Source organism: Lactuca virosa, chromosome 5 (genome assembly GCF_052849685.1).
Source record: "Lactuca virosa cultivar CGN04683 chromosome 5, Lactuca_virosa_CGN04683_v6, whole genome shotgun sequence".
In the NCBI taxonomy this organism is placed as follows: Eukaryota; Viridiplantae; Streptophyta; class Magnoliopsida; order Asterales; family Asteraceae; genus Lactuca; species Lactuca virosa.
Window position 1 is genome coordinate 204,432,810 of NC_136430.1, and position 64,691 is coordinate 204,497,500.

The window sequence follows — 64,691 nt, forward strand, 5'->3', positions numbered from 1 at the left end:
ATAGACAGTCTCCTCGAATTCGCCATTCAGAAACATGCACTTCACATCCATCTGATAGACTTCAAAATTTTTGTGAGCGGCATAGGTGAGAAAAATCCAAACGGATTCTAATCTAGCGATCGGTGCAAACGTCTCTTCGTAGTCTATTCCTTCCTCTTGGTAATAGCCTTTAACCATCAAACGTGCCTTGTTGTGAATCACGTTTCCTTCTTTATCCATCTTATTCCGAGACACCCATTTCATTCCAACTATAGATGCATCCTTCGGAGTGGGGACCAATCTCCATACTTTATTTCGCTCAAATTCATTGAGTTATTCATGCATTGCTTGAACCCAATATGAATGATCAAGAGCAATTTTGACATTTTTAGGCTCAATTTTAGAAATGAAAGAATTAAACATGCAAAATTCCAATTTTGAAAATAATGCATTTTGTTTTGGTTTTTGTTGAGCTCAAGTAACAACTCCTGAAGATGAGTCTCCGATCACTTGAGATCTTGGATGATCTTTGGTCCATTTAGACATTGGAGGATAGTTTTGACATAGGAAGGATTAATTTCAGCATAAACTTCTTCAAACTCTTATTGTACATCCAAGTCGTTATTTTCATTCTCCCCCTGGAAGTTTGCATGAGACCCGTCGTTCAGAATTAAACTCTCCCCCTGGAGTGGAGCATCGGTATTGAGGTTTGGAGTGGAACTCTCCCCCTAGACGGAGGCATCAGAAGGTTCTGGCTGATGTTCATTCGGAATTGGTTGCTCAGGAGGAATCTCTGCATTCTTGGCAGCTTCGTCGACAATCTTGATCAATTCATCCTCTTGATTGTCTTTTGCGTTTGATTCTGAGGAAATAGCTTTGTCAGGTTCATCAAACAAATTTAGAAATTCCTCATATAAATTCACAAGAGGAATAGACTTTGAATTTGTTGATGGAAAAATCTCCTCCGATTGACAGTCTTCTTTTTTGTATTTCTTCATACAATTGTCATCAAACGTGACGTACTAGGTTTCCTCAATCCTCTTTGACTTCTTGTTCAGAACCCTACAGGCCTTTGATGTCAAGGAATACCCTATAAAAATTCCTTCATCAGCTTTCACATCGAATTTGTTCCGATGTTCTTTGGAATTGAATATAAAGCACCTGGAACCAAACACATGAAAGAATTTAACGTTAGGTTTCCGATTGTTAAGAATTTCGTAAGCAGTAATCATATATATTTTGTTGATGTGGGAACGGTTCTGAGTAAAACAAGCGGTGGCAATGGCATCAGCCCAGAAGTATAAGGGAAGATTCGCAAATGATAACATTGTCCTTGCAAATTCACAAAGAGATCGATTTCGTCTTTCAACTACATCGTTCTGCTGTGGAGTGTAGGGCGAAGATAAGTTGTGAGAAATCCCTTTGCTAGTTAAGAATTCTTCAAATGCATGATTTTTGAATTCCAAAGCGTTGTCACTACGAATTTTCCGAACAAGCTTTCGTAATTGAAGCTCAACTTGCTTAATGAAATCTATCAGCTTCTGAGTGGCTTCAGATTTCTATCTAAGAAAGAACACCCAGGTAAATCTAGAAAAATCATCAACAATAACCAAAATATATTTGTTACCAACAATACTTTCAATGGTTGATGGACCACAAAGATCATTGTGCAATGGTTCTAGTGGCTCAATGATTTTGGTATTTATGATGGTTGAGTGACTCTTCCTGCTTTGTTTTCTGAGCTCACAGGCAGCATATAAGTGTTCCTTTTCGAATTTCAGAAGAGGTAGACCGCAAACAAGATCACCAATAACGAGCTTGTTAATATCCTTGAAATTCAGATGGGAAAACCTTTTGTGCCATAGCTAACTATCATCAGAAGATGCTTTTGTAAGCAAGCAAATAAATGGTTTCCCTTTAATTGGATTCAGATTTATAGGATACATCTCTCCCTTCCGTTTTGACTTTAGAAGCACTACTTTATATTTCTTTTCGATTATTTCCGAACCTTCTTCATCAAACGACACCTTTAGACCAGTACCTACCACCAATTGTGAAACACTTATCAGATTGTGTTGTAAGCCCTCTACATATGCTACCTTCTGAATTGGATTCGGATTCAGAGGATACATCTCTCCCTTCCGTTTTGACTTTAGAAGAACTGCTTTATATTTCTTTTCGATTATTTCCGAACCTTCTTCATCAAACGACACCTTTCGACCAGTACCTACAACCAATTGCGAAACACTTTTCAGATTGTGTTGTAAGCCCTCTACATATGCTACCTTATGAATTGAGAATTCTCCATTCGTTATCATTCCATTTCCTTTTATCTCTCCAGTAGCGTTGTTTCCAAACTTCACTTTTCCACCATCTTTTAAAGACCGAAACTCTCTTAGTTCTTCTTTCCTCCCAGTCATGTGACGAGAACAACCGCTATCAGTGTATCATTCGGAATCATACTGTTCGTCACACATAACCTACAAAATTTAGAGAGTTTTAGGAACCCAAACCAACTTGGCTCCTTGTGAGGATTTCTTTTGAACAAGAAAGATTTTTGTTTTGTCAACCCAATATGATTTTCTTTTCAAAATACAATTAATCCCCTTTTTCCATTTTGAAGACTTCAACCTTTTTGTCATAAAGATTAACTTCAGCCCAATTATCTTTTCGTTGAATGTATTCTCTGAACTTCGGAGCCATTCTTTTTTTCTTTTTCCTCCTTTTTCAGTTTTGCTTCGTACTCTTTGAGAGTAATTTCTGGTTCTGAAGCAATTTTGCCTTTACCCTTAAAATCTTGGGATTCAGAATTGGAGATGAATTTACATTTTAATTAGAAGATCGTGCTGAGTTAACAGACTTTTATTGGAATTCATATTTTTCCAAAAATGCTTTCTTTCTTTCAAATTCTTTCTATATCTAGCATTCAACTGTCTTTTCTTAGCAATTATCTCTTCAGCAGATTTGTGAATCTTAGCTTTTGGTTTTTCCTTTCGGACTGACTTTTCGTTTTGTTCCGAAGGGGTTTCACTAGAAACATCTTCTATTCCTCTTAGCCCTGCCTTTTCGTAACAACGGTCCTCACGATTCAATGGTTCTGAAACGTATTTTCCTTTTGTTTTCCAGGAGGTCATTTCTGAAAAACCTTTTGTTTCATCTGCGTTGTCTATTGGCTTGGACCAGAAGAATTCATCACATCCGCTCGCATTATCATTATTAACCAGGGACGTTAGTTCAGAAGTATCATTTTTGTTCAGTCATGTTTTTACAAAAACTTGATTCGGTTTGTACTTTCGGAAAAACTATTGTTTTTTTCTTTTAAAACATTTGAACCTTTATTTTCTACAATTCGAACAAATTCGATTGAGTTTTCTGAAATCATTTTTTTTTGGTTCATTACAATTTTGTACAAAAGCAGAACAATCAATTTCGTCCGCTAAAGAAATTTCACTCATTTCGCTTTCGTCGAATTCAGAAATATTCTCAAAATCAAGAGTATTTTCCGAATTCAACTTCTTGCATAATAAGTCATACTTCTATATAGAAGTTAATTTGATTTCTTCTCTATCCTTATCATTTAACATTTCTTTCAACATATTTTTGTGTTCTTTGGACTAAATATATTCCTCAATTTTTTCAAGTCCAACCCTGTATGAATTAGAAACGTCATCTGAAGAAACAATTGTTTCGCATTTATAGCAATCAGCATCGATTTCATCCTCTTTCAATTCAGGAAAGGGTAAAATCATTTTATGCAAACCTTTCCCTATTTCACAATCCAAATGCAATTGAGTAATATTAAAATATAAACGCTTAGCAATTAGGCAAAAAATATTCCTCTGTTTCAAAAGTGCAATACTATCTCTTTTAAGGTAAATAACATCATCTCTTGATTTAGTAAGCTCTAATTCCAATACCTCTATTCTTAATCTTCTCTCTTCACTTTTAAATGTTACCCTGTTAAGTTGATCATTTAGATTAGAATTACTGAGACGATTTCTTTTTAAACTATCACTAAAATTAGAAATAATATATCGTAAGTCATCTAATTCTGAATCATAACAGGACGTAGAAATGTTAATAGTTTTGAGAATAAAATGTACCTTATCAACCACCTTCTCACACTCTTTCACTTTCTCCGAGACTGTTTTCGCAACAAAGCAGCTCTCGGAAGCCTTTCCGCCATCAGTAGCATATCCCTTTGGTTTCGAAACACCATTCTGAACCATCAAGCACTTGCCTTCATATCCCTGTTTCTCTGAATTCACCACAAAGCACCCGCCATGAGTAGGTTTCCTAACCTCGTCATCCTACGAGTCTGTAGACTACACCTACACTCGTCCATCATCACTTTCTTCCTGCATAATCAACGCTGGTTTCGCATTTGATATGTTCTTCTTTCTGAGTTCCTCTATCTTCTTAACATAATAAGCCTCATCCTTTTCTTTTTCCTTCTTCTCATTCTGCTTCCTCATCAAGCATTCTTTCGCAAAGTGGTTTTTGCCATGACAATAATTACAGTCATAGCCCGAATCACTAGTAGCTTCTTTTCCTTTTTCTCTTCGCCATTCACAGAATTCTTGAAGCTTTCCTCTCTTGGTTTTTCCGAACTGAAATTACCCTGCATGTATTTGTTCTTGAATCGAGTGAAATTCTTCTTAAATAACTTCTTAGGAATGGATATCATAAGAGTCGTATCTTCTCTTGAGAGTTCACTATCCGAAAACTCAGATTCAGAATCTTCTTCTGCTGTCTTCTTTCCTTTCGCAACCAATGCCAAGGATCCGAAACTGGAAACAAACTTCACTTCCTTAGAAAAGTCATCTTCGTGAGATCTCGGAATACCCATAATTTTGGCCAACGAATAGCTTTAAAATTGTGCGTGTGCCTTAACAGTGGAAACAATAGCCTTCCACTCGGATCTAAGTCCATTCATGAACGTGGATTTTTGTTCTATAACTTCACGCTTAAGATTGTGTTTGAGCATTCGCCATAACAAATGATTGAAGCGATTGAACATCTGATCTAACTTCTCATCAGGTTTTTGTACAAATGCTACAAACTCTGATAAGAGCAATGTTTGCATAGAGTGCTCTAAATCAGCATCACCTGAATATAACTCTTTCAACCTATCCCAAATACCTTTTGTAGTATCGCATGCACTAACAAGACGAAAAGTGTTTGGAGGAAGAGCAAATCGTATGATTCTCATGGATTTTATATTACACATTAGCTTATTCTTCTCATCGTTTGGAATATTAGTATGTTCAATAATGAGAGCATTATAATCAGCCAAAGTTTTGATTACTTGTAACGACCCAAATTTTACAAAGAAATTTTTCATTTTTAATTAATCAACCATATTTCATAAAACATGAAAATCCCAATAATTGTTTTCAAAACCACCAACATTACAACATTATTATTTTCAAAACATCAGAGTGTCCCCTAAACCATATCAGAAAAAAGAGATAGAGTGCACGCCACATCATCATGCCTTGCTTTTTTCCTTGGGCTCCGATGTACCTGCAACAAATCCACAGACGGTAAGCTGAAAGCTTAGTGAGTCCCCCAGAGCATACCCCACACAAACCACATATCACATTAGATATAAAAGCTATCTCTACCACATATCACACATCAATTAGCTATGAAGCTATCTCTACCGTTAGCCACAAGGGCTATCTCTACCGTTAGCCACAAGGCTATCTCTACCATCAGCCATAAAGGTTGTCTCTACCATCAACCATAAAGGGCTATCTCTACCGCATATCATGCATACATACATATCACACCTCTACATAGCAAGTGAACCAACTAACGTAAAATGGGTTGGCCTTGGTGCCTTAGACCCATTGGTATGGTGAGAAAAGTCACCTCACAAAGCTGAACCGGCAACTGAATTCAGGTATGTCCTACGCTGCTCCTCCCAAACAGCCTATAACCAACAAGTAAATAATCTTAACTAAGCCCCTAAGGCTCCTCCGAGTCAAACCTGGTCAAAGTGTAGGTCTGTAGTCAAGGTCAACAGTCCCTATTGACCTTGACTCGTCGAGTGCAATCAACCACTCATCAGGTTCCCTGCTTAACTCATCGACTCGCCGAGTCATCCGAGAGACTCGTCGAGTTCCTTGATATTTACGGACGTAAACTCCCAACCGAACACTCTTGACCGTGAACCCTTGGTCGTGAACCTTTGGCTGTGAACCCTTGGCCGTGAACCTTTGGCCGTGAACGAGGAAACCCTCTCGACTCGCCGAGTCTCTTGCACGACTCGCCGAGTCCCCTTAGTCCTATATGTTTACGGCCTTTTCTAGTGGGACTCAAGGTCCCAAACTTCAGATATATCCTCTACTAGTGTAGATAACACGTAAAGTTGTAAACTTTACGTGCATGCAAGGCCTCACATGGCCATAACACCAAGACTAACCTTCAAACCAGGTTTTCATGCTTGGACAGGGAATAAGCTTAATAAAAGGTGCAACTTTATGATATTTGGGACCTAAGGAGGTCCAGATCTGGAATCATATCCTTGTGATGGGTCCAGATCTAAGTTTGCTTCTCCTCAAGGTTGGCCATAACCTCCACAAAGAAATCAAAGATTAAGGTAGCAGATTAATACCTCAGACAGATGCCCAACACGAAATAGATGCTTGATCTAATACTTCTCCCTTGATACTTCCTCTTTAAACTTGGAATCCTCCCCAAAATCTCAAAGATAAGCTCCCAATTGTTCTTACTTCACACACAAGAGGGTTTGCGCCCGTGAACGTTCTTCTATGGTGTTAAGGGAGACTACTAGGGTTTCTAATGATGTTTATATAGGGGGCAAACCCCGAAACTAGGGTTTTCTCTAAACAGCTCTGAGTCGCCGAGTCGGGCCTTCCGACTCGCCGAGTCAATTCCGACCCGCGTCCAAGATATCACGACCCTACTCGACGAGTTGATCTCCTAACTCGCCGTGTCCATGCATAAATCCTCCCCAAATTGGAAACTTCCCTCCAATACTCGAACCAGGTGTTACAAGTCTCCCCCACTTGAACTAGACTTCATCCTCGAAGTCTGCTGACCCAAACAAATTGGGGTAATGCTCTCGCATCTCCTCTTCTGGTTCCCAAGTCCACTCGGAACCCTTTCGATGCTGCCATTGCACTTTCACCAGTCTTACTTCCTTATTCAGAAGAACCTTCGTCTTCCTATCCAAAATGGCAACGGGCTTCTCAATGTAGTTCAAGCTCTCGTCCACCTAGATATCACCCATTGAGACAATCGCGACCTCGTCAGCAATACATTTCCGAAACTGAGAAACGTGGAAGGTGTTGTGAATTTGGTTAAGCTCTTCCGGCAAATCCAAGCGATATGCTACCTTGCCCACCCGAGCCGAAATCCTGAACGGCCCAATATACCGAGGTCCTAGTTTGCCCCTCTTCCAAAACTGGATGATCCCTTTCCAGGGTGATACTTTCAATAACACGAAGTCCCCCACCTGGAACTCCAAGTCTGATCGCCGTCGGTCAGCATAACTTTTCTGACGACTCTGCGCGACTCGCAGCCGGTTGCGTACCTGCTGAATCAGCCCGGTAGTCTTGAGCACTACCTCAATGCTTCCCATGACCCGATGTCCAATTTCATCCCAACAAACCGGGGTCCTGCACCTCTGACCGTATAACATCTCGAACGGAGCTCGATCGATACTGGCATGATAACTGTTATAGTACGAAAACTCTGCCAGTAGAAGATACGTATCCCAACTCCCTTGAAAATCCAACACGCATGCTCGTAGCATATCCTCCAGTATCTGGATCGTTCTCTCACTCTGACCGTCGGTCTAGGGGTGGTACGTCGTGCTAAAATGTAGCTGAGTGCCCAGCTCCTCGTGGAATTTCTTCCAGAACCTGGATGTGAACCGAACATCACGATCAGAAACTACCGACACAGGAACCCCATGTCAAGTCACCACCTCACGCACGTAAATATCTGCCAACTTCTCTGCGGATATACTTTCAGATATTGGAATAAAATGGGCACTCTTTGTTAGCTTATCCACAACCACCCATATGGCATCCACACCCCTCGCCGTCCTTGGCAACTTCGTAATGAAGTCCATCGCGATCTCCTCCCACTTCCACATGGGAACGGGTAGCGGTTGTACCTTACCATGAGGCCGCTGATGCTCGGCCTTGACCTTCCTGCAAGTCAAGCACCGCTCTACAAACCAAGCAATTTCCCGCTTCATGCAAGGCCACCAATAACTCAGCCTCAAGTCCCTATACATTTTCGTAGCTCCTGGATGTATAGAGAACTTGGACTTATGCGCTTCCTCTAATATCTTCTGTCTCACTCCCCCGGTCACCGGTACCCACATCTGGCCACATTGCATCAAAAGACCACGACTATCCTTAACAAACAAAGGATATTGTCCTCGGATTCTCTCAACCTTCCAATTCTCTTTCTTCACACCCTCAACCTGAGCCTCTTTGATCATCTCCAACAATGGAGAGATCACCGTCATTCTCAAACACCCATTCCCAATTGGGGAACCCGCCGTCTTACGACTCAAAGCGTCAGCCACTACGTTGGCCTTCCCTGGATGGTAAAGGATCTCACAGTCATATTCCTTCAGCACATCCAACCACCTCATTTGTCGCATGTTGAGGTTCTGCTGGTCCATCAAATACTTCAGACTCTTGTAGTCGGTGTAAATGGTACATCGCACTCCGTACAAATAATGCCTCCAAATCTTGAGGGCAAACACCACGGCTCCAAGCTCCAGGTCATGAGTAGGGTAATTTGCCTCATGTGGCTTCAACTGTCATGAGGCGTACGCTACTATGTGCCCTCTTTGCATCAGTACTGCGCCTAACCCTATAATCGATGCATCGCAGTACACCACCAGATCGTCTAATCCCTCAGGTAGTACAAGGATTGGAGCTTCACACAATCTCCGTCTCAATGTCTCGAAAGCCAACTGTTGATCGTACCCCACCGAAACGTCACATTCTTCTTGGTTAGTCGTGTCAATGGCACAACAATCTTGGAGAAATTCTGAATAAATCTCCGATAATAACCCGCTAAACCCAAGAAGCTACGAATCTCTGATGCATTCTTCGGTACTTCCCACCGCATCACAGCCTCAACCTTGGCTGGATTAACCGAAATACCCTCCTGGTTGATGATATGCCCCAAGAATTGTACCTCTTGCAGCCAGAAATCACACTTGGAGAACTTGGCATACAACTTCTCCGACCTTAGGGTCTCCAACACCTCCCTTAAGTGTTGCTCGTGCTGCTCCCTGGTCTTAGAATATACCAGGATATCATCAATAAAAACGATCACTGACCGATCCAGCATCGGTCTGCACACCCTGTTCATGAGATCCATGAATGATGCGGGGGCATTAGTGAGCCCAAACGGCATCACCACAAACTCATAGTGCCCATACCGTGTCCTGAAAGTCGTTTTCAGTATGTCCTCGTCTCTAATCCTCATCTGATGATACCCTGACCGAAGATCAATCTTGGAAAACCAAGACGCACCCTGCAGCTGATCGAACAAATCGTTGATCCTCGGCAACGGATAACGGTTCTTCACCGTTCGCTTGTTTAGTTCCCTATAATCGATACACATCCTATGAGATCCATCCTTCTTTTTCACGAAAAGGATCGGTGCTCCCCACGGGGAATTGCTCGGACGAATGAACCCTCGGTCTAGCAGCTCCTGAAGCTGTGTAGATAACTCCTGCATCTCGGGTGGTGCCAACCGATATGGTGCCTTTGCGGTCGGAGCGGCACCCGACACCAAGTCAATGCGAAACTCCACCTGCCTCTCTGGAGGCACTCCTGGTAACTCTTCGGGGAAAACATCCCGAAAGTCCTGAACAACCGGCACACTGCCTATATCTGTTGGGGTCTCAACCCTCGTATCTGAGATATAAGCAAAAAATCCTATACATCCTTGCTGCAGAAACCTCCTAGCCCTCGCAGCCGAACAGAGGGTCGGCCCTTACGATGCCCTATCACCATATATCGCCAGTTCTCCCCCACTTGGGGTCTGAACCCTCACCAACTGATGCTCACAGTCGATCATGGCCCCGTTGGCCCCCAACCAATCCATTCCGATAATCACTTTCAGCCGTCGCAACGGTATAGGGACTAGGTCAACATGAAACCTCTCACCGAGCACATTCAGGACACAATCCCGATACACCCTCGCAGCACTAATGGTGCGGTCATCCGCAATCTCTACCTCGAGCGGGGAAACCAAAGCTCCTAGCGTGTCTCGAAACTTCTTGCTAAGTGCAAGTGACACAAACGATCGGGTAGCACCCGAATCAAACAAGACATGAGCAGACATACCATTGACCAAAAAGGTCCCTATGCAAGCATAGATCACACATAAGTCATACAAAAGTAATATAGGCAGGGAATATTAGGTACGTACCAACTACAACATCTGGTGCTGCTCGAGCCTCTTCGGTGGTCAGCTGAAACGCGCGACTCTTAACTACCGGGGATTCCACCTTAGTAGGGCGACCATCGGTAATCCTCATTGTGGTGGGCGCAAGCGCGGCCACCGCTCCTCCTCCTCCCTGCAACTTCGGACAGTTGACCCGCTTATGGCCAGTCTGGTTGCAGTGAAAACAGATTAAGCCCTTCACAGGACAGTCCCTGCTCATATGGCCCTGCTGGCCACATGCATAGCATCCCGAGCCTACGATACGACAAGCTCCACTGTTTACCCGGATACACTTGGCACATCGGCCCCGACCCTATTGACCCTTGCTGGAAGTGTCTGACGTATTAGGCTTCTTATCCTGTCCTACTGCTGCCTGAGCCTGCTCGGGCTTCCGCTTCGTGCGGGATTCCAACTCCATTTCCCGTTTCCGGGCCTTCTCCACCATTTCATTTAGGGTCTTGCACCCCGTAAAGCTCACAAACTCCCGACCATCGTCCCTCAGCATGGAATGATATCGGGTCCGCCTCATCTCCTCATCGGTAGCGTATTGCGGAATCAACAAAGCTCGTTCCCGAAACTTGGCGGTGATCTCAGCCACCGTCTCGGTAGTCTGCTGTAAGTCATGAAACTCCCTTACTAGCCTTTGCACCTCAATAGGTGGTGCAAACTCTGCATCAAATCACCGAACGAACTTGGCCCACGTCATTTCCGCCACTCCGACTGATCCCACCTAGCGAGTAACCTCGCCCCACCAATCCCGTGCCCTATCCCTCGACATACATGAAGCAAAACCAACATTTGCCGCATCCGGGCAGGAACTCGTGCGTTGGGCGTTTTCAATATCTGCCACCCAGCGTCGGCTGACAATGGGGTCCCTGACCCCGAAGAACTCCGGCGCCCCACACGCCTTGAACTCCCGAAACGAGGGAGTTCGGGCCCCCAACTGGCCCGCAACAATCTCAGCCCTGAATGATCTGAGTTTCTCCTCCATGATCTCCATGATGCCCTCCTTGACCGTCCCAAAAATGGTTGGGGTAGCGTCAAGGATGCCCCTGGTAACCTCGGCTGCAATAAGCTCGCGCAGCCTCTCGTCTATGCCGTCTATAGTGTCACCCGATCCATTCCCGGATCCGGATCCCGATCCTGATCCTCCCGCTCCGAAACGTGTCACTACCATGCTGAACTGGAATGTCATAAATCATAACGATCAGGATTTCCATAAAACGGATCTCTCCACATCGTTCCTCCTTGAAGTCGTCATATCTAACATTGGTTCGGGTACAGGTCCTGTGCTTTAAGTAGTACGGGCCCAATACTACCTTCCACACCTACCTGTACCTTTCCCCAATACTCTACCTGATAACCCCCAATTCGTCTCAAAACCACACCATATTCCACAGACTATCGCATACATCAATCTCAGGCTGTCCTAAGATTTGCTCTACTTATATCAATCAGACCAATCATAACAGGTTGCCTTTATGCATGCAAATTATACACAGAAGAGGATCAAATAGACTTTCGAATAAAAGATTCTACCTAGGACCACAACCAGACAAGGAACAGGAAATAAGGCCAAATCGATCATTCTAAGGCTATAAGCTCCTAACCGTATATAATTTTAAAAGCATACACATGGCAAATTCCATACGATCATCCAAGTTCAAATATCAGAATAACATGGCAAGCACATTGGGGAACTACTTACTTGGCTCGGCTGATCACGCGCGTTGCACTCTCATCTTTTCCTTCTTTCAAAAGCTTTTTATGTCATTTTTGAAAACAAATTTACCATTTCCTTAGTTTGAGTCCTGACACACCCGAGAGTATGCATGAATCCCTCAAACCAAGGCTCTGATACCAACTTGTAACGACCCAAATTTTACAAAGAAAATTTTCATTTTTAATTAGTCAACCATATTTCAAAAAACATGAAAATCCCAATAATTATATTCAAAACCACCAGCATTACAACATTATTATTTTCAAAACATCAGAGTGACCCCCAAACCATATCAGAAAAGAGAGATAGAGTGCACGCCGCATCATCATGCCTTGCCTTTGCCCTTGGGCTCCGATGTACCTGCAACAAATCCACAGACGGTAAGTTGAAAGCTTAGTGAGTCCCCCAGAGCATACCCCACATAAACCACATATCACATTAGCTATAAAGGTTATCTCTACCACATATCACACGTCAATTAGCTATGAATCTATCTCTACCGTTAGCCACAAGGGCTATCTCTACTGTTAGCCACAAGGCTATCTCTACCATCAGCCATAAAGGTTGTCTCTACCATCAGCCATAAAGGGCTATCTCTACCACATATCATGCATACATACATATCACACCTCTACATAGCAAGTAAACCAACTAACATAAAACGGGCCGGCCTTGGTGCCTTAGACCCATTGGTATGGTGAGAAGACTCACCTCACAAAGCTGAACCGGCAACTGAATTCAGGTATGTCCTACGCTGCTCCTCCCAAACTGCCTATAACCAACAAGTAAATAATATTAACTCAGCCCCTAAGGCTCCTCCGAGTCAAACCTGGTCAAAGTCTAGGTCTATAGTCAAGGTCGACAGTCCATATTGACCTTGACTCGTCGAGTGCAATCAGCCACTCATCAGGTTCCCTGCTTAACTCATCGACTCGCCGAGTCATCCGAGAGACTCGTCGAGTTCCTTGATGTTTACGACCGTAAACTCCCAACCGAACACTCTTGACCGTGAACCCTTGGCCGTGAACCTTTGGCCGTGAACGAGGAAACCCTCTCGACTCGCCGAGTCTCTTGCACGACTCGCCGAGTCCCCTTAGTCCTATATGTTTACGGCCGTTTCCAGTGGGACTCAAGGTCCCAAACTTCAGATCTATCCTCTACTAGTGTAGATAACACGTAAAGTTGCAAACTTTACGTGCATGCAAGGCCTCACATGGCCATAACACCAAGACTAACCTTCAAACCAGGTTTTCATGCTTGGAGAGGTAATAAGCTTAATAAAAGGTGCAACTTTATGATATTTGGGACCTAAGGAGGTCCAGATCTGGAATCATATCCTTGTGATAGGTCCATATCTAATTTTGCTTCCATCTCCTCAAGGTTGGCCATAACCTCCACAAAGAAATCAAAGCTTAAGGTAGCAGATTAATACCTCAGACAGATGCCCAACACGAAATAGATGCTTGATCTAATACTTCTCCCTTGATACTTCCTCTTCAAACTTGGAATCCTCCCCAAAATCTAAAAGATAAGCTCCCAATTGTTCTTACTTCACACACAAGAGGGTTTGCGGCCGTGAACGTTCTTCTATGGTGTTAAGGGAGGCTACTAGGGTTTATAATGATGTTTATATAGGGGGCAAACCCCGAAACTAGGGTTTTCTCTAAACAGCTCTGACTCGTCGAGTCGGGCCTTCTGACTCGCCGAGTCAATTCCGACCCGCGTCCAAGATATCACGACCCTACTCGACGAGTTGATCTCCCAACTCGCCGAGGCCATGCATAAATCCTCCCCAAATTGGCAACTTCCCTCCAATACCCGAACCAGGTGTTACATTACTTGTCTGGTACCAGAATATGAGAACGTTTCCTGCGTTATTGTCTGCCATATCGTGGAACCATGTTCTTCGATTCCAATAACATAATCTTCGAAGTGAAGATCCCAGACCTCATAGTCCTCTGGGAAAAGAATTGGAATCCTTGTCGTGGATCCAATGCTGCTGGAGAGATTGAACGAAAGAGCGTGAGGATCTTCGTTAGGCATATTATCGAGAATTCATTGAAACATATATAGAACTAGATGTGTAAAACGTGAATCGAGTTTAAGGGAAAAACTAGAGATCTAGATCTGGAATCTACAATCGATTAAGACGATTAAGACAACAAGAACATATCTGAGATAAAAGTAAAACCCTAATAAAACCCTATACTCGACAGAAGAATAGCGAATTAATTACATCATCTCCTGCTCTGATACCAATTGTAAAAACAATAAATAAGATCGATAGATTCTATATTAATGGCGTGAATTAAAGACAAGAAACAATGATCAAAAGTATGTCGAATGATTATATTTAAACAGCTCTAGAAGAGTTCTCTAAGATGGAACTTCTCTGTGAGAGCGTACAAACGACGTTTAGGGTTCAAAGACGTAACCCTAAAATGTTACATGCATGCACTATATATAAACTAGACTAGATACTGGATCCAAACATGGACATGCCCATTTCGGAATGAACAAACTATATAAGTACACATTTGACACAATACATTATAGACCTAACATACTTCATCAAACTCTAGAAAACAAATCAACAAAAGCTCCACTTATACCCTGAATCATAGGTCACAGTCTAACATTCATTGAAATCCAGAGATTGATGAACAAATATCACAATCAATGTAGTTCCAATGCACCTTGTTGCCCTTTGATCTCCACGAACTGGTCATGAATCTTTTTGAAGCTCATCCAATACCTGATAACATATCAAATTCCAAAAATCAATAATTGAAGCTCATTTCAAATGTCAATGAATAAAACACACACACACACACACATATATATATATATATATATATATATATATATATATATATATATACTACTTATTATGCAAATTTTGGTCAAATGCTGAATTTTAAGAGGTACAACCCTTAAAGCATCATATACAACAAGTTTATGCAATCATATCCTATCCGGTCAAAATGATGAATCAGTCAACAACATTAAACCAATATTTCCTCAAGTTTAACCATTTGAAGTGGTCGAAATCAAATGAATCGGTTAGATCAAAGTTATATAGCATCTCAGACTTCTTGAATCAGTTGAATTGAGCAACTCCTTGGAGCATCCTCTCCTCCTTCCCCTATATGTTACGTCTCACCACCTTTATGTTTTCTCCATAAACTCTACACTCCACCGCCACCACCTATATCTCTGGATCCCTAAAATCAGGTTATACCCATCTTGCTCTTCCCCTCTCTCGATGCCTTCCACCTCACTGGCTACTTTCACCACCACTATTTACCACCGTCCCTCTCTCTCTCTATCTATCTCTCTCTCTCTCTATATATATATATATATATATATATATATATATATATATATATATATATATATATATATATATATATATATATATATGATCTGGTGAGTTTTAAAGCAAACCTCCTCCCAAATACTTTCACATTCATTAACCTATTTCAATCTCTCTTCTCCATCTCTTCATAAACCCTAGCCGCAACACTCACCTTTATCTCTTTCTACGCACCACCTAAACGATGTCACCACCATAATCATCCCTCTTAATCTTTATGTTGGTCATATGGACGATGGGTCTCAGCAGGTCACTATCTCCATCTCACCATCGCCTTCAACTATCGTCTTCAACTGTCACCACCATCCACTGGTTTCGCATTCTCCATCACCACCATGTCTCCTTCTATTTCCTCTTTTACAGATCTGTAAGTAACCCTCACCACTGCACACTGGTTATTTGCTTATTTTTACTGTAGAAACATGAAAGAAACGCGAGAAATACACACGGGCATTTCATGGGTGCTTCATCTACATATGTTTACAGGTTCGTCATCTCTAGCACTCAAACCTCATATCTTGCATTATTTTGAAGGGCAGGCAAAAAGTTCTATTTTTGGTTATGATTTTTCATCGAATTTGAACCAACAGAAGGAGGATCTTGTCGATATTAAGGAACGCAAACTCATATTTTTATGCATTTCAACCAAGAGGAGGATGGATTAATAGTGATGAATCTAGATCCTGATTAACATGTGGTCGCCAAATGGAAAAGAATGAAAAACCATATTAGGTATGTGTAAAATTTTGAAGTTCTTTCTCTTTTTTACCAGTTTCACTGATGTGTGTGTTTTTTAAGATTTAGAGTGCATTAAATTTTGTAAGATCATGCATTATAGTGTTTCCATGAGAACCAGAACGATTTGTTTTGAAATATTTGATAATAACCTGGTCTTTATGCCTACAATGATGTTGATTATCAAAACCTTATTATGGATGCAGGGGAATGTTGTATGATATGTATTTATTGAGATAAGTTTGGTCTTTTTTGGGGCATTCACTTAACTTTGAGTAAAGGTGATGATATATTTCTTCTATTTTGGACCTTGATGTAGAGTAAGCTAATAACAAAATGATTATCTGGTGTATTTATGATTTAATATCGTTTTGTATATGTTTTAAAACTAAGATTTTGTTTAACAATTTCCATGTTTGAGAATTAGTTCACCATTTCTATTTTATGATTTCTTCATGTTGTTGTGGCCTGTGGGTTATTTCTAGGTTCATGATTTCTATGATTGAGAATTCGCTAACCATTGTGAGAATTCTAATCTGTTTAAATACTACTTGCATCATCTCTATAAATCTATTAAAAAATTTATTTGTACTTTTATTTCATCACATCATTATTAGTTATTGGTTTTGTCTTTCTTTGAGTCCTTTGGTTTCTGTATATTACCTGACCATCATCATCCATTTCCATCTACACTAATCACAGTTATTTTGGTAACTTTGACAATTTTTATTTTCTATTTTTACTTCAGGGGCTCAGTGAATAACAAATGGAGAAGCAACTTTTGTATCTGCAAATTATATAAAGAAATAGAATAGAGAATGAAGCTGTAAATGTTCTTAGTCTACCCCTCAACAACTCCAATAGAAACAACATCAAAGACTACATGGGTCACGTAAGCATACCTAATTGCATTCAATGTAAATTCAGATATTTGATTTTAGACTTGATATCACTAGGCTTGATGCCAAGAACAAAGACCTATGTCAGTTAGATCCCCCTCTTTATGTTTTCTACGAACACATACACCCCATTAGGTTTAGACCGCGAGTTGTTTGATTTGATTTGGGGAGTTTTTAGAATAAACTTGAATCTTTTTAATCATATTTCCGAGTTTCTACAGGTTCTATATGTTTTAATCTGATTCAATATGAACGTAAGTCCCTTCATTTTTTTCTCTTACTATTTTTCTACTGAAATGACTATATCATACTTTTCTGGTATGATTTTTATGTTCTTATCAACTTATCTGTATGTGCACGTATTATGGTATTGATGATAATTGGATGGTATGTTTTGTAAATCACATATACCCGCTTCTATTGTAATAATTCTGTGAGAAACTGATTATTATTATTATTATTATTATTATTATTATTATTATTATTATTATTGTAGTTTTGTTCCGATTGGTGTTGGATTTCTTGGAATAGCTTATAAAACTAAGAAAATATATTGATTATTTGTTGTATTATTTTCTTTATAATTATCTAATTTGTTAAAAGACCATTTAGATTTGGTATTTAATGTTTGATTCTTATAGTTTGTGGAATTCTTGGTTCCACTCAGAATATACTCACTTACGTACACCCACCTATGAATATACTCATGTTTCTTAAAATAACATATTAAGCTTCTATTGTAACCAATTAGCTTTTATAGTAGATTGAACGAGAGAGTAAGAAAATAATTTTTTTCTTTGAAACAATTTAGATTTTAGAATATGTTTTTTTTAATAACATACTTTTGTTTTTTCGCATTTTGTTTGACTATTTCATCAGAATGTATTTAACATAATTTAATTATTGTAACATCCCCCTCTGACACGTATCACAATATTGTCCGCTTTGGGCTTCCGACACGAAAACTTCCCAGGGGGTCACCCATCCCTGGATTGCTCTCGCCCGAGCACGCTTAACTGCAGAATTCTTATGGGTTCTGCTGCCTTTACGGTTTTAAAACACGTTGTGACAAGGAAGGTATCCACACCCCTTATAAGGAGTGTTTAGTTCTCCTTCCAAGCCGATGTGGGATCAGGTGCAACCCACCTTCACCCCCCGACGTCCCTGTCGAATACATCGACCCGTGCCCTTGCTCTGATACCATTTGTAACATCCCTTCTGGCACGTATCACAATATTGTTCGCTGTCACACCTTCGAACCAGACGGCGGAAACGTCTGGGGGCTTGGATGACTTCATTTTTGTAGTATCATCACAGTGTATATAATTGAAACCAAACATCATCATCATGTAATATTACAACTGTCATTGTTTACATCAAGTATTGTATTTTAATATTACATGCCAAAATATCCAAATATAGTACTAACAAAACACAACAAAATATCCAGGTATTCTTGCTGACCAACCTGCTCAACGATTCCCTGAGAATACAAGTTAATTTAAAAAGGTCAACATATATAATGTTGGTGAGTTCATAAGCATGGTTTGAGTAAAATGTTTTGTATTGCTTTGTAAACACTAGAAAATCCAATATTTTCTGAAAACGGTTTGAAATGTTTGTGTCAGATCTTGTATTAATGCATGTGTGTTAATGTTTGTGAGTGGATGAAGTGAATAATTCCAGGCAACCCGATGTTGCCTGTTTATAAAAAGACGTTGTGATTTCATTACCCTAAAATTGAATACAAATGATGTGTGTGTTCCCGTATTATCGACATATGTTGTATTCCGTAAATTTTATAATGGTGTTAATTCCTCTAAGTGAGTCGTTATATGTAACATCATGTTTCAGATTGTGTGCGATTCAACACCCGTGAGCCGTAATCTGAATATGAGAAGGTTTCGAGATTTTGAAGGAGAAATGTTTAGGCATTCTTGGATATGGATAGGGTGTATAGTGTGAGAAAGGGGTTCGGATTGTGCTTTAGGTCCCAAGGGTATCGGCAAGTGTTGGTTTGGACTTTTCATGAATTTTGGATCTGAGTTCGAGTGGGCTCTAGGAGAAATAAAGTTGATACAAGTGTAGAACTTCTCGTTACCTTTTCGTGGATATAAAGTTCGTCGAAAACGGACATCGGGTGAGGAAGATATGACGTTTGGAAGTTTTTGGCATAAATGGTCCCTTAAGGAGAAAAGTTGGCATTGAAGGCCATGCATGTGAAATGGAAGCGCGTGGGTACGCCCAGCGTAAGGCTGGGTTACGCCCAACGTATAAGGGAAATGGTCGCGGGTGCTTCTTGGCATACGCCCAGCGTACAGGAGGTACGCCCAGCGTATGTCCAGGGCCCAGAAACCCTAAATTTAGGGTGTGCCACTATATAAAGAACATATTGGTTCTAACCCTAGCCTCCTTATCTGCTCCCTTACCCTCAGAAAACCCTAGAACGCCCCATCCCTTCATTCTTGAGTGATTTTCTCCATATGAAGCTCATTTGGTGGTGTAAGCTTGGAAGAAGAAGTTGGCAAGGAAGAACTTGGGAGTTTGGAGCTCATAAATCTGGAATGTCATCATCATTTGGAGCTCTTCTGAGGTTTGGCACAGAGTTAGAGGCCGGTGCGTAGCGGCAGCATTACTAGAGGTTGTTCATCATACGAGGTGAGTCTTCTCACTATACCTTACCTAGAGTGGTAATTATATGTGACCGGGAGGTCGTATGTGCTTAGGTGTGATATGTGATATATGTTTTATGTCATATACTATGCTATGAGTTGCCTGGTTCGGACCGGAAGGTCGACAGGGCTTGGACCGGAAGGTCAATGGAGTTGGGCCGGAAGGCAACGGAGTTGGACCGGAAGGCAACAGAGTTGGGCCGGAAGGTCAACAGAGTAGGATCGAAAGGTCAAGACCGGAAGGTCATCAGGGTAGGGCCGGAAGGTCTACCCGAGTTGTGGAGCCGGAAGGTCCACTGAGACACATTGGACGGAAGGCATCATAGATCTATAGCCTCGAGTGGCTAATTTATATGTATGTGATATTTTGGGGAAATCACTAAGCTTCGTGCTTACCGTGTTATATGTTATGTGTTTCAGGTTCTTATCAGGATCGCGGGAAGGCGGCGGTTCGATTGTACACACACAAGAGAAAAGAGTCATGAACGAGGATCCTAGATTTGAATAATTACTTTTGAAAACTATTTTGAAATATGTTATGACATCAACACTTGAGATTTTGAAATTATTATATGTGATTATGAGTTTTAAAATTAAAAATGTTGTTTGAAAATTTACGTTGTTACATTATAACCATACTTAATAATAACAAATTCGCCTGTCATGACGTTCCATGGGACACCGACGGGTTTATGGTAAGGGTTGTCACCCTAGACTGGCCTAGTCTAACTGTAGCGAACAGCTCAGGTGTGGGGTGTCACCCCCGTATAGATCTGTACACAAACTCTCACTCTCCCTCCAGGAGACACTGATTATAACTACAGGCTACGGTTGTACACGCAATAGGTGCCAAACGAAATGTCTCACAAGATCCTTAACCAAATTTACACGAATATGAAGTTGCACAGAGTATATTGTTTTCGTGTAAGTATTTAGTTTTCAAAGCCCAACGTGTACGTTTGTGAATGTGTGAAGTTCAAGCATGTCGATGGACCACGAAGGCCCAATAAACATGTAAGGTGTATTCTAGGCCCAATTAAACATGAAAAAAAAAGACAACTAAGGCCCATTAAACATGTACTTTATATTCCAGGCCCAATAAGCATGCAAAGTGTATTCCAGGCCCAATAAGCATGAGAGTGACGTAATTTATTAGTATAGCCGAGAATGAGGGGGGAGGAAAAGAAAAGGGATAGGTTTGGGCCTTGTTTGCTTATTTTCGAAATTATGAGGCCCAAGTTGAAGGTTTTCGGCCCATTGGGCCCATATGAGGGTTTACGGCCCAAAAGTGACAAGGAAAGGGAGTTTACAGCCCATAAAGGTTCAAGAAAGCATTCACGGCCCATTAAGGCCCATGACAACAAAGTGAGACATTTTAGGCCCAATAAGGCCCATGAGAAGTCTTATGGCCCAAAATGCTATTGTTTAATGAATGTGGGTCTATTTAAGGCCCAAATAGGGTTCCTTGACCCAAAATAACCAAATTGAAAGTTTACTGGCCCATTAGGCCCAATAAGAGGATCCTGGTCCATTCTAAGTTTGAACCGGGATATTAGGGTTTCAAACCCATAGTTGAGTATATGAGATGCATCGAATTAGGTTTTGAACTTCAATCATGAGTTTTGATTCAAATGGTTGATTTTGAATGAGCATAGTACATGACATCAACTTAGATTACAAGTTATACAAGAGTTGATTACATGAATACATAATTTCCTTGGCAAAAATGCTAGTTGTGACATCATCCCCCCGTTAGAGGGAATTTTGTCCTGAAATTCTTTTGAAAGATATAATTATGAACGAGAGAATAGGTGAGGGTACTTCTGTTTCATCTGGTCTTTGTGTTCCCATGTGAATTTCGGTCCACGCTTAGCGTTCCATCGAACCTTCACAATCGGAATGCGACTATGTTTTGTGCGCTTCACTTCCCTATCCATTATCTCAACTAGTTCTTCGATGAACAGGAGATTCTCGTTTACTTCAATCTCTTCCAGAGGAATGACAAGGGTTTCATCTGATAAGCACTTTTTCAGGTTCGAGGCGTGGAACACGGGGTGTACGTTGCTGAGCTCCACAGCTAGCTGCAGCTTATAAGCCACCGGACCAATCCGGGCAAGAATCTCGAATGGCCCGATGTATCGCGGATTTAGTTTTCCCCGCTTCCCAAAACGGATCATCCCTTTCCAGGGAGAGACCTTCAATAGCACCCGATCTCCTACTTGAAATTCCAGGGGTTTCCGTCATTTATCAGCATAGCTCTTTTGTCGGTCACGCGATGCTTGAAGTCGTGTCTTGATTTGGATTATTTTCTTTGTCGTTTCCCGAATGATCTCAGGTCCTGTAAGAGTGTCAGTTGGTATTTGTCCTTTCGCCAGCTGGGTGTCACCCACCTCAGCCCAGCAGAGAGGCGATCTGCATTTGCGACCATACAAAGCCTCGAAAGGAGCAACCTTTATGCTCGTGTGGTAGCTGTTATTGTACGAGAACTCAATTAAAGGCAAGTGGGTATCCCATGATTTGCCAAAATCGATCACACAGGCTCGGAGCATATCTTCGAGTGCTTGGATCGTTCTCTCACTTTGGCCATCGGTTTGCGGGTCGTAAGCAGTGCTCATGTCTAGTTGTGTTCCCATTGACTTCTGGAGCGACTGCCAAAATCATGAAGTAAATCTACTATCCCGATCCGAGATAATAGATATTGGTACTCCATGAAGTCTCACGATCTCTTTTATATAGATTCGTGTTAATCTTTCCATCTTGTACGATTCCTTGATTGGCAGGAAATGGGCGGATTTGGTTAACCTATTGACAATCACCCAGATAGCATCCAATCCGTCCGTTGTCTTAGGTATTTTGGTTATGAAGTCCATGGTAATTCTTTCCCATTTCCACTCGGGTATCACTGGCTGTTGTAATAGCCCCGAGTGCTTCTGATACTCCACTTTCACTTTGGCACAAGGGAGACACTTGCCCACGTAAGTGGCGATCTCTGCCTTCATATTTGGCCACCAATAATGTTATTTAATGTCCAGGTACATTTTATCCAAACCTGGATGGACGGAATATTGCGTTTTATGAGCCTCGTTCATGACTATCTCTCTAAATCCTCCAAATTTTGGAACCCGGATTCTATTCATGAAGTAATAAGCTTCGTCATCTTTGGCTTCAAGGTTTTTATCCACCCCACACAGTGTTTCATTTGCGGCGTTCTCCGGCTTCAATGCCTCTGATTGGGCTCCCTTGATCTGTGAGGTTAGGTGGGAGTGGATGGTTATTGATAATGTCTTCACCCGGCGACGTGAGTATTCTTTCTTGCTCGGGGCATCGGCTACCACGTTAGCCTTGCCTGGGTGGTACTTGATCTCGCATTCATAATCGTTTAGCAGATCAACCCACCTTCGCTGCCTCATGCTCAGTTCTTTTTGATTTAGAATGTTCTGGAGGCTTTTGTGATCCGTGTAGATGGTGCACTTTGTACCATATAGGTAGTGCCTCCAAATTTTTAGGGCGAAGACCACGGCTCCCAGCTCAAGATCATGGGTGGTGTAATTCACTTCATGTGTCTTCAGTTGCCTGGACGCGTAAGCTATCACCTTCTCACGCTGCATGAGGACACAGCCTAACCCTTGGTTTGAAGCATCGCAATATACTACGAAGTCTTCGGTTCCCTCTGGTAAGGATAGCACTGGAGCACTGCATAGGGATCGCTTCAAGGTTTGGAAGGCAGCTTCTTGCTTTTCCGTCTAGTTGAAGGGTACGCCTTTTTGTGTCAGAGTGGTGAGGGGCTTGGCTATCTTGGAGAAGTTCTGAATAAACCTTCAGTAGTAGCCTGCAAGACCCAAGAATTGTCGGATTTCTGTTGGCGTCTTCAGGGTTGCCCAGCCTTCAATGGCCTTGATCTTGGAAGGATCCACATGAATTTCTTCCTCACTGACTACATGACCCAAGAAGTTTACACTTTGAATCCAGAACTCGCATTTGGAGAGTTTTGCATATAGCCTTTCAGCTCTTAGAGTTTCCAAAATTTGACGGAGATGTTGACCGTGCTCCTCCTTACTTCGGGAGTATATGAGAATATCATCGATGAAGACGATCACGAAATTATCGAGGAATGGACGGCAGACTCGATTCATGAGGTCCATAAATGTTGCGGGGGCATTTGTTAGACCGAAGGGCATCATAAGGAATTCGTAATGGTCGTATCGAGTTCGAAAAGAAATTTTTGGAATGTCCACTTCTCCGACTCGGAGCTGATGATAACTGGACCTTAGATCTATTTTGGAGAAGTAACTAGCTCCTTGAAGCTGGTCAAATAGATCGTCAATCCGAGGGAGTGGATATCGGTTTTTGACGGTGAGTTTGTTCAACTCCCGATAGTCGATGCACATTCTGAAGGATCCGTCTTTCTTCTTGACAAACAAGACCGGGGCTCCCCAGGGTAAGAAGCTTGGCCTGATGAATCCTTTGTTCAGAAGTTCGCTTAATTGATTGGATAACTCCTGCATTTCGGCGGGATCTAACCTGTAGGGTGATTTGGCAATTGATGTGGCTCCCAGTATTAGGTCGATTCGAAATTCAACCTGTCTTTCTGGGGGTATTCCCGGAAGGTCTTCGGGAAATACATCTGGGAAGTCGCATGCCACTGGGATGTCTTTAATGTTTACTTCTTCTTTGGCTTTATCCACAACGTGAGCGAGGAAGGCATAGTTTTTCTTGTGCAGGCACTTCTGTGCCTTGATGCACGAGATAAGACGAAGATTGGCGCCAGGTTTATCATCATAGATTATTAGGGTTTCGTGATTGGGGAGGTGAAGGCGAACGGCCTTCTCGTGGCACATAATATCAACACGGTGGGGGCTTAACCAATCCATGCCGATTATCCCATCAAAACTCCTAATATTTACTGGCATCAAATCTATGTGAAATGAATGGTTGTTTAGTGTTAATGTGCACCCTACGTAAAAATCTGTGGTTGTTTCGGTTTTCCCATTAGCCATATCCACCGTGAAGGCTTCGTTTAGCTTCTGGGGTTGTTATTTTAGTAAGTGTTTGAATTTGTTACTAACGAAGCTCAGCTCGGCTCTACTATCGAGTAAAATGCATGCGTAAGTGTTGTTAAGTGGGAACGTACCAGTAACAACCGTCGGGTCTTGAACTGCTTCACCTTGACCCAACGTCAGGACCCTCCCTGATCCTCCTGCTCCTTGGTTGTTGGCTTTGGGACAATTGCGTCTGAAATGTCCAGTTCCTCCACACCCATAACAAGTGTGACTAGCCCCAACATTATTGTTGTTGTTATTGTTATTGCGGTTGTTGCTGTTGTTGGTGGTGTTGTTGTTGTTGTTCTTGTTGTTTGGTTGTTGGTTCTGTTGAGGTTGAGATCTGCAGTATCGAGCGGTATGGCCCTTACGATTGCAATTTGTGCACTGTAATTCTCTGCACTCTCCATGGTGGTGAAAGCCGCATTTGTTACACTTAGGTAAGGTTCCTGAGTATTGCCTGGTTGTGGTTTGCGTAGTTGAGGCTGGAACATGTGGTGTTGAGGCAACCTGAGCAGTAGCAGCGTGGACTTCTATAGTTTGTTGCTTTTTCGATGACTCGTGGTTTTGTCGCCCTTTTCGTTTGTTGTCCTTGTTGTTCTTGTTATCCTTTCCCTCCTTCTTGACTTCAGTCTCCCCTGCTTTGGCACCCTTCTTGTTGCCATGGTCGTAGAGCTTCTTGGCTAATCTTTTAGCACTGTCATATGTCTCCGGGTTAGCTGTTATTACATTTCCTTGAATTAGAGAGGTCAATCCCCAAATGAATCTTTCAATCTTCTTTCCTTCAGACGTGATCACGCCTGGACACAGGAGTGACAACTTACTAAACCTCGAGATGTAAGCATCGATGTCGGATTTTTGAACTGTGAGGTTCCACAGTTCCTGCTCCATCTTCTGGATCTCTCCTCTTGGACAGTACTCCGCCATTAGCATTTCTTTAAGCTCCTCCCATGGCATAGCATTTGCCAATGGGAGTGTCATGGCCTCCACGTGACCATTCCACCAAGAAAGCGCTTGATCGACGAATGTGCAAGCTGAAAACTTCACCTTGCACTCTTCCGGGCATCCGCAGATCTCGAATACTGATTCAGCTTTTTCTATCCACCTCTTTAGAGTTATCACGCCTCCTGTCCCATTGAAGGTTCGAGGCTTGGCATTCGGGAAATCCTTGTAGGTACAGGTCCTTGTGGGTCCTTGGTTCATCCCCTGGTTTGAACTTCCAGCTCCTTGCCTGTTACCTCCACCATTATTTCCGTTGTGAATCGGTGCCAGTGATGCGGTGACCGCAGCTGACACTGCTGCTTGGAACGCAGCCGAGTTTACCTCCGGTGGTGTTGGTGTCGTGTTGTTTCCGCGATTCGGTCTTTGAGGCATCTTCGGTCATGAAACGGAAAGATGTTGAGTATTTAGTGCATTCTAGTTTCGAGATTCATTGAATATAGAACAGTTTAGATGATTCGGTTGTGTGTGTAAATGAGTGCATACCATCAACATGAAATAAAATTAATAGAACACATAGCAGATAACAACATCATGATAAAATATATAACTGCTTTCATTAATAATAATAATCTTTTTGATACATGAAAATTTGCCTTTATAAGGCATACAATACATGAAAGGAAATAAAATCCGACAGCATAACGACTCCATGAGTAGTGTAATCACTTAATCATGTAGTTGGTAGTACATAGAGTAGTACATAAAAGAAAATCATAACGGTAGTGGTAATGGATGAAGCCGATCATAGTCGCGGCGAGAAGGGTCTAGTGGAGCTGACGACGAGGTAGATGCACCCTGGAGTCCGGCCAGGTGATGCTCGGCGGCTCGAAGCCGGGCTTCCAGTGATGTCTGTCGCGCCTGGTAGTCCCTGACTACCTCATGTGTCATCCTTTCCGCGCGCTCAACCGCGGCTCTCATGGCAACCATTTGACTGGTGGTTGCATGTGCCTGCTCGCCGATGTCGTGCGTCCTCCTTACCATCACTGGCAGGGCTCGGTTTGCAGGTCCACCGTGACTCAGGTTGTAATAGTCTCGGTTCATACTGAATGGGGGACGCACCCCTTGCTGGCGACTCCACCTCCAGATCTCGTGTGCCCCTGGGGGTGTAGGACCCTTGGGACCCATCCTGTACGGGGGTACTCTGGCCATGTACGAAGGATTAATGACTTCGGACTCCACGTCCGAGTCATCTGCATCGCTACCATCAGCCTCCTCCTCATCTGAGTCTGCTACCGGTTCTGCCGGTCCATCTTCAGGTTCTTCCTCGGGTTCTTCTTTTGGTTCTTCCTCTGGCTCTTCCTCCGGTTCCGGCTCTAACCACCCTCCATTCCCCTGGTTGGGGAAATAGGGATCTCCTGGGTGATGGAATCCGGCCATAGGGTCTGCATGAGGGGTGAGAAATGTGTAAGGAGAGTGTAGATAGCATTCCAAATACTCCTATAGTATTTTAATTGTTTATGTTTGAGTTCCTTAAAGCTTTTTGGACACGAGGTTGGTAAGTTTCTAGATTCATTGCCCACCATGATCACTCCCAAACACATGTTGTCCGTATTTTGAATAAATATAGTTGATCAGGCTCTATTTATCCCCAATACGACTACATACTATTCGGGTTTAACCGCGGTGTTCAGTTTCCTCCAGAGACTTTTAGTGTTATAGTATTAGTGCACACCTAGGTATGCATGTTAATTATTTTATTCAGAGTGTTTTAGTCCCATTGTATTTATAATTGCATATCTTGCATGATTAGATATGTCAGTTCACTATAAACAATGCTCTGATACCAATCTGTCACACCCCTGAACCAGACGACGGAAACGTCTGGGGCTTGGGTGACTTCATTTTTGTAGTATCATCACAGTGTATATAATTGAAACCAAACATCATCATCATGTAATATTACAACTGTCATTGTTTACATCAAGTATTGTATTTTAATATTACATGCCAAAATATCCAAATATAGTACTAACAAAACACAACAAAATATCCAGGTATTCTTGCTGACCAACCTGCTCAACGATTCCCTGAGAATACAAGTTAATTTAAAAAGGTCAACATATATAATGTTGGTGAGTTCATAAGCATTTTTTGAGTAAAATGTTTTGTATTGCTTTGTAAACACAAGAAAATCCGATATTTTCTGAAAACGGTTTGAAATGTTTGTGTCAGATCTTGTATTAATGCATGTGTGTTAATGTTTGTGAGTGGATGTAAACACCAGAAAATCCGATATTTTCTGAAAACGGTTTGAAATGTTTGTGTCAGATCTTGTATTAATGCATGTGTGTTAATGTTTGTGAGTGGATGAAGTGAATAATTCCAGGCAACCCAATGTTGTCTGTTTATAAAAAGACGTTGTGATTTCATTACCCTAAAACTGAATACAAATGATGTGTTTGTTCCCATATTATCGACAGATGTTGTATTCCGTAAATTTTATAATGGTGTTAATTCCTCTAAGTGAGTCGTTATAATCATACTTAATAATGAAAACTTCGTCTGTCATGACGTTCCTTGGGACGCCGACGGGTTTATGGTAATGTTTGTCACCCTAGACTGGCCTAGTCTAACTGTAGCGAACAGCTCAGGTGTGGGGTGTCACCCCCGTATAGATCTATACACAAACTCTCCCTCTCCCTCCAGGAGACTCTGGTTATAACTACAGGCTACGGTTGTACACTCAATAGGTGCCAAACGAAATGTCTCACAAGATCCTTAACCAAATTTCCGCGAATATGAAGTTGCACAGAGTATATTGTTTTCGTGCAAGTATTTAGTTTTCAAAGCCCAACATGTACGTTTGTGAATGTGTGAAGTTAACAAGCATGTAGATGGACCACGAAGGCCCAATAAACATGTAAGGTGTATTCTGGGCCCAATTAAACATGAAAAAAAAAAGACAACTAAGGCCTATTAAACATGTAAATTATATTTCAGGTCCAATAAGCATGCAAAGTGTATTCCAGACCCAATAAACATGTAAAAGGGACAACTAAGACCCATTAAACATGTAAATTATATTCCAGGCCCAATAAGCATGAGAGTGATGTAATTGATCCGTTTGGTATTACGTTGGTTGTTAAGTTTAGTTGTTTACCAAAATGACTTAAAAGGCCCACTTTTAGTAAAAAGACATTTTTGGTTCTTAAAACCGAAAATTTACAATTAAGGCACCTTTTGGTACCAATGACACTTCAGGTCCTTTAAGGCCAAAAGTTTGTTTTTAAGGCTAATTTTAAGTAAAAATAACATTTTTAACCCACTTTTGTCAAAAATATCATTTTTGGCTTAAGTTTATGAAAATGTGCATTCCCGGCCCTATTTATAAATAAATTTATCTTTTTGCACCAAGTTTTAATAAATTTACATTTTCAGCCCTTTTTATCGAAAATTTACATTTTTGGCACAACTTTGTTTAAAATGACACTTAAGCCCACAAAGTCCAAAAATTTACAATTTTGGCCCAAAAGTCGTGAAAGCCCAAATGAGGCCCATTTGTGATAATTTACACTTTTAGCCCCTTGAAAATCGAAAATACAATAAAGACTCATATTTATCAAAAATAACTCCTTTTTGGTCCTTTAAAGCCGTGAGTTATATAAATAACCTCACTTTTGAGTATTTTGTCATTTTTAGCCCTCTCATGCAAGTTTTCTTAGTTTTAAACAACTTTGAAGTGTTTTAAACCTTTTCTTTACATAATATGTTGTAATAGGTGTTATGTTCTATAAATATCACCATAAGTTAGTATATTTTCAAGTTTATGAAGTTTATAACACATAACCACACTTATATCATTAAAATATATGATCCTATAGGGTCACACCATATAGAAGGTTACCGTCAATTGATTATTTATTAGTATAATTTGATTATTAATAAATATATCAACACTTGTATTTAATTGGAAAATTAATATTTCATGGAAATAATATTTTACTAATTGAGAATTTATTATTTATGGAAATAATATTTATTGGAGAAATAACAACTTATGAAATATATCATAAAGTATGATTATTTATAAGTTATATTTATATCTTAATAAACTAGTTCAATTTATATAAAAGATAGTTTTATATAAAATAAGATGTTTATATATTCATATTTATATCTTAATAAGCTAGTTACAATTTATATAAAAGATAGTTTTATATAAAATAAGATATTTATATATGACTAGTTATATAAATATCCCTATTCTAATAAATGAATAGTTTTAATCTCATTTTGTCAAGTGTCACTCTAATACAACTTCTCATTAATATTATGCCATGTCATGTAGATATATTAGACAACTCATTTCAAAATTCAAATTTACATTTTGTAATTATATGTTAAATTTGAAGTTATAACTTTAAATTTTTGATATATCTTTTAATTAATAATTTATTTAAAATGACTAATTTAAAACAACTGATTAATAGTTATAAATTTTTATTATAAAAGTTTAATTAATTTTATAATCGTGGTTCCCACGGGTTATAAACTAGTATATATATATATATATATATATATATATATATATATATATATATGTTGGGAATTCTTTATAAAAATACTTGATTTTTATAAAGATAACATGTATGTGTATAAAAAACTAGCCATCAGACAACTTTTGTCTTCTTTTGGACATGCCTTTTTCGAAAATTGTAAGGAGACCAAGCATGGTCTTCTTTTGTCATGCTTGGGAAAAAGTTCTCCCTATTTTACTTTATGGTCTCCCTTTGCTTTTTTGGCCTCTATATAAGGGATGGCATAGAAGGTTAGATGGGATGCTTGAAAGCCTTCATTCTTCCTCTTCTTTGGCTAGCAAAACCGAGAGCAAAAGTGCTCCCAAGAGGCTGCCAAATTTCGAAGTTAAAGCATCCTTCTTCTCCTCCATTATCTTGCATTTGATGTTAAAAGAATGACCCTTTTGTTCCTTCACCTTTGAACATATATTTGGTATATATTTCAAAGGCTTATGAACAACAAATTACAAGTGAATACTAGCATGTTTTGATGGTTCTACTCTTGCTTGGTGGATACTTGTAGAGAACTCTTGCTTTAGAGTTTCATGCCACGCTTCATCAACTTCCAACCTCCCATGAGGATCAAAGTCTTCAAAGGTTGTTATGTTTTCCCTTCTATGATTGTTTTAATCTTCCTAACTCTTACAAAATGATCATTGGTGGGTAAAATAGTTTTAGTTTTATTCAACATTTTTAAAGCTTCCGCTGTCAATTTTACCGGTTGTGAAACCGGATTTTTGAATAAAAACCCAACAATTGGTATCAGAGCCATTTTTGCAATATTAGTTAGATTATTTGTTTGGTTGATGAAATCTTTGTTTTTGGAAAACATGAATGATTTTCTCTTTGCAAGAAAAATCCATACATATTTTCTTTGACAACTTTAAAATGTTTATAATTGTTATTTTTTGACCAAAAGTTTACATGCATATTTTTTGGTCATAAAAGTTGTCTTAGAAAAACAAAGAGTTGTTTTATATATTTTTGAGTATATAAATATGTATGATGTGCATAAACTAGCCATGAACCTTTGTGTTGTTGCATGTGTTGATTTATTTAAAATGGTTGTAACTATTTATTTATTCATATGGTATGTAATAATTAAATAGGTAGTTTTTTTTTGTTAATTTTTGTAAGTAATATATTAGTTTTAGAAATAATTTATTTTTGTACAAATGTAACAAGAATGAAGATGGTGGCCATTTTGAAGATCAAAAGTTTATAAAGTTGATTTTATTAAAGTTTCTCAAAGTTTATAAAATTATTTTTATAAACTTACTACAAGGTGTTGAAGCAAGTGGGAGCACATGAAGACTTTACAAGATAAAGGTCTCTTATGTCCCTTTAGGAATGGACTTGATAATTTTGTGACGGCTCACAAAATTATTACTAGTTAATGGTTTGGTTTATGCACATATATTATAATTGTTATGCATGCTTGTGATGTTTTATGTTTATGTTATTATTATTATGTTATGGTTAATCAATTAGTTTTTCAAATGCAAAATAATATTTGAACATAAATAAACATCACAAAGAGTTTGATTTTAATGAAATTTACCTTTTAACATAAGATGCTAAAATAGTTTTACAATAAAACAAGCTTTATCGTTAAAATTAGTAACCGGTAAAATTTCGGGATTAAAATTGTATAAGTTTAAAATAGAGATTTGTAAACTTATCAAACTCTAAACATTATTTTATAAAAGGAAGTTGTATTAAAAGGTTTCCAAATGTTCTAAAGCGCTCAAACGATATAACTTAATACTAGTTATTAATTTAAAACTTTAATCGCGTCAATAATATAAAACCGGGTTTTATATATAGAACATTGTTAAAAATGAGATTTTACATGTAATAAGATTTTTTTTAAGTATACCATGATTTATTGAATGCATGCAATAACCATGATATAACATGTTTTTTAAGCTAGAATTATAAAAACATCAAAGACCCCTTACAAACCTCAAATCTATGCAATCCTTTTTTTAAAAACACTCGCACGTCTCTTGTATGCACTAGTGGGATAAAGGATACCTAACCACTTAGTGCTATCTTTTGATGGTCGAGGTGTCTTCTCGATTTCTATAACCAAGTTATAGGTCGATTACACAAGTTTTTCAAATTGGATGATTTGATCGGAAATCTCTTGTGATAAAGGATACCTAAGCAAGAGAGTTCTGAGGCATAGATGGGATCAAACATGTCTAATTAAATTTGTTATTAGCGATCCCATAAATCTAGGAATTATATAGTAAGATATAATTGATAATCGATATCTACCGGGTTGAATTCGGATGGATGGTATAAAGGATACCTAACCATTTATCTGTTTTGCAACTTGGATCCTAGACTTTGATAATTAATGTTTTTAGAAACTAAAAGGGAATTAATTATTAAAGATTAAATATTGAAAATACTAAATGAATTTTGTTAAAAATTTTGTAGATATATAATCCAATCTCATAACCATGAAATGTCATTTCTCTTTAAATGACTTAGTGAAACAATAACATTCAATAGATACAACTTCAATGAATGAGTTCATGTCTTAAGAGACAATCTCGTGAGAGATATGAAATTGTATACACTTGAAGGTCCTAATCCTAAACAAATTACTTTGAGTAATAGACCTAAATATGTTACCTAGTAAAGGCATCACTGTGATGCTCAAGATGTTTCTCACATCAAGCTAGGAATAGTTATTCATGAGTTCTAGGAAGTCTTGGATAATTTAAGCATATATCTGATGATATAACAGGTCAAGCAATATTCCAATAAATACAGTGATATTTTATTTAAAGCTAGTTTAAACAATGAAATAATGCAAGGCTAAAAGGGTCACCTTGTGTGATCTAAAAGACCCATGTTTTATGGACTAAACACCTGATGTGCACGGAAGTACCCACTAATTTTAATATTTATAACCTAACAAACTTAGACTAACTATGCACTTATAGGCAGTGTACCTAGTCAGATTACAGTATAGCTTAGGTAAGTCGGGTGTCGATCACAGGGAACAGTGTTCTTAATTAATCTATTTACCACTAAATTAATCTAATTATTAACAAGCTAAAAGGGTTTTTATCTAATTTTGCAAGTTTAGATGAACTTAATTCTTTAACAAAAACTTAATCAATAAACAAAACACTTATGTTAGTTCGAATCCGCTTTCGCTCAATGGTTATACATTAGTTAGGACTATTACTGTTGGTTACCAATTAAAGAAGTATTAGCAATTTAGTTCTAAATATACTAATTATTAATCAATTCATGTAAATCTATGTATGGTCACACAATAGTTAACACAGAATCAATTATTAAATAAGATTGGGGCCATAAAAGATTGATTAATCAAAACACAATTACAGTCATAATATGAGTTCTCTAACACAGCTTAATTCAATGATTCAATTACTTATCTAAGATTGATTTGATCTTAGCTCTAATAAACTAGCGTTCACTATATTATTAGGTATTCAAATTCATGCAGATTTGTGTTCACTAACTACACAAAACAAGAATTTAAAGCAATCAAATCATTAACTAAAGCATGCTAGGTAAAATCAATCAACACAAGCATATCACCAACAAGTAAAGTCAAATCTAATGCATTAAAACCATGAGTTCCAGCTTCATCTAGCTAACAGAAGCAGCTAGATTTAGCTGGACATACTAACAGCTAAACAAACAAAAACTATAATCAAAGACATGTTTAAGTGTACCAATCTTTTAAACCAAATTATGAACTTCTTCTTCCTTGGTGTTAAAACCAACTTCCAGGTCTTCTTTTCCTCTGAATTTCGTCTCCAGGAACCCTTCTCAGTCAGCCAACCTCTCCAAAGTCGTAGGGATCAAGGATATATATAATATTCAATTCCTCCTGATTCACCTCGTGAATGCGTAAATATCCGTATACAACACGGATTCCTGATCCGCGATGTTTATCTTCCAAAAGCCATACTCACCTCGTGAATCTCATAATATTCACCTCGTGAATGCGCCCTTTTTCTGATTTTCTTGTCTTTCAAGCCTTCAACCTCCAAAGTTCCATTCTTTAACGCTTTTAGTCCCTTTTCTTCAAAATGTCTTCTTTTTGGCTGCAAAATATAATTTAACCTTATAAGTACCATTATTCTATACAAATGACCAAAATATATATACAAATGTACTTAAATATTGCCTAAAAATATGTATAAATATGGCAATATCAAAATACCCCACACTTAGGCTTTGCTTGCCCTCAAGCAAATCTAACTATTTTCAACTTACACCTTTATCACTAACATTACATAAAACAATCCAATTCCAGCTCAGCCATTATGCCAAGACCTCAACGCATGCATTTGTGTCTAAATTTTTCCTAAGCAACCCCCCATACTTTAAATACTCACAGTCTTCATAAACACTCGCCCACTTCTTTCGAACAATGCTCATTTTATGCAACCCTCCGAATTCATCCCCATAAATCTTACTAACCTCAAGGTATTTTTGTAAAGATACCCAAGCATACATAAACTAGAGAATTACAACTTTCAAGAAGATACCGCAACTTGGAGCTCCTGAATTCTTCTTTTCTTTGACAATTGATCTTCAATTTTTTTTTGAATTCACCATCTTTGTGTAATTTTGATATCTTCAACTTTTGAAACTTCAGAATTTTCGATCTTTGATCTTCTTACTTTGATACTTTTATGCTCCAAAAATTCTTCAAATTTTCACTTTTTTGGTAATTTCTCTTTTTTTTTTTACATGTGTCTCACTTTTCTATATCACTCAAAAACCTACATGCTTAAGCAAGGGCGCTTAACTTCAACCTTTATTGGCTAACACATAGCTTTCCTGGATACATTTCAGGTTTAGGCTGCTAAACATATTGCATCCCTCAAACTAAGCGAGGTTATGTTTTTGTTCCATGATTTCACTAAAATAAGGGAGGCCACAAATGCATTATAACGTATATCGGCTCAACTAAACATTTGAGCTCTTATCGGATCATTCCATATAACACTAGCAACTAGAGTTCAAATTATTATTACTAGATTTAAAAATTTCAAAATTTCAAAATTTACCAAATTATCTAGCAATTTACTTTTTATACCCCCTACCCCACACTTATTACATACAATGCCCTCATTGTATGCTTAAAATAATATAAAAATTAAGAGAAGGGAGAAAAAGGAACAGACTCCCTTGGGATAGTGGCGTGAGCTTCTCCAAAAGTGTGGTTGAAATATGCATCTTGAATACAAACTTTGAGAAATAGAAACTTGGATCTTGAACACGTGAGATAAGTAATGTACCGGCAAAATATGGGGTCGAATCTTCAATCTTTAACAAATGTGGTGCAGAAAAATGTTCAAAATGGACAAAACAATGTGGGAAAGTATACGCCACATTGCATGGTAGAGACATGAGCCATGATTATCTTCATAATATTCCCAAAAAGAATGAGGGTGAACCACATAATGAATATGGAAAAATAAGACTTCTTTTGTGAAAAATACAAAGTCACGACGTGAGTGTATTTAAATTCACGAGGTGAATTCGATGGGAAGCGGGTTCTGGGAAGTCACCATATACTGACTCACGAGGTGAATAACAAAAGTTTCACGACGTGAAAACTGGAATCCCAGAAATATATTTCTTCCAACCTTTCTTTCAATTCTTATATTCAACCCCATGTCTTAATAGATTAAGACTCTTCTAACCCTATTATTTTGGACTCTCCTCTCTAACTTTCTTCTCGCTTGACCCACCCCACACTTAATTCAAATTATGGGTCCCGACTCTCGACTTTAAACACTCCCGGTTAAACACATACGCACTCATATCTCGACATCCTTTGTATGCGCTCCTAGGAATTCTGAAAAATAACAACCAAAGAAGAGAAAAGTAACATAATATCTTAATAGTTTTACAATCCAAACAAAATAAAACCAAACCAAACAAAACTAAAATAATCAAAATAAAACTAAAATAAACGATCAATCATCCTCGTTCGCTCGCTAGTCCCGGCTCCTTCTCCTCTTGGCATCCATAACTCTTCCCACGTAGGAATATAAGGGCAATGAGGCAGCACGGTGGGTGGTCTCACCACATTCATATGAGAGAACATGGCTTCAATCATTTGGGTGTTATAAGTCATCCCACCGCGTAAATTATCCAAGTAAGAACCCACCCGGCTTTGGAACGGGTCGGTGGGTATTCCACCCTCATATGGTTGGGATCGTCCCATTTCCCCCCGGGTTCGCACGTTCCTTCTTCGAGGCCTCGGTTGTTGTTCGGGCTCTTCGGTCGGTTGGTCCTCACCCTCGCTATCGCTGTGCGGTATCCCATAATGCGTCCCATAATTAACCACAACTCGCATGGTCTCAAGATATCCCATAGAAAATTCGTGCCCTTGTTTACACGTAAGTGTCCGTGTAATCGCGGGGACGAGCACGCCATAAGACTTGGCTAAGCGGGTAACAAAGTGGCCACCACAAATTGGGCTCCCGGGTCGGGAACTTACTGCATACTCTGCCAAGTAACGAGCTAAAAAGTAGGGAAGATTGCAACAAAACCCCGGTTGTAAAATAGACCACAAGAAAAATAAATTAATCTTGGTGACCTTATCTCCAAATTTTTTATGGTGGATGGAGAATGTGATTAGCCTGTGCAGCAAACGGTGAATGGGTGATTTGATGCTGCTTTCTGGTGACACACCGGAGTTGAAAACACCAAAAGCGATATTGCTCCAAAACTCATATCTCGTCATTCCCCCGGAATAAGTACGGGTAGCCTCCCGTAAGAACATAGAAAACTCGGGGGTCACGGTCTCCTGGGCCTCGTATAAACCCATCCTCCATGAGAATTCTACCAAACTGCACTCTCTATATTCACCTCCCAAACGAAAGACCAATGCTTGTGAGTAGTTAGGGTCTTGGACATTTTCATGGAACACCACAATAGAAAAGAATTCAACACACAATTCCTTGTAAACCCTTTCTTGGATGGAGAACAAGTTACTCCATCCCTTGCATGTAAATGAATACCCGTTTCCCATAAAAGTTTTGGTAAGAAACGGGTTTAGTCTTTTAACTAGTCCAACCTCTTGAAGCCTTTGCCAATTAACTGTTGGGGCAATAGCAAAATCCCTGTTGTGTAACCATCCCAATCTAGTGTTGTATCGGGCAAGCACGTCCCTAGATATATTTGTCGGGAATACGTAAAACGGGTGCAAATAAGCAATCCCACCTTGGACGTTACCAGTCTCACGTCTAGGTGCCATTTTTCTGCAATAAATATATAAGCAACAAAAACAAAACCAAATATCCCGTATATTAGTTAATTCTCAGAACAGTTTTTGGTGATGCTCCGGACTCACCTCGTGAGTTTCATGAAACTCACCTCGTGAGTTCGCTATTCACAGCGAGAAATGGTCTCAAAAATCAGAAATCGGGACTTAATTTTGTTGTGAAGGTTTACTCATAAACCATTTTTAAGCATAATCAAGTAACATATGATGGATGAATAATACATTTTGGGCAAAATTTTGACATTTAAGCATATGAAAAACGCTAGCCCCTAAATCAACAAACTCGTGGAAATCAACCAAAAGAAATGCAAAATGTTTACCTTAAAGGAGAGATTACGTAAGCACACGAGTAAATTATGTTTGATTAAGGCCAAAATCGGATGGGGGGGGGGGACCAGGGGACCGTCTTCACTTCGTGAGAGTATAAAAGTGGGTTGGTCAAAGGATTCTGAATTGTTTATGCTGTGGTCCCTTGTTTTCCAAAACTCACGTCGTGAGTTTATTCGGACTCACCTCGTGAGTTTTGTTGGGCTAACTTGGTTGGCCATCTATTCGAACAGTCTTGGGCTAATAAATCTATTGGCTTAAATGTCTCACCCCGTATATGTTATGGACTCACGAGGTGAATTTCTTCGCACTCACCTCGTGAATTATGTCTGATTAAAAAGTATAATCCTAATTAATAATTCTTCTAATTTCACCACTTAATTTAGGAACACCACATTCAACTTTTTACCACTTAGTTTGGATGATTAGATGATTGAATGTCAAAAAAATGCGAAAACTAAACGAAAAACATAAAGGAAAAGAAAATTCAAACCGAGCTCGGGTTGCCTCCCGAGAAGCGCTTCTTTTTCTTGGAGTCATGAGCTGGAATCCTTGTCTCCTACGTTGAGTTATCTGAAGAGTCCACCACAGGATCTTTTGTTCCTTGAAACGCCTCTTGTAAGCTTGAACACGTCTTTTATACGCCTTTTTCGAATTTTCCTTTTTAGCTTTGACCTCGTCTTCATCAAGCTTCCTCTTTGTTCCTTTTGTGCCCAAGTTTTCGTCATTCTTAATCTCCATAATATCCATTTCTTCTTTTACCACTGGACTTTTTACTTTTGAAGTAACCTCCTCTTCATCACTTGACATCTCATCATCCTCTTTGCTTACCCAAGAAGTGGGATTTGTGTAAGTAATAACTTCAACTAAAAATGGAACGGATGCTCTCGGTTTTGTTCTTTTAACTTGTTGAATTGTTTTGATTTCTTCTTCCATGAGCTTCTCTAATTCTTCAAGTTCATTCTCTTCATCAATGTTGAAAACCGCTTCTTGCGCATCACTCTTTTAGAAACCATCTTCTATTCCAAAAACTTCTTTTTCATCTCCAACTCTCAAGGTGAGCATGGATTCACGTATATCAACAAGAGCTCCAGCAGTGTTAAGTAACGGGCGACCAAGAATAATTGGTACATTGGGATCTTCTTTCATATCCAAAACCACAAAGTCTATTGGAAAAACGAATTTCCCAATTTTTACTAAAATATCTTCCACAATGCCCCGGGGCTGTGTCACTGAACTGTTTGCCATGTGAATGGTCATCTTTGTAGCCTTCAACTTCTGAATATTTAATTTTTGATAAAACGAGTAAGGCATCAAATTTATGCTAGCCCCTGAATCGGCTAAAGCATAAATCTTAATATTATTCCCAAACTCACATGGAAGAGTGAGGCGTCCAGGATCCCCCATTTTCTTAGGTATCTCTCCCAATACAGCTTTTGAGCTTTGTTCACTTAGAATCACCTTAGAATTCTTTTTTAGTTGCTGACGAGTGTCTAATAAGTCTTTTAAAAAAATTTCATATTCGGGAATTTTGGATAACGACTCGACAAATGGCGTATTAATCGGGATACCCTTCACGTGCTTAATAAACTCTATATGCTCTCTTTCCAGTGGACTAAGGGCAGCTCGAGAAGGAAACGGTAGAGGCGGACGATAAACCGGAACATTTTCTAAATTGTTCAATTCAGATCGATCCCACGACGTGAACATAGACGGTTCACGACGTGAATTCTGTAATTCAGCATAATTTTGACTTTCGATCTTTAATTTCTTCGGCTCTGGTTTGGGCTGCCTTGGCTCTACTTCTAATGCTTCTAGGAACTCAGATATGGCCTCTTCTTCAGTATCTATAGCCATTACATGAGATTGGGTTTTGTTTTCCGGATTTATCGGGAATATCTTCTCATTAACCAAAGTGGTAAGCTGACCAAGTTGTACTTCAAGGTTATTGATGGAGGCTTGCTGATTCTTTATTAATGCCTGCTGGTCTATCATTATGGCGTGATGATTCTTCATTATAGTTCTTTGTTCTTCCATTGCAACGTCAGTGGCATCATGTCTTTTTTCTGAAGCTTCCATGAATTTCATCAACATGGTCTCTAATTCTGATTTCTTCTCAGCTAGTGGTTGCTCTCTTTGGTAGAAGCCCCAGCCAGTTTGCCTAAATTTCTCTTCTTTTTGCTTCTTGTATTCTTCGTAAGGCAGCCACTCCCTCTTCGGTTTTCTCCAATCTTCATCATACTTGTCCCCACTCGAGTAGCATACTTGGGCTTTCTTGTTTCCATATTCATCCATATTGCAATCCTTTGTCAAGTGTGGGCCACTACATCTTTCGCAACCAACTCGAATTGCATGAACTGATTGGTCCATTTGGGTCAATCTCTTATCCATAGTGCTAAGCATTGCCATTACAGCAGCCATCTCTTCAGTCTGTGTACCTCCATCACCTTTTATTCCATCACGCCCTGGGTTGTGATACTCACGAGAGTGCCTTGAAAACTCTTCAATCAGCTCCTTGGCCTGATTTGGGTTCTTCTTTGTTAGTGGTCCTTGCGAATCAAGGAGTTGTCTAGTCATGACATTCACCCCATCATAAAATATTGACATTTCTTGCTGAATATTGAGGTCATGTTGAGGACAATTCCTTAACAACCCCTTGTAGCGTTCCCAGGCCTCGTACAATGACTCCCTCGGATTTTGCTCAAAGTTGGCAATTGCCTTCTTGAGTTTAGAGATTTTGGAGGGTGGGCAAAACTGATCTAGAAACCTCTCGCGCAACTGGGCCCAGGAGGTGATTGTACCAGGTGGGAGTGCCTTCAACCAGTCTTTTGCTGCTCCCTTGAAAGTGACTGGTAGCATCCTTAGCAAAGTTGTCTCCCTTGGGATATTGGGAGTATTAAAATAATCCGCAATATCGTTCACCTCGTCTAAGTGTTTGAAAGCATCCTCGTAATCCTTCCCGTAAAATGGGATATCTTTCAGTGCAGTAAGGATATGTCCCTTCAACTCAAATGTGGTATTGGGAGGAATCGTAGGATGTACTAAACCCGGCCCCACATCATCTCGAATGCGCTTTTTGTAGTCCCCCATGGCCATCTCATCTATATTTGCCATCTCGTTCTCCGGCTCGTTCTCGGGTTCACTCGTATAAAGGCCAAATTATGTGTCGGATTCGTATTCTGATTCGTGTGGAATAGGAATTGGACCAAGTTCTTCAACTCTGCCTTTATCCTTTGGGGTTGAACTTGACTCTCCTGTCTTCTTTCCCGACTTCCTTGAAAAGGCTGATTTTAGTTCTTGCAATGGCGTCTTCTTTGGCGTGTGATCTTCCTTCGCGTTCTTATTCTTATTTTTGTGAAGGGCGGACTCCGGATCTTCAACTGGCGGCACCAAAGGTGTGTTAGAGCCTCTGGTCATGAACTCCTGCAAACTAAACAAAATACCAACGTAAAAACGAACTAAAATAGAAAAATAAACTAAAAACTAAAGAAAACTAAAAATTACAGTTCTCACGTCGTGAATCTGTAAGATTCACGTCGTGAGTCCTGTAACATAAAAAAAATTCAAACCTTGCTGGAAAATTAACTCTTTGCAGGTTTTATTCCACAAAAAGGATCGATTAACCCAAAGCAAATAAATAAATAATAAACTAAGCCGTTCCCCGGCAACGGTGCCAAAAACTTGATGTGCACGGAAGTACCCACTAATTTTAATATTTATAACCTAACAAACTTAGACTAACTATGCACTTATAGGCAGTGTACCTAGTCAGATTACAGTATAGCTTAGGTAAGTCGGGTGTCGATCACAGGGAACGGTGTTCTTAATTAATCTATTTACCACTAAATTAATCTAATTATTAACAAGCTAAAAGGGTTTTTATCTAATTTTGCAAGTTTAGATGAACTTAATTCTTTAACAAAAACTTAATCAATAAACAAAACACTTATGTTAGTTCGAATCCGCTTTCGCTCAATGGTTATACATTAGTTAGGACTATTACTGTTGGTTACCAATTAAAGAAGTATTAGCAATTTAGTTCTAAATATACTAATTATTAATCAATTCATGTAAATCTATGTATGGTCACACAATAGTTAACACAGAATCAATTATTAAATAAGATTGGGGCCATAAAAGATTGATTAATCAAAACACAATTACAGTCATAATATGAGTTCTCTAACACAGCTTACTTCAATGATTCAATTACTTATCGAAGATTGGTTTGATCTTAGCTCTAATAAACTAGCCTTCACTATATTATTAGGTATTCAAATTCATGCAGATTTGTGTTCACTAACTACACAGAACAAGAATTTAAAGCAATCAAATCATTAACTAAAGCATGCTAGGTAAAATCAATCAACACAAGCATATCATCAACAAGTAAAGTCAAATCTAATGCATTAAAACCATGAGTTCCAGCTTCATCTAGCTAACAGAAGCAGCTAGATTTAGCTGGACATACTAACAGCTAAACAAACAAAAACTATAATCAAAGACATGTTTAAGTGTACCAATCTTTTAAACCAAATTATGAACTTCTTCTTCCTTGGTGTTAAAACCAACTTCCAGGTCTTCTTTTCCTCTGAATTTCGTCTCCAGGAACCCTTCTCAGTCAGCCAACCTCTCCAAAGTCGTAGGGATCAAGGATATATATAATATTCAATTCCTCCTGATTCACCTCGTGAATGCGTAAATATCCGTATACAACACGGATTCCTGATCCGCGATGTTTATCTTCCAAAAGCCATACTCACCTCGTGAATCTCATAATATTCACCTCGTGAATGCGCCCTTTTTCTGATTTTCTTGTCTTTCAAGCCTTCAACCTCCAAATTTCCATTCTTTAACGCTTTTAGTCCATTTTCTTCAAAATGTCTTCTTTTTGGCTGCAAAATATAATTTAACCTTATAAGTACCATTATTCTATACAAATGACCAAAATATATATACAAATGTACTTAAATATTGCCTAAAAATATGTATAAATATGGCAATATCAACACCTTTAAGCCCAAGAAATTCAATAAGGCCCACATAGATGGATCTTTTTTCTTTTGTGAAGAAACTGGACACTGGTAGAGGAACTGCTCCTCTTATCTAGAAAGAAAGTCTGGAAGAGACTAGTACTTCATGTATCTGCGGGATAGAACTTATACTTTTTGTGTAACACTCAAGTACTTGGTACTTAAATGTTAATCTAATATTTGTAACTTGATTGCAAATATTTACAGAAGAGTAACTAGCTGAGCACAAGCAAGTTGGAACTACACTCTCGAAGTTTAGTTTATAATTTATGCTTAGAACATAAATTGCTTGCAATATAAAACAATATTTGTTTTGGAACAATGTATGTTTTAAATTTAGCATGTCTAAATTTTTATGTCTCAGTTATTTATTCAAATTATTGATTATTTACTAGATCGTTTTTCATGACGATAATACTCATATTCTGAAATGATTGAATTCTGTTTCTGAGACCAGATCTCTTAATAGAATTACAAAGTAAATATCAACATTCTATAAATAAAATTAAGTTCTATATGCAAGCACTTTTGACTTAAACTTGTTTTAAATCAAACTTATCCATGACATTGTTATCTTTATTATATAAATGAAATCCACATATTCCAACTTCAAGAAAGGGATCTTTGAAGGCAAATAATGTAGATTATTTGACATATGTGAATCTTATTTATATATAAAAGATTCCTAATAATATTTTCACTAAAGTGTAGAGAAAAATCATTATTAAGGAACTATACACTTTGGTGTATGATTTCCTTTCTAATGAATGCCTATGATTAAGCACAAGATACAACCCACTAGTACCATCTAAAGCCTTCATGATGATAAAGGGTAAATTAAACTTTACTTGATATAGTTTACTTTCTAATCAGTAGAAATGTCCTCCTTTTTTACTTTTTTGGGATTATACTTCAATCATTATTAATTGTATCTAGAATACAAACTCCAACTAATTACATAATTGTAAAATATTCTAAAAGGGCATTTAGATTATTATATACAAACCCACCAAGAATAAGTTCCTTTATTCCTCTGAAAGCTGAGTTAGCAGAAAGCAAGCTTCTAATGACAAAGCAAGTGGGAGGCACATGGAAGTTGAAGTAGCTCAAGAACCATAGCCTGATGTAACAATTGTTGGCACTAGAAAATGTTAAACATGAATAATAGCTATTCATAAACACAAATTGTTCACAATAATGGTAGAAATTATCTATGACTTGAGAAATGTGGAATCTCTCATTGATGAGTTCTTGATGGCTTCTAGTTAAACCATCAACTACCAAAATATTATATCAGATCTTGAATCTAACAAATGACTTAGAGTCATGAACATTGAGATGTAATCCATGTTTAATAATCAAGTATGGGCTTGATTAATCTTCCTCTCTATAGCAAGGCTAGAAGGAGTAAGAGATTCTTTTAGAAAGAATATATACATGGATGTACATACACATTCAGTAATACTTGTTATATAAGGATTTTATCATACTCATGTCATTGACTATGGTCCTTATCATACTCATGACATTGACTATGATCAAACCTTTTCACAAGTAGCTATGATTAGATCTACAAGGATATTATTTACTATAACTTCATATTCTTAATATGAGATATAGCAAATAGATTTCAAGAAAAATCGTTTTTCTTAATAGACATCTACTACAATATATCTATATAGCTTAGCCTGGAGCTTTTCTTAATCCATGTTATCCTAACCAAATGTGTAAGGCTTAAGATCCACCTATGGATATAAAGCAAACATCTCAAGATTGGAATAGTCATTTTAATATAAAGATACAAGGTATGCTTTTATATCAAAATGAAAAAGAACTTGTGTGTTTACTAAGAACTAGTGGGAGGATAGTGATATTCCTAATCTTGTATGAAAGATACATACTTAATCATTTGGAATAATATTCCGACTATGCAAGGTGGTTTTCACCTTGACTCGGAAAGTATTTCTAAAATGAAAGACTTAGGAATGACAAGATACATTCTTGGAATGTAAAATCTATAAGAGATAGATAAAGATGAATGTTAAAGGTTTTAATTTTTTTTTGCATGAAATGAAAATATCTTGAAAGAGGTCAAGATACAAGATTCCTTTGGAAGATTCTTGATATTGTCACATGACCCCATTTTGAGTTTGTCTCAAATGGACCTAGCACATAGGTTGAGCTAGATGAAATTATATATATTTTATTTTCTTGGAAAATGAATCCATCATGTCATATCATGAGATACAAATTGAATAAATGGTTAAATCACTAGATGATTGTGAGAACATTCTAAGAGTACTTAAGAAGAGCTAAGAGAATGTATATGAGATAATTAGTTTAGAATAAAATCTTAATGTAAAGAGCTACATATGATTTTGATTTCTAAATAAATATTGATAATTATGAATTATAATTGGATTATGACTTCATTATGGAATGAAGAGTAAGTTTAGTTGGAATGAGATCCAAGCAAAAACCAAATAGCTTTATCTACTAAATAAGAATACACTACTTTTTAGAAGTTGAAATCAAATATAATTGGATGAACTAGATCATTGAAAAACTAGGTTGAATCCTCCCATTCAGGGATAACCTAGAAATCTTTTGTGAGTAATAGAGTGTACTTAATCAAGCTAAGAAACTCTATGTCAAATAAGAGTACCAATTATATTCTCCAAAATATTTTACTATACTTAGAATAATGTCAAATATGGAGATGATTGTATTTGCAGAATTCAAACAAATTAAATTTAGTCGAACCCATTGATAAAGTCTTTCCTTTTAAGCTAAGTATGAGTGGTCACACTTCATCCATAAGACTTTTATTATTCTAGTAATGGGATTTTGATTTGAATTTAGTATTTGGATATTGGAACATTGTAACAACAACTATTAAATAATGTTTTGATATACTAGGATATGATCATTACATTAATAATTGTTGTGTTCTATATTAACATGTTTAATCCATGAATAATCCTATTATTCTAAAGGTTCATAGTCGGTCATGATTGTGGGAGCAATTATGAAGTAAGACTAATATGAAATGGATTGGTTGACTCTCACTAGATGAAAGTAGGCAAGTGGTTGTAACCAAGTTTCATAGGTACTTGCCAGAGAACTAGTACTGAACGGACCCGCATCAAGATCATCTCATAAATCGCAGTTATGAGTGATACTTGATTAAAATGTATTATCTTTGTATCCTTAACACCTGAGATACATAGTGGGACTTGAGTATAGGGAGTACTGTGCTTTGATATGACCAAATGTTGTTCCTTAACCGGGCAGTTATAAAAGTCATATTCGGGTATGGTGTGAACTATACAAGAGGCTTATGTAGTCAAGTTGGGATTTGTTCCTCTTATTCGTTGAGAGTTAGACATCTAACGCGTGTTACCCAAAGTTGAATTACAAATGAGATTGATTGCGATCCAAGGCTCATGTTTCAACAGGATGTCTGTAACAAATGGATAATTGATAAACTTACCTTAATACATCAATTGAAGCTTAAAGCTTTTGGGAATTGGATGTTGATTAATAACATTCTTCGTCATATGTTATTGGGGGCAGTGAAATGTTGCTAGACGTTCACCACTGTCTATATCAATCTATGATGAGTCTTGTGCAGGTGGGAGATTAAAAGATCTAGTATGCCCAAGAGTCATTATAGAATGATATTGCTAATAATATATGATCCTATAGGGTCACACCATATAACAAGTTACCGTCAATTGATTATTTATTAGTATAATATGATTATTAATAAATATATCAATACTTGTATTTAATTGGAAAATTATTATTTCATGGAAATAATATTTTACTAATTGAGAATTTATTATTTATGGAAATAATATTTATTGGAGAAATAACAACTTATGAAATATATCATAAAGTATGATTATTTATAAGTTATATTTATCCCTTAATAAACTAGTTCAATTTATATAAAAGATAGTTTTATATAAAATAAGATATTTATATATTCATATTTATATCTTAATAAGCTAGTTACAATTTATATAAAATATAGTTTTATATAAAATAAGATATTTATATATGACTAGTTATATAAATATCCCTATTCTAATAAATGAATAGTTTTAATCTCATTTTGTCAAGTGTCACTCTAATACAACTTCTCATTAATATTATGACATGTGTCATGTAGATATATTAGGCAACTCATTTCAAAATTCAAATTTACATTTTCTAATAATATGTTAAATTTGAAGTTATAACTTTAAAATTTTGATATATCTTTTAATTAATAATTTATTTAAAATGACTAATTTAAAACAACTGATTAATAGCTATAAATTTTTATTATAAAAGTTTAATTAATTTTATAACCGTGGTTCCCATGGGTTATAAACTAGTATATATATATATATATATATATATATATATATATATATATATATATATATATATATATATATATGTTGGGAATTCTTTATAAAAATACTTGATTTTTATAAAGATAACATGTATGTGTATAAAAAACTAGCCATGAGAAAACTTTTTTCTTCTTTTGGACATGCCTTTTTCGAAAATTGTAAGGAGACCAAGCATGGTCTTCTTTTGCCATGCTTGGGAAAAAGTTGTCCCTATTTTACTTTATGGTCTCCCTTTGCTTTTTTGGCCTCTATATAAGGGAGGGCATGGAAGGTTAGATGGGATGCTTGAAAGCCTTCATTCTTCCTCTTCTTTGGCTAGCAAAACCGAGAACAAAAGTGCTCCCACGAGGCTGCCAAATTTCGAAGTTAAAGCATCCTTCTTCTCCTCCATTATCTTGCATTTGATGTTAAAAGAATGTCCCTTTTGTTCCTTCACCTTTGAACATATATTTGGTATATATTTCAAAGGCTTATGAACAACCAATTACAAGTGAATACTAGCATGTTTTGATGGTTCTACTCTTGCTTGGTGGATACTTATAGAGAACTCTTGCTTTAGAGTTTCATGCCACGCTTCATCAACTTCCAACCTCCCATGAGGATCAAAGTCTTCAAAGGTTGTTATGCTTTCCCTTCTATGGTTGTTTTAATCTTCCTAACTCTTGCAAAATGATCCTTGGTGGGTAAAATAGTTTTAGTTTTATTCAACATTTTTAAAGCTTCCGTTGTCAATTTTACCGGTTGTGAAACCGGATTTTTGAATAAAAACCCAACAATTTGATGTACACTTGCTTGGTTAACCTCTAGACATTAGTGAGGTGGCACTCCCTAATTATCCCATTGTTTTTCCTTTTTTTTACTAGTATAGCCGAGAATGAGGGGGAAGGAAAAGAGAAGGGATAGGGTTTGGGCCTTGTTTTCTTATTTTCGAAATTATGAGGCCCTAATTGAAGGTTTTAGGCCCATTGGGCCCATATGAGGGTTTACGACCCAAAAGTGATACGGAAAGGGAGTTTACGACCCATTAAGGTTCAAGAAAGCATTCACGGCCCATTAAGGCCCATTACAACAAAGTGAGACATTTTAGGCCCAATAAGGCCCATGAGAAGTCTTATGGCCCAAAATGCTATTGTTTAATGAATGTGGGTCTATTTAAGGCCCAAATAGGGTTCCTTGACCCAAAATAACCAAATTGAGAGTTTACTGGCCCATTAGGCCCAATAAGAGGATCCTTGTCCATTCTGAGTTTGAACCGGGATATTAGGGTTTCAAACCCATAGTTGAGTATATGAGATGCATTGAATTAGGTTTTGAACTTCACTCATGAGTTTTGATTCAAATGGTTGATTTTGAATGAGCATAGTACATGACATCAACTTAGATTACAAGTTATACAAGAGTTTATTACATGAATACAGAATTTCCTAGCCAAAAATGCTAGTTGTGACATCCGCTTTGGGCTCCCGACACGAAAACTTCCCAGGGGGGTCACCCATCCCTGGATTGCTCTCGCCAGAGCACGCTTAACTGCAGAGTTCTTATGGGATCTGCTGCCTTCGCGACTTTAAAAAGCATTGTGACCAGGAAGGTATCCACACCCCTTATAAGGAGTGTTTAGTTCTCCTTCCAAGCTGATGTGGGATCAGGTGCAACCCACCTAAAATGGTATCAAAGACTAGGGCACGGGTCGATGTGTTCGACGGGGACGTCGAACCCTATAATGGGGAGTGAAGGTGGGTTGCACCTGATCTCACATCGGCTGGGAAGGAGAACTAAGCATTCCTTATATGGGATGTGGATACCTTCTCTGTCACAATGCGTTTTAAAGCCGTGAGGGCAGCAGATCGCATAAGAACTATGCAGTTAAGCGTGCCCGGGCGAGAGCAATCCATGGATGGGTGACCCCCTGGGAAGTTTTCGTGTCGGGAGCCCAAAGTGGACAATATTGTGATACGTGTCAGAGGGGGATGTTCCAATTATTTTGTAAAAATTGTTCTTTATTTTAACAATTTTAAAGTTCAATTTAAAACAAACTATTTGATTCCATTAAACTTTTGTAGTATAAACAAAAAAAAAATCACATAACAAAACAAAAATAACAAAGATATGTTATAATTTACAAATAAATAAAACATATAATATAATATTTTTTTGAAATAAGCTTAAAGAATATAATAATAACAATATGATCTTATTTTTACTATAAAATGATAGAGGACGTGTTATTTAAGAACAAAATTTCTAGAATCTTTAGCCAACACCGTTACTTTTCTTCACCCCCAACATTCGCTATTGCTCCGCATACACACACATACACGTTATATAGATCTATCGTAGATTTTAGATTTCGATCTGCGACCAATCACCACATACACTCTTCTTCACCCCAATATCTGCTACAAGTGTACTGGATTTTGCCAAAGATTTGTCTATGTCCATCTGAAGATGACATGTTCCCATTCAAGCTAAAAAGAAAACAATTTCCAATTCGATTACATTTTGCGATGACAATCAATAAAGCCCAAGGATAAACAATTCCAAATGTAGGTATTTATCTTTCAGAATCGGTTTCTCTGTCAAACCTACCATCATTTGCCACCTTAATCATCGTTTTTCGTTATCACCGTAACCACCATACGTTGTTGTTTTCTCTGAAAACCCTACACCACCACCGCTCACTGCATAACTCTCATTGAATTGTTTAAATGTAGTAAACTATTTGCGCCAAAGAACTAATCGCCGTCTCTACAAACTAATTTCTGAAGAAAAAAACTATTCGCACCCGGCGCTTGATGCGGGTAAACGGCTAGTGTGTGTGTGTGTGTGTGTGTGTGTATATATATATATATATATATATATATATATATATATATATATATCGACATCAAACTTGCACTCTGGAGCTGGTAATAAGAACCTTGAAACATTATCCTGCAAATATCCTTCTCTAGTTCCAGGAGCACCACCACCACCACATGTAGTTGGTCTTGCTTTCTTCTAAAAGAAACCCATCTGCTCTGAAACCTGATCTTTACTAATCTCCTTACTCCCATTAAAATCCCAACTCGTGAACACGAACATACCTTCCGAAAGTAATCAAACCCACAAGTGAATTACACGAAACCTGCCCAATCGCCCGTGAAAGCCCTGATTTCAAAAACCCAATTTCCTCCTTGATGATACAAGTATCCACCACAAATAAAAACACCCGATAGGTAATTAGGGAAGAGGGTTTTTCATTATGGAGTTCGTATTCGATTATGGTGTACTTAGGGAAGAGTTTGGTTGGGAGAGCTATGTATGTTCCTTGTCTTATCTGTTCTTGTTTTATGATGGGTAGGTCAAAACAAACATATTGGTTTTTGTTCCCAGTCCTTGCCATTTCACTTGTGGAATGAGTTAAATGAAATTAATGGACCGAGTCCTTACTTGTAGACTGAGTCCAAGCTATTGAACGTTATAACAAACATATTGATTGACATTTTTGGACTCAGTTCACATTTGGACCAATTAGAAGCCAGATCAAACACACTCTAATAGACATATATATTTGATACTAAAATATTTGTTAAGTTACATCAGTTGGATTCTCTGTACATATTTAAGATTCAAACATGATTCAAAATTAAGTAAATATCATTAATTGGGTTTTTATATTTGCATCAGTTACATCATTAAACATATAGATTTAAGATTCACAGTCCACTAGAAACTAAAAATAAAATTCTGAAATACAAAAGAATTGAGAAAATGGGATTGAAAATCAGAAAACAATCAAATTGGTGTTTGATGTTTATGCTTGATTGAGTTAAACTAGTAAGAAAAATCAATGATCGGAAGTTGGAACAAACACATTTTTTTCCCGAATTTTCGTTTCCGTTCTTGATTTGCAGTTTCCTTAACGTTGTTGAAGTATACATATAATAGTATATCTATATCGTAAAAATTTGGTCCCTCTAATATGTTGCCCTATTCCGTCGAGCATCAGACACTTGTTGAAGGGCAGTCCTGGGCTTTAAGAAAGATGACAACTATTGAAGTATTGATTAGGAACTGTAATTAATGAGATCTTTGGCGGTAAAAAGTTGGCTCACATGAGAATGTGTGGAAAGACAAATTTGCCCTCATGTACAAGGCACTTTAGCTTTCTAACAAAATCCGATAACCGAAGCACAAAACAAATAACTGTGAGATATTTGACATCAATGCCCTAAAACTTGGTAAACATGGATATTTTTGTAATTTACTCCCAAAATAATTTTACTTTTTGTTGCTAGCATGTGAGAATCAGGTGGTCAAAGTATATTTCCCTCGTTTCGTGTACGGTGTGCTTCATTGACTTCACACTTAATTCGAGTACTGCTAAAGGCAAAAATTTGACCTGATCCGAATCTGATCGAGCATATGGTATTCTTCTTCGATCCAAACTCAGTTTTAGTGGAGAGCAACCTTGATCCATTGCCATTGATCCCCCAATAAATGAATCCGAGAACAAGTTATTGCAGGCAGCAGATGCGATGATTATTAGGGCATTTTCGCGTTTTGCAAATTGTACTCAAGTTTGTTAAAGAAGTCATGTAAGTCTGATATTGATATCGAGTTGTACGATTGAGATATATAATACGACATTGGATCAAGGAGTGATGGAGTCAAGAATGGATCAGTATGAGATGATGGAGCAAATCGGTCGGGGAGCTTTTGGTGCCGCCATTCTCGTTAATCATAAATTGGAAAAAACCAAGTATTTGTCCTTTTCTATATAATGGGGTTTCTTAGCGTATAGTGTTGACTGTGTGATTGACTGGATCTTTATGTTGTTTAACAATGCAGGTATGTTTTAAAGAAGATTCGTCTTGCTAGACAGACTGAACGTTGCAGAAGATCTGCTCATCAAGAGGTTTGTTTTCCTGATTTTATCATCTATATTGACTTATTAGGTTATATTGGCAGTGTGTTCTTGATTATCTAAGTGCATTCATTGTTTAGATGGCTCTAATTGCTCGGATTCAGCATCCGTTTATTGTTGAGTTTAAAGAAGCATGGGTTGAGAAGGTTAGAAACAAATGTTACTGGAGATTCAGTGGATATTGTATTAGTTTCACAGTTTGTAATCTCAATTGGTTTGAATTTTGTTTGGTAATTTTTCTGATTTGGAATTTATTACTTGATTAGGGTTGCTATGTTTGCATTGTCACTGGTTACTGTGAAGGTGGTGACATGTAAGTCTCTAGAGAATCCAACACTCCTCCCATTGTATATCAAGGCCCTGTTTGTTACCCTGGACATGACATAACAAGTTGTACAAAAGACATGAATACCCTTCTCGTCCTCATCATTGAAAATATCCCTAGAAAGCTTGTCCAGTCATGTCCAGTGCAACAAATGCAGCCTAATTCTCATAGGTTTTTTATAGCTAATAAAAATGACTCATGAATCAGAGCTGAATTGATGAAGAAATCAATGGGGCAATACTTTCCTGAGGAGGTATGTTTTCTAGAAACCAATGTCTTTTTGGTGTATTGAGATGTTTTTGGTCTTTTATTCCATTTTCTATGTTTTAATCATGATTACTAGATTTCTGCATATTGATAATCTTGTCCTTACAGAAACTCTGCAAGTGGTTTACTCAAATTCTATTAGCGGTTGAGTATCTGCATTCAAATTATGTTCTACACAGGGACTTGAAAGTATGTTATAGATTCTTAAATATTCTTGTACTTTTAGGCCCCGTTTGTTACACATGAGAGGACATACAATACAGAAAGTTTGTATAATCGCATACACTTTTGTTATGTCATGTCCTGTGTAACAAATGTAGCCTTCATGTCTTATAACTGACTCTTTTAGCATTATATCTCCAGTGTTCTAACATTTTCCTTACCAAAGATCAAGATGTTCGTCTTGGTGAGCTTATAACTGTTTTCTTCAGTAGAAGTTGATTTAACTTCCTCTAATCTAATCCACACAAAAATTGAGTAATTTATTTTTTTGCTTAGGGGACTTTGGACTTGCCAAGACTTTGAAAGCTGACGACTTGGCTTCTTCGGTATGTTTTTATATTCATATATTTACTTATTTGCCATTGTCGATCTATATATATAATTGAAGTACCTACATATGACATACATCAAAATATCAAATTCTATAAGTCGTGTCACTATGTGTATGTATATATTAATGGAAGTGTTTCTCTTAGTACATAAAGATGCCCTTGATACTATGTTGTAATGGTTGATAACAAGCAAAGAGATTGGTATATCCCATGAAGGAAATTGTTGTATATATTTTAGGGCAGGAGTATGATTCATGGCTGTTAGCTAATCTAGACTTAATTTCTTTAATCCAGGTGGTGGGGACACCAAATTACATGTGCCCTGAACTGCTTGCAGATATTCCTTATGGCTTCAAATCGGATATATGGTCCCTAGGTATTTATTTTTCATTACAATTTCAGTGTACAACAGTTGTTAAATAAACCATCATTTGTTAATTGTTATTCAACATCACTTCTGACACAAGGGTGAAATGGTCATTTACTCATATACCCCAACTTGGGTTCAGTATGCATAATGATTTCATGAAGTTACCCTTGTTAAACTTGAGCACAAACTTTAAGCCACATGTTTGTTGCTTTTCATTTCCCACTTATTATTTGTGTGCAATAATATATTTTAGGTTGCTGTATGTATGAGATGGCTGCTCATCGCCCAGCATTTAAAGCTTTTGTAAGTCCTCTTGATTCTTGAACCAATTTTTCTTACTCCTTTTCTTAATCACTATTCAGCCCATGATTAGGGTTATTTCCAATGTTTACCTTTATTGTTAGGACAGCTATTTGTTTTGTCTTTACTAGTTTTCAGCTTCATCATAAATTGAGGTTTGATCATCAGAATAATTATTTGATGATTGAATGAATCTAGTTCAGAGTTTTTTTTATCTGATTCTGTGAATCATCTATTTTCGTTTGAATGAGTTTTTCTGTCTTTAATTGTGTCCCTTTTCCTCTTCATTAGTGAAAGTTCCAGGATAAAATTACATCTTTCAGTTACAGCATTGTTCTTTCAATTTTCATCTTAAAACTCCACCACCCGATTATAGCAGTGAAAATTGCTTTTTATTTGGATTTCATTGCTACAGTTGGATGGATAATTTAAAATACAAAACTTCAATAGGAAGAAATAAAAGTAGGATGATATTGTAAGCAAATTAATGAAAGTAATTTTGCTATTTCTTGCATTCTTTCAAAATTACTTTTTCTAGCTATTTTAATCTGATGTAATAATATTAATCTAAATCAGTCTTTTTGTTTTTAATTTTCCTTTTACCTCTTCACTAGCAAAAATTCCAGGTTAAAGTTATATATATATATATATATGTTACATTTGTGCTTCTTGAGCCTTTTTCTTTACAAAACACATTTATAAAGGTTTTGCAGATTTATTTTCTTGAAACTATATTATACCACTGCAAAGTAATATTTTCTTTAGTGATTAAACCATTATACTATAGTGGTTTAATCACTACAAAACAATGAAAGTACAAGTGGTTTTCTGTATTTTACCCTATAAATAAATTCAGAAAATTTATTTTTGATTGTGTTATATATTTATTGGTTTCAGGACATGGCTGGACTGATAAGTAAGATAAGCAGATCCTGTATTGGTCCTCTGCCTCCTTGTTATTCTCCATCTCTGTAAGTCAATTGGTTATATAATCTTCAAAAACACAAATATTTAAACAACAATTTCATGATTTATTTTGGGTAAACAAACCTTTCTGAAGTTGTAAAATCAATTTTTTTTTTTTTCTCTTCAGAAAAACCCTTATCAAAGGAATGCTGCGTAAGAACCCAGAACATCGACCCACTGTAAGCATTTTCCTAATTGCACAAATTTCAAGGAATATCAATATACATTATTTTTTTTTAACTTATCTTCTTAAATTAATTAGGCAACTGAAATCTTGAAACATCCATATCTGCAACCATATGTTGACCAATACCGGCCTTCAATTGGTCATCATAACATTACCCCTTCAAAGCCCCTTGGGAGACCTCATCATGATATAACAAGAAAAAAAAGATCTGAAAGCCAAAGTAGCAACAGTTCTTTTAGCGACAAAGATAGTGTCATATCAAGTGAGAAAAACATTCAAATTTGTGACCATAAACCGGATGACGAACACTGCATCGATCCGTTTTTCAACGATGAAATGGACATTTGTGCGTTTAGAATTGAGGAGAAAGAGGTGGTGAAACAACCCAAGTTAAATTACGAAACTACCCCTGTGAAAAATAATACAAGGATGGGGGTTAAAGATGGAAAAATTAGGGAACATAGTTCCCCCATGCGTGGTGGCAGGTTAAAGGCTGGAGGTGTTGAAACACCACCACCACCGGAGAAGGGTAACTTTGAATTCAGGAAGAGAACTCCGGGATCAAATTCCGTGAAGCATCAGGTAGGATTAACTTTTTTTAATTTTTTATTTGGCCCACAAAATAATAATAATACACTATTTTTATAGTTACCTAGACAAGAGGGCAACCCACCCAGTGGGCCCACTATATCCATTGAAGATAAATTAAATCAAAGACTAAGAACCCCACCCCCACCCCAACCAAGTCTTCTTAGAAAACCATCATTCCCAGGAAGAATTAAACAACTAGCCATTGAGCCTTCTACTACTGAACCCATTCAGACTCCTCCTGTTCAGATCAATGTCCACACAACCATCACTAAAAAGGTCCAACCTAATGATCCCATTCAGCCCACAAAACATGACACTCATGATCCCATATCCATTCAGACTCCTCCTGTCCACACAAACACTCAACAAAAACTTGTTTCAAAGATCATACAAGAATCTCGAGTGGGTGTTGTTTCCGATAACAAACAAACCGATAGTTTCAATTCCGTTGCGTCTTCCGCTTCCATTCAGCAATTCCAACCTTACGGAAATCATACTCGAGAAATCCCTGATTCCAGAGTACCCTCGGAATCACATTCCGATTCAACGTCGGCTTTACAGATTCCGACGATTGAAAAACTCGCTCCTGGTGACATGATTCACGGCATCAGTCACAGTAGCTTTCCCGATATTAAAATCTTTTCCTCTCCAACATCTTTGGAGCCATCAGATCAATCTGGAAAAACGGAATTGAAATCGGAGGTTCCGGACACGCCAACGCCAACGCCACCGCCACCGCTGCCGGAAATTCAGGAGGAGCCACCACCGTCAACGCCGCCGCCGCCGGTGAAGGAAAGTTTGGATATAACGTCCACCAGGCAAAGGGCGGAGGCGCTTGAAGGGCTTCTTGAATTATCGGCTGATTTGCTTCAACAAAACAGGCTACAAGAATTGGCGGTTGTTCTTAGACCTTTTGGGAAGGATAAAGTGTCCCCACGGGAGACTGCTATTTGGTTGGCCAAGAGTCTTAAAGGGATGATGATTGATGACACGAATCGGAGTTTGTAAACTGGTACGTTTTTTTTTTTTCTTTTTCTTTGATTGATTTATATTGGTGGGTTTTTTTTATGGTTTTACTTTGAAAAAACAAGATGGTTTTACATTTCCCACGTTGTGTTTGATTTTGTTTAAAGTGTTCTCTGTAATTCATTCATTGTGTTATCTTTGTATATATGGGCATTACAAACGAAACGAAATAATTTTATGAATTGCTTCCGGTTATTCTTGTTCGTTATTATTAAAAGAAACCGCGAGTTCAGATGTATTGTAATTCAAAGTTTGAAATGTTTTCATAAAGGCCAGTGAATATGGGTCACTCTATATTATTTTTTTTGCCACATCAAGCTAGAAAATGGTCAAAACACACCACATTATTTTAACTAATCAATAAACAAAATAATTTTATAATTTTATAAAACATAACATTTTAACTGAACAAAATATAATTTCATATCGTGAATGGCTAAGTTTGTGTTTTCGCTTGGTCAGTTTTTTGGTTCATTGATTCGGTCTACTAACTAATCGTTTACTAACTATTGAATGTATTTCAAATTAACAAACATCATGATTACTATTCAAAATAAGGATAATATTTCATCATAAGGGAAGCATCGTAGTTTTTATTTGTGGACAAAAATATTTGACAAAAATAATTATAAACTTTTAAAAAAAATATAAAATGACATAAAAAGAAAGTGTCTGTTTGGAAAGAGTCCAACTCCAAGCACACATAAATGCACATAAAGAACAAAACTTGCTATTTTTCGAGTTTTTATAGGACCTAGCTAGAACAAAACTTGAACTGTTATCTAATTATACTAAATATGCCAATAAAGTTGTTTATGTTTCATTCTATTGTTAAATTGGATTTCAACCTTACCACCAAAACTTGCTATTATCGAGTTTTTATAGGGCCTAGCTAGAAGAAAACGTAAATATAGATGAACGTATGGATGTTACCAACCCAACCGGTCCGAACCCGAATAACCCAAAAACCGAATAAGGGTAATTGCATGAACCGAAAACCGAACCGATTAACCAATACGGGTTCGGTTTGGTTCGGGTATTAATCGGTTCGGTTCGGTTATTACCCGAATAACATGTACAAGATGATTACGGAGCAAATATAACCGAAAAAAACGAATAAACCGTATTAGGATTCTATAACCCAAATAATAGAATAACAATGTACTTTTATACATCAACGTAAAACATTCAAAGACTAATATAACACAATAACACATTGAAAAAATAGCATTTACATACTAGATTAACATAATGAGAATTAATTTTTTACTTGAGTTTCTTGAGTTGAAGCCTAATTTTCCATGACTAGACACAATATGAATTCGTGAATCCTTAGAGACAATAAGAATGGTCGATTTTTGGAAGTCTGAAACAAGATGAATGATCGACAAAAGTGATTTCGATTTTGGAAATAGTTGAGTAGATTGGTCGATTTTGAAACGACGAAAACAAGCGTTGGATTTTTTTTTTCTGTTATGAACGACGATGATAGAATTGTGAATCATGATGTTGATTTCTGTCGATAAGAGAAAGGGGATGAGGAATGCTTGCTTATTCGGGTCGGGTATTTAAAACCGAATAAGCTCTTATTTGGATAACCGAACCGAATAACCCGAGAACCGAATAAGCATAATATAGATACCCGAAACCCGAATTGAATTGCTTATTCGGGCCTAATTCGGTTCGGTTCGGTTCGGTTCGGTTCGGGTTCCGGACCAAATTCTCATCCCTAAATGAACGAATTATAACATGTTAGATGCTAAAGTAGACGCTGCATAAAGTTTATTGAGAATTTGACAAATTTAACCAATTTCTAACCAAACTTTCCAAAAATAAAATAAAAACATTTTTTTTCAAAAGTAACCATCGAGTACGCAGAGGCAAGGGGTTTCTGTGGACTCAACATTAATTCAAATATAGGAATATTTTGGTAATTTCCATGAGTTGTAGTACCATCTTTATGAATAAGAATACCCTCTATGAAACTATGTAGTTAAAAAGATACGAAGGAAAATCTAACAATAAAATCAGTGTGGTGTAGTGGTAAGAGCTCTCTCCCTTTGTAAGGAAGTTGGGAGTTCGAGCTTGGTATATATCTTTTTTCTTCCTCAAACTCATTCCCTATATAACATGTGGTAATCCATTTAGTTATTCACTTACAACCATAATCCATAGTTCTCTATTATTTGAAGATGTGTTTCTCAAACAACAATCATGAAGAAAGCGTTACCAATTTGTTTGTTTACCAGCACAACCTTAGGATGCCGAGCCCTCATAGTTACACTAACATCAACACTGATGTTATGGATCATTTCGAACTCTGTTTTTGTGGCTATTTGATGTGCGGTAAAATATAATTTGTTCTAAATAACATTCCGTCTGGGTGTGACAAATAATGTCGACTCTTATATGTGGTTCCTGATGAGGTTGAAAGGAGCTCTCATGGACGCTAGAGAAGTATATCGTTCATAACCAATATGAACGATGTCATAACTTCTTCGTTAGGTAAGGTATTCTCTGATTTTTATTACGGGTATTATTGTAAGAGTGTGGTATTGCATGTGCACACAAGACTTGGTAGAAACAAAACATTTGAACATTTGTTCAAGCATACATGCAAATCATATACTATGTATGATTTCGAAGAAACATTTTGTCGGCTACCCCGACCACATGTGAGGTGCTTGCCAACATTGGTCATGCGAAATGGGCAAGACCATATTTCCCTAACATTCGTTGGAATGTACTCAACATTGATATTCCATAATTCCTCAAGGTGTTATCGGTTAATAAACACAATGTACCGATAATAACACTCATTGAGGTAATATGTGAGTACATTAAACAAATTTTTATTCAACGCAGTCATATAAGAGGTCAAATTACCAAAAATTATAATGTTTATTTTTCAGGGAAGTTGACTTGCGTACTCACCCCATATGTAGAGATGATGCTTCAGAGGAGGGTGCACAGGTCTGTTTGGTGACAGTCAGCAAAGATCTCGTCCGACATTTTTCAACTTTTTTATTTTTAAAAAACTTGTGTTGTAGATCTGAACCGCCACACATATTCATGTGGAAAATGGCACAGTCTCGGTATAGTGTGCGGTCATGCTATTACGACATCATGTTATTCAACCATCACAGAGTTTTGCCATATGGTTCAGATATATTATCGATATGATCTGATGTGTATCGAGTATACCAGAAGAAACATGTGCATCATCTTCCCACTCCATCTCAATAGGAAATACTTGACCTAATGATGGTCGTTTTAATCAACCGAATATTTATTTTTAACCGCAATTAATATGTTTGGATATCGATTTGGAACGATGAAAGAAAATTATTATTGTCCTATTATTTTTTACATATTACAAATAAATAGAAACATAATTTAGAAATACCATACCATTATTTATCCTACACAATGTTTTACAAATAACAAAATATATAATTTAAAATTACGTGACAACTTTTAAAATATTCCAAGCATGTTCGTAAGGAAAATCAACACCGTTATTTCTGTTTTTGTATTGCAGCCTAGCCACCTTCAAAATTACTTCTTCATCCTAACTCAATAATTTGTTGTCAATCTTGTGATACATTTTGTTAAACATCTCCACCTTTGATCTTATATCTTTAAACCTACTATTGAATTCTTCTTCTGTTCAATACTCTCTACGAGATAACTCATAATGAAACATATTTTAAAGTTGGCCTAAAGTGATCCATACATCAAATATGAGAGACCGGTGACAACAATATCTTCCTTAATGATTATCCAAGACCGAATGAGCATGATCTCTTCTTCTGAAGTCCATGATATTGGTTGATTTGTTGCCATTTTGTAGTTATATAAGTAAATTGAATGTCACTTTTATTTATAGTGGGTCATGAACATTTCGCACAATCTAATACACACATTTCGGACTGCCATACTAGTCATACAACATTACACACACTCCAATACATAGACTCCTGACCTAACATTCTGGATACACATTCCTGACACCCATTCCGAACACAATTTTAAAGTAAAAACGTCACACTATTAATATGAATCTACCATCCACTACATAACAGATGTAAACGAAGTACATTAGCAAAGTAATCACTTGATAATGAGTTCATATGAATTTGTTTTTTTGCCATTATGAAGAAGAAGATCATTATGTTTTGTCACAACTAGCATTTCTGGCTAGGAAATTATGTCTATGTATGATTAACCTTTGACGTATCTTGTAACTCCAAGTCCATGTTATGCATGTTATTCAATTCAAAAACAATTATTCAAATCAAAACTCACTTGTGAAGCCCAAAACCTAATTCGATACATTTCATACACTCTACTTTGGGATTGTAGCCCTAACTTCCTAGTTCAAACATCTTTTGGGCCAGGAATCATTTATTGGGCCTAATGGGCCAATGAACCCACAACTTGATTATTTTGGGCTAAGAAACCTCATTTGGGCCCTAGTTGGACCCACATTCATTAAACTACAACATTTTGGGCCATAAGACTTTTCATGGGTCTTATTGGGCCTAAAACCACATAATTGATGGCAATGGGCCGAAAACCCATACCTTTTTATCATTTTGGGCCGTAGACACACATGTGAGCCCAATGGGCCGAAAACTTCCTTATTGGACTTTATATTTTCGGTTATATTCAATACTAGCCCAACATCAAAAATTTCTTTCATCATCTCTCCAATTCTCGGCCCACATATATAACAAAAAAAGAGATAATATGTGATTAAATTGGAACTTGACACTTCATTAATACCTAGAGGTTATCTATGCTATTAGTATTACATATATCTAAGCTAGATCATTAATCTTTCATGTAAAAACCCAATTCAACCTCTCTCTCTCTCTTCTTCTTCTTCTTATCCTCGGCCGAAGATCCCACCACCACCCTCACTTCACCCACATTTCAAACACTAAATTCTCTCTAATCTACAAGAACTCTCTCATCCTTCCACTTCATCAAAATTTCGCGTGTGCTTGTGTGTGTGTGCTCAAGGATGCATAAATACTTAGACGTAGTCAGAAGTATAACCAGCACGTTCAAAAGCTTTTCCATAAAACAAATCTCCCGGGGAAAGAACGCAAGGGCGGATGACCTCAGCACGCTCGCCTCAACTTCCTATGATCACTTAAAAAAGAAAGTGCTAGTCGAAGTGCTCCCAGAGAGAAGTATCGATAACCAAAAGGTTAATACATTATCGACTACACCGGAATGGACCAAACCATTTGTCGATTACTTGCGCCATGGCGTGCTTCCGGACGACCCAGAGGAGGCGAGAAAAGTCAAAATCAGAGCACCGCATTTTACAATCAGGGACAATCAACTCTACCGAAGAGGATATTTAAGCCCATGCCTCAGGTGCATCTCTAAGACAGAAAGACAGAAGTTCCTCGAAGAAAGCCATTCCGGGGATGCAACAGCACACGAAGGCGCTCGTGCACTCATAGGCAAAATACTCCGCCTAGGGGTATACTGGTCGGACGTGTATAACGATGTCGCAGCCTTAACCAAGAAATGCAAGGAGTGTCAAGCGTTCTCCCCTTTCTAAAATCAACCGGCCATGCCATTGACCAACATTACCAGCCACTAGCCTTTCCATCAATGGGGGATCGATATAGTGGGACCATTCCCACTAGCGTCGGGAGGCGTGAAATTTTGGCTGGTAGTCGTAGACTATTTTACCAAATGGATAGAAGTAGAACCGCTTGCCACCGTCACTGGAAAGCAAATGATAAAGTTCATGACCAAGAATATCTTAGCCCGTTTTGGCACTCCCAGAATCCTCATAAGCGATAACGACACACAATTTGAAGGAAGTCCTTTCAAGCAGTGGTGTGAAGACAAGATAATTCATCGTCGGTTCACGTCGGCGGTGCACCCCTAGGCCAACGGACAAACTGAGATATCAAACAAAACTATAGTTAATGGTTTGAAGAAAAGGCTACTCCGGTCAAAGTCCGCATGGGTGGATGAGCTCTCGACAGTGTTGTGGTCATATCGTACCACATCAAGGTCAAGAACGGGAGAAACGCCATTCAGTCTAACTTACGCGACAGAAGCAGTCCTCTTATTAGAGATAGTGGCCGGCTCCCTACGAACAGAGAGTTTCAAGGAAGAAGCTAATGAGAAGGACGGCGCCAGGACCTGGACATGCTCGATGAAAAACGTGAGGTGGCACAGATGCGCCAAGAACTGTACAAATCAAAGTTGGAGAATGGGTGCTAAGAAAGAACGAGTCTAGCCATGCTGAACCATTGGGGAAACTCAGTGTCACGTGGGAAGGACTGTACAAAATCGTGGAAGCCCATAAGAATGGTGCTTATGTCCAAGAAGCTCAGGACGGGCGTGTCATTCCAAGAACGTGGAATGCGCAGAGCCTGCGTCATTTTTACTCTTAAAATGAGCGTTAAAGGTAGATTCAATGCTAGCAAAGGCATTTTATATTAGTTTTAACATGTAAATGTAGTCAACAAAAATTACTTTACTACTTTCAGTCTTATTACGCTCTAAACAAAACTAGAGTAAACAGAAAGGGCAATTCAGATTCCCCTTATTTTCACGCTTGAAAAACAAAATGAAGAGGTTGTGTACATTTACCGTGTGACAACAAGGACTGATCATCCAACGTCACACGAGTGAAATCGTTACAAGGAGGCAGCCAGGGAGTTTTCATAGAGAAGGCTCATAACCTTCCTCCCAAAACATGTTCATCAATCACATCATAGCAAACATATAAAAGAACATGAAGGGTCATAACCTTCCACCAATAAGCAAAGCATAATCGGGTGAGCCTCAAGATGACGATCTTGGCTACACCTAGGGTCTTTAAGCAGCAAATTAGAACAAATTTCTCAAATACCAGCTTTAATAAAGCATAAAGAGTTCACCAACAAAAGAACTCAAACCAGGGGTGTAAGCAAACCCTTCGTAAATACCATGTGATGGCCAACATAAACCATCCATGAAGCAACCAAACAAACGAATATGTGCGGTAACAAAAAACATTCTTACCCACAAAAATAAAGTAAACATTGTCAAGGGTGCCGGACTCCCGGACAACGACACGTTTTATAACATCAAGTTACTGATGCGTTTTCATGCCATCAATGCACAACCAACTCGTAGTCAACAACTCATATATCTTGGTTTGAAGATTATATGATATTATCGTCTCACAATTACTCGTGATAAATTCCATGAAGTAATTCAGGTGAGCGCGAGTTGAATCCAATACTCAAATCTTATTTCAGGAGCACTCATGAATGGTGTAGCACACTTTTGCTATGTCTAACTCCTTAGACAATCTACAAGTCAACTCATGACAGTCTTCTTTCATACTTACTTCCAACGTATAATCGACTGTGGATAGTTTGAATAACCTAGTTATTTTGGAAGTCAAAACATGCAAAGTGAAACACAAGAATAATAATACTAATCCTATATGGCCCCAAAACTTTTGAGTGTAGATAAAACACCTTTTATTTAATCACCATATTGATTACACATTATTCTTTATATATTGTTTCGATTTATCAACTAATATTTGAATTAAAACAATAGTTATCCCATGCTCCAAGCATGCACACTATGTTTACCTACGGTCCTTTACTTTGTAAAATAGATCAATTGTAAACATTTCCAACGATACTCATTTCACAATACCAAATCCTTATCGTAAATGTAAGAATACCAAGTTCTTGCCA

General features: G+C 37.9%; 1 protein-coding gene, 1 long non-coding RNA gene and 1 other non-coding gene across 5 annotated transcripts; all 3 read left to right on the top strand.

Annotated features, from left to right (window-relative positions):
• The first annotated feature begins 15,596 nt into the window (after positions 1 to 15,596).
• Positions 15,597 to 18,881, top strand: LOC145117483 (uncharacterized). Of its 3 annotated transcripts, none has more exons than XR_013712686.1 (4): positions 15,597 to 16,019; positions 16,124 to 16,265; positions 17,017 to 17,160; positions 18,618 to 18,881. It is a non-coding gene; the product is annotated as an uncharacterized LOC145117483 (long non-coding RNA). The 3 variants fall into 3 exon arrangements; XR_013712685.1 differs by lacking the exon at positions 18,618 to 18,881 and adding an exon at positions 17,389 to 17,662; XR_013712684.1 differs by lacking the exon at positions 18,618 to 18,881 and having other exon boundaries at positions 17,017 to 17,387.
• Positions 18,882 to 40,647: 21,766 nt separating this feature from the next.
• On the top strand, positions 40,648 to 40,754 carry LOC145117996 (small nucleolar RNA R71). The gene has a single exon (XR_013712983.1). It is a non-coding gene; the product is annotated as a small nucleolar RNA R71 (small nucleolar RNA).
• An 11,106-nt stretch (positions 40,755 to 51,860) lies between these two features.
• On the top strand, positions 51,861 to 57,150 carry LOC145115225 (serine/threonine-protein kinase Nek5-like). Its single transcript, XM_079051471.1, has 14 exons — positions 51,861 to 52,204; positions 52,294 to 52,360; positions 52,450 to 52,515; positions 52,636 to 52,682; positions 52,902 to 52,947; positions 53,070 to 53,150; positions 53,325 to 53,367; positions 53,460 to 53,509; positions 53,810 to 53,891; positions 54,139 to 54,188; positions 55,083 to 55,156; positions 55,279 to 55,330; positions 55,414 to 55,920; positions 55,987 to 57,150. The coding sequence occupies exons 1-14, from the start codon at positions 52,107 to 52,109 to the stop codon at positions 56,935 to 56,937; spliced, it is 2,214 nt and encodes a 737-aa protein (XP_078907597.1). The 5' UTR covers positions 51,861 to 52,106; the 3' UTR covers positions 56,938 to 57,150.
• Positions 57,151 to 64,691: the final 7,541 nt, after the last annotated feature.

What these genes read in the sequence shown, in the direction of transcription:
- LOC145115225 (XM_079051471.1), top strand. Translation starts at nt 52,107, where the DNA reads ATGGAGTCAAGAATGGATCAGTATGAGATGATGGAGCAAATCGGTCGG. An exon ending in AAGAAGCATGGGTTGAGAAG is followed by an intron (nt 52,516 to 52,635) that starts GTTAGAAACAAA and finishes TTACTTGATTAG; the next exon opens with GGTTGCTATGTTTGCATTGT. An exon ending in CCTTGTTATTCTCCATCTCT is followed by an intron (nt 55,157 to 55,278) that starts GTAAGTCAATTG and finishes TTTTCTCTTCAG; the next exon opens with AAAAACCCTTATCAAAGGAA.